A 70,355-nucleotide genomic window follows, 5' to 3' on the forward strand; every position below is an offset into this window, starting at 1 on the left:
CGTGGCGAAGCATTTCTTGACACGTGGCTAATGTCTGGAAGCATCTGCTAGAGTATCGATCAGGAGACACATCAGATGTAAGATAAGCCCGCCTTACTCGCGACAGTCTGGTCGATGGTTCCGTAACAAAGCAATACTTATGGGAAGATCTTATGAATCCCGAATTTATCTCATGCAATCTTCTGAATATCCCGTGATTCAGGGGATAATATCTGTAACAATATTGGGCAACCCTCCATGAGCCTATAAATAGCAAGAGATGGCTCATGGGAAGGGACTTTTTGGAGCCTGGGAATCATAGAGATTATAGAATTTATCTGAGTAAACTTGTATTGTTCATCAGAAGTGTTGAAACTCATTGAACCCAAGTTCTCTGATCACACTTTTGATCCCATATCAATATCATTCTAAGTGGACGTAGGTCATTACCAGATCCTGGGGCCGAACCACTATAAATTACTGTGTTTTCTTTACTTTTGTCATTACGTTATTCTCTATCTATTCGTCTACATCATTCATATTTTGACTCCGTATCAGTTGGCTAAATCGTGGGTCAACACTACCTTTCCAGATTTCATAAGGAGTTTTATTTGTACCTAGACGCAGAAAAACACGATTAATTGTGTAACAAGTTGTATTAATTGCTTCTGCCCACAATTTCTTTGTGAGTTTTTTGCTATTAAGCATAACTCTGGCCATTTCCTGCAATGTACGATTATTTCGTTCCACTACCCCATTTTGTTCAGGGGTTTTGGGAGCAGAAAATTCATGCAAAATTCCAAAAGATTTACAATATTCATCATAAACAGAATTTTCAAACTCCTTACCATGGTCACTCCTTATTCGTACAATTTTTCCAATGTTACAATTTTTTTCAACTCTCAATCTAGTACATAGAGTTTGAAAAGCTTCAAAAGTATCTGATTTTTCTCTTAAGAAATCTACCCAAGTAAATCTAGAAAAATCATCCACACATACAAAAATGTATCTCTTACTATTAATACTTTCAACTTGTATAGGACCCATGAGATCCATATGCAATAATTCTAACACATTTGAAGTATTAATATCAGATAATGCTTTATGGGAAATTTTCAACTGTTTTCCCAATTGGCATGATTCACACTTACCAAGCGATTCTTTACCCAGCTTGGGTATACCAAGGATGAGATCTGCATTAGCAATCTTTTTCAAGTTTTTGAAATTTATATGACCAAGTTTTTCATGCCACAAGTCAGTAATATTAAAACTTGATGAAGATGCATGACATGTGAATTTTTGTGTGAGAGTGTAACAATTATCCAAAGAACGAGAACATTTGAGAACAATATCACCATTTTGATTTAAAACATTACACTCATCATGTGAAAAATTAACATAAAAACCTTGGTCACAAATTTGACTTATGTTAATTAAGTTGGCTTTTAGCCCATCAACAAGAAACACATTTTTCAGTTTCGGTAACCCTTCAATGTTTAGAGTACCTTTACCTAAAATATTTTCTGTCATTCCATCCCTGTTATCCCCAAAAATTGGAGATCAATGACGTGGCAATAAAGGTGACAAGTGGCAGTGCATGGTCAGTAAAAGACAGATTAATAGTCAATAAATACATTGACTCCTCAGAGTTGTGATAAAGTGATCCGGTAGACTGGTGAAGAGTTTGGACTGCTTGAAAGATGTCATAACCAAGCCAAGTGCATCCTAGGAGATCCCAAGGGTGTGGTCCGAGGAGACCCCAAGGGGGTGGTCCTAGGAAAGCTAAGGAGAGTGCATCCTAGGAGATCCCAAGGGTGTGGTCCGAGGAGACCCCAAGGGGGTGGTCCTAGGAGAGCTAAGGAGAGTGCATCCTAGGAGATCCCAAGGATGTGGTCCGAGGAGAGCCCAAGGGACTTTGGTCCTAAGAGACCCTAAGAGAGTGGTCCTAGGAGACCCCAAGGATGTGGTCCGAGGAGAGCCCAAGGGACTTTGGTCCTAAGAGACCCCAAGAGAGTGGTCCTAGGAGACCCCAAGGATGTGGTCCGAGGAGAGCCCAAGGGACTGTGGTCCTAGGAGACCCCAAGAGAGTGGTCCTAGGAGAGCCCAAGAATTTTTTCTTTATGCATATGTCCAACCAGTGCATGGTTGTCCAAATAAAGAAATGGCATGCTAGAGGAGAGTGTCATGTTAGAGGAGAGAAGTGCATGTCCAGCACTTGCATGTCCTACCAGCAAGTGTATGTCCGACCAGCATGTGTATGATCGACCAGAGTGGAGGTGAGGTGGATCAACTAGCTAGAGGAGGACTAAGTCAAGATTCCCAGAAACAGCTTCAACAAGATATGCGGGAATCTCTCATTCTTCCCACAAATTGGGGGTTTTGTTGCATTTTGAATGTTTTTTGTAATTTAAATGTAATAAATATAATAAAATATCCCGATTCTAGGGGATATCAGATGTATGACCCTAAGCCTATAAATAGAGGGCTTATGGGATTAGAGAGGGGCTTCTTCTTCTTCTTTGGAGACTTTTTTGGAAAATTTGGGTCTGAGTATTCTAGAGAGAGAAAGTGCTTGCATTTGATAGAATTCTTGTATTTTTGCAATCTGTACTGAAGAAACTCAGTTGGCTCAGTTCATCTGATCTTGAGTACAGATCTATAATCACAACTCTAAGTGGATTAGGCTATTACCGACTGATCGGGGCTGAACCACTATAAAATCTCCTGTGTTATTTATTTTTCTTGATTAAACTGTCTGTGTCGTTTAAATTCTCTTGAAGGTTCATCGTTTTTGACGTTCTCACGTCGTTGGCTAAAAACACAGTCAACAATCCCCAAATGTTAGTAATCCACACTTCAAGGATTTGAAGTTGGTAAGTATGTTGGCATTACATGCCATATGTCTTGAACAACCGCTATCAAAGAACCATGAACTAGATGCATGCATTTTATGACAGGTAAAAGTAGCCAAACAAACAGAGTTAACTTTCTTGACCCATATTGATTTTGATTTTGAATTTCTTTTGATCAAGAATTGATTCATACTACCAAAGTGTTTAACATAATTCTTTTTGAACAAGTTTAACAGAGAAAAACAATTAGGTCTTATGTGTTCTTTCATCCCACAAAAATGACAAACAGGTACAAATTGTTCAATGTTTCTTTTTGAAGTAATCTTCTTTAGTTGTAGATCTGTTGCAATAGATGACAACTTTGTGCTCTCAGCAGCGTGACTTATTCCTGCAAAACGGTTAGTTGGCACAACAGACGGATAATTCATAGATTTTACAAAAATCGTTTTTCTTGAGGACTCAGATCCTAATCCACTGTAATCACCAACCTTTTTTCCTACAGACAGAATATCATCCAATATTCTAGATCTAGGATTAAGCATTTTGACACCTTTTTGCAAAAAATCAATTTCTTTATTCAAAGAATTAATTTCATCATTTTTGGAAGCAATAATCATCTCAAGTTTTTCAATTTTTTCAACAAAATTTTTATTATTGCTAGCCATTAGACGATTCTCATAACACACTTTCAGCCATTGATCATACATTATTTTATAAGACTCTTTCAATGACTCCTCATCTAAGTCAGAAACATCATAATCACTGTCAGAATTCTCATCATTCTGAACATAATTATTAAGGCATAACACATCATTGTAATCAACTGAAGAGAAAACCATAACTTTGTGAATAGAGGTTAAGGCAACACTATTTTCCTCCTCAACACTCTATTCAGAGTCTTGATCACTCCATGTGGCTGTCATGACTTTCTTTTTCTTCAAGGTATTTGCACACTCAGATTGAATGTGTCCAAATCCTTCACATTCCCTGCACTAAATACCATTTTTATTAGTCTCAAAGGGTTTAGAAAAATTACCTTTTGGGTTTTTGGATATGGCCTTTTTGTTTCCCAATATCTTTATGTATTTTTGGAAATTTTTTGTCAACAGAGCCATCTCATCATCCGAACTTTCCTTCTTTTCTTTAGAAGATTTCAAGGCAATAGATTTTTCCTTGATTTCCTCTGTCTTACCTTTTTGTTTAATTTGTTGGTTTAGTTCAAAAGTTCGAAGTGAACCCATCAATTCCTCCACTTTTATTTTGTCCAGATTTTTTGCTTCTTCAATTGCAGTTAGCTTTGTCTGAAACCTGTCAGGGAGAACTCTAACAATTTTTCGAACCAAAACATTCTCTTCAAGATTTTCACCAAGAGCAAAATATTCGTTAGCAATATCTGACAATTTCTCATAAAATTCAGTGAGGGTTTCATTTTCATTCATTTTCAATTTTTCAAATTTTGTTGTGAGCATAACAAGCCTAGAACGTTTGACATCAGCAGTTCCTTCAAATTGAGTTTGAAAAATTTGCCAAGCATTTTTGGCCGAAACACATGAAGAAATCAATTTAATGTAACCTTCACCAACACCATTAAAAATAGCATGTAATGCTTTATTTTTGTAACTGGACAGTTTATCTTCAGCATCAATCCATTCAAGTTCAGATTTTACATTAGTTATATCATCGATTTCTGCTGGAGGAGTCTAACCACTTAAAACAGCTCTCCAAGCCTTTTCATCTTGAGATTTGATGAAGGCTCTCATTTTAACTTTCCAATATGGATAGTTCGAATCGTTGAGTAAAGGGGGGCGAGTTATAGAACCTCCTTCTGTGAAAAAAGACATTGCAAGAACAAGAACAACAAACAGAATAAACCAAGATCACACTCAGAAATGAGTGACCCGCTCTGATACCAAATGAAATTTCGTTTTTAGTAATTACCAAATTAATTAAACCATGTGAATTAATTAAAGTGCGGAATGGTAATTAACTGTTTACACAGATAACAGTTCTGTCGGGACAGAATCCAAACTTATCACGACAGAAACTGAACACAATAAAAAGACAGTGCAAAACAATAAAGAACACAGCGAATTTTTACAAGGTTCAGAAACTCTTTCGGATAACCTACTCCTTGGGGCCACGCCCAGAGAATAAAACCAATTAATAAAGAATCACAAGTACAAAAACATTAACTTAAACAAAACAAGACTCCCTCTTGAGATTTGTCGCAACTTTGTTGTACTCCTCTTCGCTAATCTGATCTTGATTGAAACGCTCAACCACTTGAACTCCCTTCAATGGCCAGCGAGTGCTTGCATCCTCCCGACGCAAGGCTTGTAAAAATCTTCTCCCGAAGACTATAAACGTTGTGTTCAAATTACAATGTGTATTCACTCATGAACATGGTATAAACTCACCATTAAAAACTAAACACTCATATTTCTACAAGATCACGTGAATACTTATGATCTTGAATACAAAGAGGAACTCTCACAAAATATTACAATAGTGCTCACGAATAATGCACAAAAGAGTTCACTTTTCTCACTGCCTTTAGAGCCCTATTTATAGAGTCATTTTTCGTGCTCACAAAGGCTGAGAAGGAATTCTTCTAATAAAGGCAAGAATCATAGAAGATATTGAAGAGTTTCCTTTTTTAAAAGATGCTAATCCGACAGATACGAATTTGGTAGGGACAGCTCAGACCTGTGTCGGATCAAAAACAAGCTCAAAAAGGAAATAACAATTAATGACATTAAGGAACCATTTTCCTGTTTGCAATTCTTGAGCTGCACGAAAATATATAAGCAAACAATCCAGAAACAACTTTGGGTAAGTACCGAATATTTGCAATATACATTTTCCCTTTATAAACAAAATGAGACAATATAAGCTAAATAAGGAAGCACATTATTGTCCAAAATTCACAAAATGGGAAAGTGGATTTCCGAAAATTGTAATAAAGGAAACCAAACAATTCCGAAAATTATAATAAAGGGAAACAACTAAATCAACCAATTTATCTTTTAAGAAAAAGATATTTTTATAAAAATGCCAATTATAGGATTTACAGAACATATCGTAGATTGGCAAGTCAGTGTAAATCCTGTGCACTGACTAATTTTATGACTAACGTATTTTGAACATATAATCATATTTAAATTCCACTGTGATTACGTCACTATAAATACGATTAGTTATATGCTCGGGATTTAATAGAAGTTTATATTAAACAAATAATCATGAAAATAAAACATGTGAGCAAAGTGATTGACCTAGTCAAAAAAAATGATTTCTATTCTTTTATTGATAATAAATGAAATTACAAAGAAATTGAGTTTTAATTCGGGCATAAAACCCCAACAGGACTGACCAATGTCTCGACAGCGTTCATGGATCTGATGAACAAAGTGTCCAAGAATTACCTAGACAAGTTTGTAATTGTGTTCATCGAATAAATACTACTCTACTCCCAATCAGAGACAGAACATGAGTAGCATCTCCGTTTAGTATTACAGAGGTTGAGGGAACACAAGTTATATGACAAGTTTAAGAAGTGCAAGTTTGTTGTAAATAGGATACCAATCAGGCCTTGAGTGTTTGTGGTAGTTCAAAATTATGGTCAAACTCTTCTTTAATTATATTGAAAAACATAGGTTAAATGAATCACACGTTTGTTGGATTTGTTGCTTCGATTAGCCCATCTCCATGAAAATTAATGCTAGATTAAATCTAAGGTGCTTTTCCATTAGGTTGTTTAGTAAAAAGAATTTATTAAGAGAGTTTCGCTTCAATGAAATACGTGAGGGAGATTTTGGGATAATGATTGTTTATGTGTTATCTGCGAAATTAAAAATTTGATTTGGAAATAGTGGATAATTTTATTTATGAATAATTAAAAGTGTGTTTAGTAGTGGAGAGTGAACTCTTGACTATTGTCAATCCTTTAATTCATATTTATTTATTTTATTTACCGTTTTCGTTTTCATTAGTTTTTAAATTCCCAAAACTTCCTTTTTATTCAAGGTTTTAAAGAAGCTCAGGCTTAACAATTCCATGTTGTTTCTTGTGAAGAGGGAGATCCAAAAGTTAAAGAAAGAAGGAGATCCAAAGGATGAAAAAAGAATAGGAAAATTTGAACCAGAAGTTGATCCACACTTTGAGATGTGAGGATTTGCAAGTAGTGCAATCACAAGAATCGACAAGTGCTGTAAGATGTGAGTTTGGAGATAATCTTGAAGGGTTCAAGAAAGGAGAGAATGCTATTAGTCATAATGAAGAGTTGGAGAACAAGTGTTCACTTGCTTGCCTCAAAGAGGATAATGCTATTAGTCCTAGTAATGATTTGCAAGAAGGGAGCCATCTACCTTTGAGTGTTGAAATCATTAAATCTCAGGATATTTCGACATCAAGATAGGAAAATGAGAATAAATGTTTCCAAAAGTTAGTGACATGAATAATAAGATAGATTGAAAACAAGAAATATAAATACGATACCAATTTTCCATACATACTTTTTAAGCCTAAACCAAAACTTCTTACTAAAATGTTATCTCTTTTAAATAGGCAACTAATGATTCTAAATTCTTAGTAGAACTACCACCTTCCCTAGTGGCTCGAATTGTCGCTTCACGTAATTTTTCAATTCGTTGTCTTTCGACTCGGTTCTCACCCAATGATTCTGCAAAAGCTCGAGCCAACTCGGCCGAGTCAGGAATGGTTTGATTCCCTTCACACACCTTATTTCCTACCTCTAAGTGGTCCACCAACAAAGTGGCATTGGCATACTGGTCCGCCTGCATAGGCCACACTAGCATCGGTACTCCGCCCACAATGGCTTCCAAGATCGAGTTCCACCCGCAATGAGTGAAGAATGCGCCCACAGCTCGATGTCGCATTATCGCCACTTGTGGCGCCCACCCTTTAATCACCAAACCCCTTTCAGTCACACGATCTTCGAACCCAATTGGAACCTTCCCACAATCACCCTCCACGTGTGATCCATTGGGTCGCTTAACTGACCAAACAAAATGGACCCCACTTGTCTCCAAACCCTTTGCGAGCTCCTCCATTTGATCATTGCGCAAAACAACTTCACTACCAAAGCACACATACACAACCTTACGATCACCGCACTTGTCTAGCCACGACAAGATGTGGTTAGCAGAGACTGAGCTAGAGCCACCTCTCTCGGTGGGCCCAGTTGGATTGTCAGATTGAAGCCGTGCAGGCCCAACGGCCCAAACACGATCATGGCCCAAATCTTTCTTCAGGTGGTCAACATAAACCGATTCCAACTCGCTGAACGAGTTAACGATGAGTCCCGAGCTCGCCCGATTACCAAGGAACGAGTTCCTGACAATTTCTGACTCCGGGTCTCCCTCGACGTAGGAACGGTACAGAGCAGACAACTTCCACCAAGGGTATTTCGGACAATTCGCAATCTCGGGGAACGAAAAGACCTCATTTTGACCGTCGGGGTCAGGGTGGCGCCGCTTGGGCATGTCGCGCCACAACGATTGCATGAGGGCCAAGGCATAAGCGCCGGATGGGGAGAACGTAATCCGACGTATACCCAGATCGACGGAGAGGTTGTAGGTCCAACCCAAGAACATGTCAGAGATGATGGCGGTCGGTGGCGATGGGTGGTCCCGGAACCACTGGGTGAGTGGCTCTCGAAGCCCAGCCATGGCGGAGAACATGAAACGATATGTGCCGGGGGGCAGGTCCTTGACATTCTCAACGCCATCAGGAATGGCGGGATGAGGTGGGAAAGGGAGGAGTAGGGTGTGGATGGAAGGGTGAGCGGAGAGGAGGGGGCTTAAGAGAGAGAGGTTTTTTGGGGTTGCGAGAATGGTGATGGTTAGGTCTGGAGTTTGGGAAGCGATCTGGTGTGTGAAGTCAAGGAGTGGTATCATGTGTCCTAGGGCTGGAAATGGGAATACCAAGATATGTGTGGCTCCGGCGGTGGTGCTTCCACTCATGGTGGCCACTTTTTCTTCTCTCTTGTTTTGGGGTAAGGCTGAAACAGAAGAATTCTATGAATAGCGTGATGAACTGGTCTCAGTCATAGTAATAAAGTGACAGTGTGGTAGGTAAGCAATGACGCTTTCCATTATCTATAATCTATTCACCAAATTTATATTGTCATTATTATTTTCTTTTTCTTATCTTTTTTAGAAAATCAAAATTATGTAACGCTTCAGACTATGTATTATATTATATTATAATTTTATTTTTAAAAAAAAAAAATCTTTCTGGAATAGCAGCTCAATGGTTTTGCAAAATCTCCAAAGTTTTCATCTTTAAGTTCATTCCCTGGTTATTATCTCCTTCTCTTTAAAATTTTATTATTTTGTGCCTTCCCATTTATGTTCTTTATTATGTTTATTGTTCTTTTTTTTATGTATGTATGTATGTATATAAACTGGAAATTGTGTATTATTTGATGCAATTTCTTAGTTTAGAGTTTAGGGGTGGCATTGTTTGTAACTTTTAGTAGTTGGGTAAGTAATAATTTCGGTTCATATTTGGAATTAAGCAAAATGCCAACATGGGTTCTTTTGGGGTTGTCTAATTTTATATTCCTTTTTAAGTTTGGGAGTGTGAAAGTTGAGTTTGGGGGGATTTTAAGATTGCAATATTGTTTTGTTTATCTTTAAAAAAATTCTCAATATTTTGCTTGGGACGATGACATTTTTGCAGCTTATCTTTGGTGGTGAACCATTGATGATGCCAATATAGCTAATTCAGGAACTTGTTTTCTCTTATATATTATTGTGGGGATACTCCATGAAACAGGTATTCATACCAGTTCTTGTACAGTGTAGATTGGCCTAGTACTTATGAGACTCATTTGATCTTTTATTCATGCTTGGAAGAAGCACAACCAGTGTTTTACAGATGACACCGAAACTTATTTGCTAGGAAATAAAATGAAGAAACCCGAAAGCCATAGAACTCATCCAAGCAGAGATACCAACACCATGCCAGGAAATGAACTCTGGACTGATGGACCAACTCCAAACCTGGTTCTAAACACCCAAATAGATAAAATATCAATGTGGATAATCAGTCAAGGGTGCATGTGCCTTCAAATGGTTTCCTGCTGAGACTTCTATTCCAAAGCTAGACAGGAACAAAGTAGTGGAGGCCGCATCCGTAACTGAGCAAAGAGCCAATATTATTGCTTCTTTTGATGACGAGAAAGGTAGTCCGGTTCATCAGCCAAGACAACTTCAAACCGATTGGGTGGGGCAGCAGCTGCAGCTGCCATTGGAGTGGAACCAGTACAGTAGCAGCTTCATGATCTGCTTATGGTTCAAATTGGTTCACTAGTGTTTACTTCAGAAACTTTTGGACAGTTAAGAAAGTGGATTGAGTTACAGAACATATTTCTATTACTAATGCTGCTGCAAGAACATGAAGAGGAAACCATCTTCTTTAAAAGGACAGTTGAATTCATGGAAGTTACTCAGACACATGTCGAAATGAATGCTGTAGCAGCAGAGTGAAACTGATGAGTTTGTTGAGTTGATTTTGAGGAAAGTTTTGTGTTTGGAGTCAAATTTTAGTTATCCAATTCATGCTAACAGTAAGCTAGATGCAATTAGGACAGGTATTTAGGAGAGACTGAAACAAGTGAATGAGATTGTGGCCAAAGTGACCGAATAAGTCTACAGCAAGTGCATGTGTAAAAAAAAAAAAAACTTTTCAATAAAGCATATTGACTTCTCAATTAAAGCTTATGTATAGTCATACATATATATATATATATAAACCAATCAAATAGTAAAAGAATATATGTATCTATGTTAAACTAAAAAGAGAGAAAGCACATGTTCTTATTTTCAATAATGAAACTTGAAGCTAGTAACTCAAACAAAGCTCATTCTCATATAGGATTTACTTGTATTAATTATGTGTGAAGGTTTCTTTCAAAAAAAAAAAGATTAATAATGATATTAAATTCTCAAATAGAATATCATTCCTTTTTTCAAAATATATAGAATAAATAAATTCTCATATTGAATATATTTGTATTAGTTTTAGTGTTAAGTACCAAGGTATTCTTTTCTTTCCCATGCATATGAAAGCTAGTTCCATTGAATTTGTATTAACATCTTTCTCTTTTTTTTATACACAAGCTATTAGTTTGGTAAAGTAAATTATTTTCCAATTTTTATTATAAGTAAATTATATAGCAAATGTATGTCTTACAATTTTTCTTTATACTAATAGGGATATAGAATATTATAGAGATGTAGAATAAGGAAAGAAAATATCATTTTTCTCTATATTAATAAGGATATAGGATTTTTTCTTCTTCCTGACAAATAAATAAAAAAACAGAGTCTATTTTCTTCTTCTTTAATGATAATTTTTGTTTGTTCACCTTTCATTACTCCCCATATCATTATCTATTTTTAAGCACTTAAATCACACTAGTTCAATTTGACAAAACAAGGACAAAATTGAAAAGGGAACAACAAAAGTATTGTTACTCAATTTCAACCATCAAAAGCACCAAATTTAAAATGTTGATAGTAAAAACAAAAAATGCCACCAAGTTTAACATTACTCAGAAAGTCAAAACTTCAAAGCCTCAAGTCAGAAACATTCATGTGCTGCTACTTTACATACTTGATTAACAACTGAGATCACATGAACTCAGAAAATAAAGAATCACCATGTTTCAAAACATGTCTCAAAAACCAAATCAAGACATAAACCTAAAGAAAAGCTCATGGAGCAATGAGAATCCTTCCTGCAACTTGGTCAAGATCCCTTCGACCATTGGAAGTAATTTTCCTTCCTCCCTTGGGATCAATGTCAAGGATGTTTGTCTTTTGCAGTTGTTGCAGTATGTGCCTAAGAACAGCGCCGCTGCTCCTGCAGAAGTGAGGAGGACGACTTCCATTCCTCTTGCTCCCACCATAGATCCTCCGAAATGAACCAACACCAAGACCACCTCTCAGGTAGATCTTCCTGGCAACAGAGGCAGCTCTCACATAGTACCAATCTGGATCATATGGAGCCAACTCCTTGAATCTTGCAGTCTTTACAAGATCAGTGTACTCTGGAAGCTCAACCTTGCCCGATCGCTTTAGATGGGCAGCGTATGCCTGGATGAACTCGTGTGGAGAAACATCCTTGACTGTTTTTGCACTTGCCATTGTTCTGCAAATAAACAATAACAACAATTATTTCCTTTCCTTGATTTGTGATGAGCAATAAAGCTACAGGTCAACAGAATCTAATTCTATAACTCAAAAGAACCAAAGTGACCAAATATAAAAGAAAAATGCACATGCTCACATCTTATGATAATACATTACAACAGAGGTGCAATGCTACTATCAATAACATTACATAGTATCAATATTATCACAATAAAAATCAATAACAATAACAATTATTTCCTTAATTTGTGATGAACAATAAAGCTACAGGTCAACAGAAACTAATTCAATAGCTCAAATGAACTAAAGTGACCAAATATAAAAGAAAAATGCACATGTTCACAACTTATGATGACACATTACAACAGAGGTGCAATGCTACAATGGTCTGTAACAGATTATAAATTACAACTCAGTAAGTACAATAGAGGTGCAATGATACCATCAATAACATTACATAGTATCAATATTATCACAATGAAAATCATCAAGTAAAAAAACAAAAACTAAAAAACACAATATATATCAATATCAGATTGGATAGTATAGATCTATATCATGGTCACACTATATAATATAATATATTATACAAAAAAAATACATAAAATTCAATAATACTAGAAAAAAACATATCAAACTTACCCAAAATATTCGGTCTTAGACAACTAAACTTCCTTTTTTTTTTCTTATCTGCTCTGCATCAACAAAACATCATGTCACTACACCTACAATATTTGGTTGTGTCAATACATACATTATACATACATACACTATTGTAGTATTGTGGAAGTTTTCTTATCACTCTTTTCAGTCCAAGAAGTCATGTCAAGCTACTTGGTTGTGTCAATACATACTTATTTATATATATATATATATATATATAGCCAGCCACGAAAATATATTGATATAGAGACATGAAAGAATATAATAATAATAAAAAAAACAGAAATATCATCACAAAATAATATAGCAATCATAGAAATCAAATGCTTAAACATCGTTTGAGTTCAGAAAAATTATACAGAAAAAAAAAAAAACTTTAGATATGAAAACCTGGTGGCGCCGTGAGGTGTGAGCTGCCAGGCGGTAGAAATTTAGGGTTAGGAATGAATTTTTGATTTTAAATATATCTATATGGGCTGTTATTTGAGGACTGTAGCAATAAGTTAGTTTTCTTGTTTTTACTTGCAAAAACCGGTTAGGGGATTTTTTTTTATGCAAAAGTATTAATTTTTTTAATGTACAGTGAATATATAAAATATTTTTTGTCTTTATTTTTTATTTGTGATGGGTAAGAATGTAATAGCACATATTTTTTTACTTGTTGATATATATATAATGGGGAATTATGCTGTACAGCTTCAATTTAAGCCCTAAGTTCAAACATGTTAATTTACATGCGTATAACAAAAATTAATTACGAGTGTAACAACATGTTTGAACTTAGTTTTCAGTACTGTAAATTATTCGAAATTTTCTAAAAATTTGCTGGATGCTCTAAATAACTACAATATACACGGTCATAAAAAAAATATCGCGTCGAAAACACTGAAAACTCTATCGATAGGACTCAAAGTGAAGCCATATAGAAAAATTATTTTATATATCTATCAGTGAGACAAATATATTTTGTTTGATAGCACATATTTGTTGGGGATTAAGATTGTAATAAGATTGCAGCAAGAAGTTGATTGAAGTCCCCTCTATGTGCTTCTGTTCATTTGCCTAAGGATTAATTAGTTTTCTGTGTATGTTCCTGTTATAGTTTTATTGTTCCCATGTGTGGTCTTTCATTGTATTGTTAGTTGTTGTTATTGTATTTGTCTCGAGGTTATTTCCTCGTGGTGAGCTAGGTCGGTGTTGTATTAGCTATGCTATTGTTGGCTTTTGGTGGTTATTTGTTGTATTCCCTTGTTTTTGTCTTTCAAATATATATTGACGTTAATTATTTCTTGATTACTTCACTATCAAATTAATAGTCTAATTTTTGTGGTTTCTTCAAACTATTAAGGGTAAATTTGGTACAACTTTATAAAAGTTAAAATATGCTTTTTGAAAAAGTTGTGCAATAAAGTTATTTGGTAAATAGTCAGAAAATAGTTAATTGAATAATTTATGCAGAAGCTGTAACTAAAAGCTAAAGCTGGCACAACCCAACTTTGAGCTTTTTCTAAAAGTTGCTTTGTGCAATGCACATTTTCTTAGTTTCAAAGTTGTAGACATTGTCTATAATTTTAATAAAAATTGGTTCATTATTTTTTTATATATATTTAATATAATGAATTATAGTTCTACACTATATATAAATATTTATATCAATAATCTTTACATATATATTTATATAGCTACATAACATATATCTATATGACATATATATTGTATACATGCATCAATTATTTTTAGTTTCTAATGTATCTCACAATATCCTTTGGTGAATTTGCTGAAGAAAAAGAGTTTTAATCACTTGATAAAAAAATAAACTATTACACAAATTTATAAGATGTCTTTATTATTTTTAAATAAATATGATTTAATTGTTTAAATTATCATAAAATATCTTTAAAATATCATATTTTAATTAATTTTTTTGTTTGTAATTTTTGAATTTGACAGTGATAATAAAATATTATATATTATATGTTTAATATAGTATTAAGTTTAAGTTAAATTAAATTTTATTTAAGTTATAAAATATGTGATTTTATTATTTTTAAATAATTATCATTGTAAAATATCTCAAAAATATCATATTTTAATTTGTTTAATTATTTATTTATTTAATTTTATTTAAGTTTAAGTCGTGTTTACAATCTACTGTTAAATATAAGAATATTCCATTAAACTTAACAGAAAAAAATAAAAAACCATTAAAACTAAGAATTTCTATTATCTACACACACTTATTACATAGAAGAGATATTAACCAAAATTAAAATATTTAAAATAAATTAATATGATAATAATATAAACAATATTTGAATCTTAAATTTTTTTATATTTATTATATATTTTTAAACATATTTTATTTTAGTAATTTTATATTAATAAACCACATTAATATATTGATTTTTAAAAAATATTTAATATATAAATTATTATATACTATAATATTATTTTTGCATCTCATAACATTTTTAAATTATAATTTATCAAAACACATTAATTTCATGTTTTAGCTAAAAAAAAAGGGAAATAATTAAAAATATAAAAAGTAAGAGTTTTGCCTTAATTTTTACATATTTATGATTATCATGAATAAATTATTATACTATAATCATTAAAATTAAATTTTTAGCTAGAGTGAGTAGTTATAATTGTCAAAAAAAAAAAATTGGCTTATTTGGTAAATTAACTTTACATATTTACACAAGACAACGATATGCCTCACACGTCACAAGTCTAAAGTTTCAAACTTTAACTGTGAAAAAAAATACAGTGAAACAAAAGCATAAATGTTGAAAAGATTTTTGGGACCAATTTTCTGGAAAAATTTAAAATAATAATAATAAATGAATCAGGCGCATGTTAGCAACTCATGGATCTTGAAGGAAAAAAAAACCCTTTCTGGAATAATAGCAACTCATGGCTTTGAAATTGAAAGAAAAAGTGGAAAGCGCAAGGTATTTGTATTACTATGGCTTTAACACACAAATTTGATATGAATATTATATTATAATCACATATATGTATATTTATAGCAACTCATGTTCTTTTTTTCAAGTTTCTCTGGAATAGCAGCTCAATGGTTTTGAAATCGAATATAAGTGTGAAACTGATAGCTCAAGATATTTGTATTACTGTGGCTTTTACACGTACACACAAATTTGATACTTTTTTATATATAAATCACTTTTTCCTGTGGTAAATGCTGTGTGATCGCTTAGCTATCTTTACTTTTATATATGCCATTCTGTGAACTTCTTCTCCTTCTCCCTCCTTACGAAAACTCACTTGTAACTATTCAAAATCTTCAAAGTTTTCATCTTTTAGTTCACTCCCTGGTAATTATCTCCTTCTCTTTACAGTTTTGTTATTTTGTGGTTTCCATTTATGTTCTTCATATGCTTATTGTTGTTTTTGTGTATACATAAACTGGAAATAGTGTATTATTTGATGCAATTTCTTGGTTTAGAGTTTAGAGGTGGCATTGTTTGTAACTTTTAGTGGTTGGGTAATTAATAATATCGATTCATATTAGGAATTAAGCAAAGGGATCCCTTGAGCAAAATGCCAAAATGGGTTCTTTTGGGGTTGTCTAATTTTATATTCCTTTTTAAGTTTGGAGTGTGAAAAGTTGGGGTTTAGGGATTTTTAGATTGTAATATTGTTTTGTTTATCTTTTAAAAAATTCTTAATATTTTGCTTGGGATGATGACATTTTTGGAGCTTATCTGTGGTGGTGAACCATTTATGATGCCAATATAGCTAATTCAGAAACTTGTTTTCTCTTATATATTATTGTGGGAATACTCCATGAAACAGGTATTCATACCAGTTCTTGTTCATTGTAGATTGGCCTACTTTTGAGACTCATTTGATCTTTTATTCATGTTTGGAAGAAGCACAACCAGAGTTTTACAGATGACACTAAAACTTATTTGCTAGGAAATAAAATGAAGAAACCCGAAAGCCATAGAACTTATCCAAGTAGAGATACCAATACCGTGCCTGGAAATGAACTCTGGACTGATGGACTTATTTGTGCTTTTGAATTTATTAGAGGTCAAAATAAATCAACCAACTCAAAACCTGGCTCTAAAACCCCACATAGACAACATATCAATGTGGATAATCAGTCAAGGGTGCGTGTGCCTTCTAATGGTATCGCTGAGACTTCAATTCCAAAGCTAGATAGGAACAAAGTAGTGGAGGCTGCATCCGTAACTGAGCAAAGAGCCAATGTTATTGCTTCGTTCGATGATGACAAAGGTAGTCCGGTTCATCAGCTAGGACAACTTCAAAGCTCTGAAAGATATGATGGTAGCCACTGGGTACCTATTGGGTGGGGTAGGATTTTCGAGCTTGTACAGACTGTACAAGTTGATGATGGATGGGCAACTCAGCTGCTCGATTCCATGGATGATGAATACAACTTCACTGTTGCAGAGTTAGCTGCTCCGTACTGGGAGCGTCCAGCAGGGCCTGTATGGTGGTGCCATGTGTCTGCAGGTCACCCCTCTATTGACGGTTGGCTCGGTAATGCTCAGTGGTTACATCCTGCCATTAGTTTGGCATTGAGAGATGAGAGTAAACTGATAAGTGACAAAATGAAACACCTACTTTATGAGGTAATATTTATGTTTTGGAAATAGTTATTTTGCTGGTATATTTGTTTGATAACTCTATAATAGAAATAGTCCATGTATTACATGACAGCTTTAGTTGGTCAGGGAAGTGTTGGGGTGAAAAGGGTGCTTTTTATCACCATGTGCCTGTATGACAAATTATAACGGTGCAATGCAACACTAATTCTCAATTTGCTATACTTTGAGAGTCTTTACTCTTAATCTCTAGTGTACACTTTTTTTTTTGTCTATGTTTCAAAATTATGAAGACTCATTTTGCATAGAGCAATAATTAATACTTCGAAGGAAATACCATTTCTTCATAAACAAAAGAAAAATAGAGTGATATTGTTGCTTGCTTTTAAATTATTCTTTTAACAATTTTTTTAAGTAGTTATTTTAACACTGTGCACTTTCAGGTCCCAGTAAGAGTTGCTGGAGGACTGTTATTTGAGCTGTTGGGACAATCAGCTGGTGATCCATTCATTGATGAAGATGACATCCCTGTTGTGCTTCGATCGTGGCAAGCACAGAACTTTTTAGTTACTGTACTGCATCTAAAAGGACCTGTGTCAAACATAAATGTGCTGGGTATTACAGAAGTTCAGGTAAATCAAATTGGACAATCAAGTAAAAAAAAAGCTAATGGCTAGTCTAGAAGACTTGCATTATCATAAATATAACTCATAATACTAAATATCATTGTGGCTCTTCATTGGTTAGGAACTTCTTGCTGCTGGAGGTTATCATACACCAAGAACAGTGCATGAAATCATAGCACAACTTACTTCTCGACTAACTCGATGGGATGATAGGTATCTCTAATGCAAGTTTCTTAAATCTTCGTAGTATTGATGATATGGTGATCGCATATCCCCTGTTACACGCAGATCATGTTAACTAATTTTAATCTTTTGGGCGTGTTCCTTTCTTGTAGGTTATTTCGTAAATCCATATTTGGTGCAGCAGATGAAATCGAATTGAAGTTTGTGAACAGGTTTTCCCATAACCCATGAAATGCCTTTCGGTTTTCTGCTTCATATCCGAGTTTTCTTCTATTTCAAGATAACCACATTGCTGACTTGTAACTTCCTTTTTAATAGGAGGAACCAAGAGGATTTGAATCTTTTTAGTGTAATTCTAAACCAAGAAATCACAAGGTTATCAAGACAGGTATGTCACTTCTCGTAGTTAGAATGAACATTACAAAGAAATTTTCACAAGGATAGAAGCAGTAAACTTATCAGTATATATTTAAAATGCTGGGTGGGCTTAAGTATTTGATAAGAAATTAATTCTCTTTGCATTTGACTTGGCTCAGTGTCAATTTCAATTTTTTCTTTCATTATATTTTTAAATGAAAGAACAAAAGTAAGAGAACGGGTCTTGCATGGGGAGGCTTGAACACCGTCGATTTAATTATGTTGATTCATATGGCCTTCACGCAGCCATAATAATCATCCGTAAATACTCTATGGAGTAGCTCAAACAGTCAGTTTTCTAGTTTTCTCTCACAAAGTCTAAGTTTCGAGTTTCTCACTGATACTTGTATAACAATTTTTTTTTTTTTTTAAAACTAGGATGCCTCCTAACCTTACAATATTTGGCGACCAACAAACTATAGTAATTGCTACATAGGTGCTTAGGAGGGAGTCAAACATCATATTTTGTGGGAGCAAACTATGTGCCTAACCATTTGAGCTACTACCCATCTCGAATGCAATTGCTAGCGAGGAGTCCAAAATAAAAAACAAAATAATTAATAATCAACCGGAATATTAGAGAGTGATTCTGTTTAGTTCTGCCCATATAAATGCTATCAATCAGGTGAATAAGGCATAGTTAGCATATGTACTAATGTTGCAGTTACATTGCAGGTTATCAGAGTAAAGTGGTCACTTCATGCCAGAGAAGAGATAGTGTTTGAGCTTCTCCAACATTTGAGAGGAAACACAACAAGAACCTTGCTAGAAGGAATAAGAAAGAGTACAAGAGAAATGATTGAGGAGCAAGAAGCTGTTCGTGGCCGGCTTTTTACCATTCAAGATGTGATGCAGAGCACCGTCCGCGCATGGTTGCAGGTTTGTGAACACAAAATTAAAAATTCTTATGATTTTTTGTTGATGATAGCTAACCATGCCTTGTATTTCAAGTCTCATTTTTCCTCAACTTCATAATACAGGACAGAAGCCTTAGAGTAACACACAACCTGGCCGTCTTTGGTGGCTGCGGCCTAGTTCTTTCCATAATCACCGGGCTATTTGGAATCAATGTTGATGGAATCCCTGGTGCGCAGAGTACGCCATATGCGTTCGGTCTATTTGCAGCCCTCCTGTTCGGTGTGGGAATCATCCTAATTATAATGGGGTTGATTTATCTTGGATTGAAACAACCCATCACCGAAGCACAGGTCCAAGTTAGGAAGATGGAGCTACAAGAGCTGGTCAAGATGTTTCAGCATGAGGCAGAAACTCATGCCCAGGTTCGTAACAAAGTTTCTCGGAATAACTTGCCCCCAACTGCTGGTGATTTCTTTTCGAGTAATGCAGATTATGTTCTCATCCAATGACCGCCATCTTGATCATTTTTCTTACATTTTAAACTACTGAGTTCACTTGTGCATTATAAGTGGAAATGGCTGAAGCAATTTATTTTTTCTTTTTTGCTAACTATTATGTAGTTGGAAAGACATGGAGAGACTGTGGAAGAAGGGAATGGTACTCATGATAACCCCAAAGTGATTAGACATGATAATCCAGTTTAGTTGAAGCAACACTAACAATGAGAAGGTGTTCAAGTTCCAAATGAATATATAAATATAAATATATATATATACAACATTTTTACTATTTGAAGTTGAAATATCAATGGTACTGCTGAAAAATATTGTGGTATTTACTTTAGCTGATGTTTCATTATTATGGCTTTAATACTTGTAATCCAAAGAAAGTATAAGTAAAGATGAAACAATATTATTGTTTGGAAGTTATAAAAAAAAGATGTAAGGGCAATTACCATTTCTTGTTTCATGTAAAAAGCGTCAAAGTATTGACAGTATGTAATACAAATGCCATTATTTTTTTCTCTTTTGTTTTACCATTAGTGGAAGTAGTTAGGGGTGTACACGGGTCAGGTTTTGAGTGCATCGGGTTTGAGTTTTGTGAGTTTCGGGTAAAATGGTACCGAATCCAGTCCAAAATATTCAGGTTTGGGGTGATTTTGGGATTTGTGTTTGATCGGGTTGGATCAGGTTTCAGGTGAGATTGGTCCAACAATGGGTTTTGGGCCGAAAATGGGCCTTGATAAAAAAAAATTCAAAAATACAATTTTTTTACACTTTTTGAATTTTTTTTACTTTTCACATTTCTTTTTAACTTTGTTGTTAGTTTGGTAATGCTGATTTTTTACAAATTGGGTCTTGATAATTTTTTTTTAATTATGTTCTGATTTGGGTTACACTCGAACTCGTGTGCTCTTAATTTCAAAATCCAAACCCAACCCAAACCATGTTGAGTTCAGATCGGATTTCACCCAAATTTGACGGATTTTGTAAAAATTCAGGTTGGTCGGATTTGCAGGTTTTTCAGGTCAAATGTTCACCCTAGAAGTAATTGGTGCCATGTGGATGACCTACTATGATTCTTTTGTTGGTCATTCAAAAATTGTTTCTGTTAATGTTCTAAAGGCTAATTATAGCAGAATATTTAAAGACAATTTAAAATTTTACAAATTTTCTAAAATAAATTACTAAATGAAATTTTATCAGTGTTTAAGAGACTAATGATCACAGCCAAACTAGCCCCTTATTGGCATGAGTTTCAGATGCATATTGTCTATCCTTTTTTCTATTTCTTAAAATTGCTAAACTGACCATATGATGTTATACCCCTTTTTTAAATATATATATCCAAATCAAGTTTACAAGAAGAAGATGAAACAAGTTGGGAAGAGAAGATGATATTGACCAAAAGTAAGTAATGCCGATAAGAAAAAAGGAACTCTAATATTGGGAAGTAGAAGTCTCATATGCAAATACATTTTGGTGAGAACATGTTATAGCTCAAAAATTACAAGACTTGCACATCAAGTCACTCCAAACACACAAAATTACTTGTTCCCTTCTTGCTTCTCTTGTTAAAATCCGAGTCACTCTTCATTTAAGAAGAGATCTCGCTAGATGTTCGCGAGCAGTTGCCAGAGCTTGACTTATTGTCTGCAAAACCAAAAATGCATGAGAATGATGACAGTGTAGTCAGTTTGGTTTGCATAATTTCTGAGGAGAGAATGTTCATACCTGCTCAGATAATGGTGCCCCGGCATCCATACTATGACTTGCCACCTTTTGTGCTATAACGTTAGAGTCAGTCTCGAGGATAATGCTGCACAAAGATAAATTAGGTAAATCTGGGGAGGCCAAGGTGAATTTGTAGTTGGTCGGGGGAGGAGGGTGGAGGTGGGGCTCAACAAAACCAAGACTCGATACACATGACTACATAGTATATAAACGACAAACAAAGGATGCTGCTAATGCTTCATGCAACAGAGGAAACTTGCATACCCGCCATCAACAATTTCGTCAAGGCATAATAGAATGAGATCCAAGTTCTCAAGAGCTTCCTTCTTGTCTACATTGCCTCTGGAAGAAGATTGAAACCAATACAAATGGTAAAGCATTTAAAACTTCAGGGTGAAATATTAGAGCTTATGGAAAGCAGGCATACAGGAAGCATGGATTATAAAAATGAAAAGAGCAGACCTAAGAAGAAGACCAACTGCATCAAAAAAGCCCTGAAGAACTGTGGCCAAGATGAGTTCGTTTTCTTCTTCTCCTCCCGTAACAAAGAAATGAAGGTCTTGAACAAACTTATAGACAATAATATGGTTCTCAAGCATAGCAATTTCCGCTGTAGATTAAGTAGAAAAATATGATAATAAGAATGAAATAAAGCAAATGGTATATCTAAACTAAAAAGCACAAAAAACTGTTACTCGCATAATGTTACCAATAGCATTGCAAAATCCTTTAGGAAATAACCTTATTTACTAATTAAACAAAAAAAATATCAAACATGGGATACTTATAACTATTAATATGCATGATTCCAAAAAAACGGGCAAGCATGCAAAACTTCCAATAATGGACAGAGAGAAGCAGGCCAGCTGGTAAATTAGTATCAAATAGGACATTATCCTTGTATTTAACTAACAGCTAACAGCGCAGAGACCAAATATTTACAGGCATACATAATCTTCATTCAAGGGGATATCCAAGGAAACAAGACTAATTAGATGGCACATGGTTCACCTACAATGACTTGGACAGAAACACCTTGAAAGAAAATCAAAAGAAAGAAAGACTACCTTCTGTCCGGGCATTTGTTTTCTGGGTCTTGGTAAACACAGCTTTTTCAAAAGCTTCTTTTGTGCTATTTGTTGGCCAGTCTTCTGAATAATACTTGACAGCAACACGCTTGCCTTCAGAATCAAGGAGAAGGATGTTTTTCACAGATGGGCATGACTCCTGCCAAAACAAACAGGCAAACAAAAAAAATTAAATATCTCAAAATATCCTAATAATAAAACCATTACTTGGGTTGCAGCAACCGAATCTCAAACTTCTAATGAGAAAAAAATTGCAGCAACGTCCAAATAAAGGGTCACAAACTGAGTCTCACACTCACTTCATAGTAGGGCAAAAAAGTTTTACAAGTTCAAACACATTTACAGTGAGCCATCAATAGAGCACATTTCTACACTTAAGTAACTAGTCAAAATCTTTTTACTTACATGGGTAAGTATTCTGATAGGATACCAAGTATCTCAATCACAGAAAGATTAATAAAATTCCCTTTTGTTGCAGTACCAAAGGTCTGGTCTTAGACTCAGTCAAGAAAGTACAGTGAGTTGATCTAACTTGATCAGTATAAACAAATTCGAAGTAAAAATCTTTATAAACTGATCACAAAAGAGAGCGAAAATAAAAATGATACATCTTAATGAATAAATTTAATCATTACACAAAGGAATTTTCACACGCTAACAAGAACTCTTGCTCGATAACATAGTTCACAGCTAATATAGCTCCATATAAAGAATCAAATTAAAAATATAATTTTTTGATCTAAATTGATCAAGAAGTCAAGCTCTCAAGGGAAATGCATAATTTTCCTTCAAAGCACAGTGAGCTTTATATAATATACATGTATATATAGGATTGTCAAAAACATATAATTTTATTTAAAAAAAAAAAAAAAAAACGTGCAGGATCTAGACCTAATAAAAAGTTGGATCCGAACCCAATGATCGTGAAGCATTATAAACACAGATCACCTTCAATTCACAATCACATCTACATTACAAGCACTAAAACTCTAAATCCAGACCCCAAATCTACGCCGATAGTGTAATTTCTTAAATCGAGTGTACAAACAAACTAAAATTGAAGCCTGGAAGTCATCAAATAACAGTATTCTCATATAAAACGAACAATGTAATGATCGATTTGAAGAGAAAGAAAAGACTGTTAAAGTGAGAAGGAAAACTGACCATGTTTGTTTCCACAGAAAAACTTCCCCGGAAAATCTTTGAGCTTAGGCGGAGTCGAAAGATTCTTCAGCTGGAGTGACCCAATTCTGTGAAATTTTCACCGATTTTACGTTTCGTTTGGTGAAATTAACGAATTCAATTTTGGTCCCCCAAGTTTTATTATTTATAAATAGCCCCTCAATTATTTTTATTTCTAAATATTACCCACCTACAAGTAGAGGAATAAAATTAAGAAATAGAATTGTGATCCCTCGATTTTTCATTATTTTAAACTGGCCTATTATCGGTTAGTACACATGGGAATGAGTACCTGTTTTATCTTTTAGAATTGGAATTAGGGCTAATCATTGGGCGGGTTGGTTGGGTTACAAGGTATAGCAAAAGTGAATTTGTAACTTGTCTAATTAAAAAATAAATAAATTTAACCCGTCTAATAGTTTGGGCGGGTTGGTCGGATCAACCTGCCCAAACCGAAGTGGTATTTTTTTTTTTTACATTTTTGTAGTTTTTTTTCTTTTAAATACTAGTATTAATAGTGTGAAGTTTATCTTTTTAAGCTTAAAACAATATTTTAAATTTATAGTAAAAAAATAAAACAAAACTTACTTAATTTATATATTTATTTGAAAAAAATTCTTATATATTAATTGGCAATATATTAATAATTGCATCAACATTAAAAATATTAAACAAAGTAACAAACATATATCATTAAAATGAAAAAGAAAATTAATATAGTCCAAAGTCCAATTACAAACCAAAGTCCAATTACAAATATAAATTTAATTAAGTATAAATATATAAATTTAATATATTTATTTAAATGTATTAAAAATAATAAATTCTTAATTGGGCGGGTCGGATTATATTGGGCGGGTAGATAATTATTTTCAACTTGCCCAATGTAACAATTGGGCGGTTTAAATTTTGGTCGGTTTATTCGGGTTGTATTTTTTGACGGTTTTTTCGGATTAGTTTTGATAGTTTATTCGGGTTGGGCGGATTGTAAAAATTTATGCACAACCCTAATTGGAATGAGGGCCTCAGTTGTATAGAATGTTTTGACAAAAAATTAAGAACAATTTAAAAATAAAAAGAAAATATCTTAAAAAAACTTTGTGAAATAGTAAAAAAATGAAGTAGAAAAAAATGTTATTTAATTTATTTTTTATTCTACATATTTATTTTTGACTAATGGTTTGGCTAGATTTAACATTCACGACTGTACTAAAAATTAGAAGTGCGCATCCGATCCGATCTAACATTTTTACCCTTACTAATCCAATTCAATTAAAGGTTGGATGTTAGAAATCATCATACAATCCAATCCGACTTGGCCTGAAAAGCCAATCCAATCCAATATAATTTTAATTGTATTTGTAATTAGATTTGATCGATTATTTTGAATGTACTAAAAATTAGGGGTGATCATTCGATCCGATCTAACATTTTTACCATTAACTAATCAAATCCAATTAAATGTTGGATATTAGAAATCATCATCCAATCTAATCCGACTTGGCCTAAAAAACCAATCCAATCCAATCCAATTTTAATTGAATTTGTAATTTGATTGGATCGGTTATTTTGTCTTTGAATCTAAATTTTTAATACTAAAAAAATTAATAAGTAGAAAAAGCACACAAAAAACTAGACACTATGTAGTAATAATACTAAATTACATCTTTACAATTATAAGTGCTTGAAATATTAAATTTACACCATTAAGTCTATTAAATTTTATTGCTAATATCTCAAACTAATAACTAGGTGCTATAATAAATAATACGAGAACAACAATAATAACATCTCAAAAATGCTAAAACCTATGAAAAAAGATAAAATAATTAAATATATTTATAATTAATATGATATATATATAATATATATATTTTTAATTGTAATTGGATTGGATTGGTTTCTAATTGGATTTTCATAGTCTCATCCGTCATTCGATCAAATCCAGTTAACATCCAACTTTACAAATTCAATACAATTCAATTGTAATTGAATATCCAATTTTTTGTAATTAGATTGGTTTGGATTGATTCAGTGTAATTGAATTTGTTTGGATTCTGAGCACCCCTACTAAATTTTTTAATAACATCGTAGTAAAGCCATTAATGTCCAATACCTTCAAGCAACTCCAAAAGTTACTCTATTTTTTAGCTAAATTTGAAGTAACATGATTAAAAAGTTATGGGTCATTTGGCAAAATGGTCTATTTTTTTAAGTCATTTTGCACTCTGACCTAGTTTTGATAATTTTTTACAAAATAGTATCCAACACTAGCCAGTCGAAATTTTTCAGTCAGCCAGTCAAAAAATTCAGATAATTAGTCGAAATTATAAAATGAGATCATTTTGCAAAAAATTATTAAAAATATGCCAAATTACAAAATGACTTAAAAAAACATCATTTTTACCGATTACTCAAAAGCTATTTTGCAGAGTTACTTTTATCAAACTCCTTCAGCTAGCTCTTCTCGATACTATGTTTTGGAAGGTGAATATAAGGAAATGGATAGAGTGTTACTTATTATATTTCTCTCCATATTATAGCTAAAAAAAAATTAGAGAGCACATAAGAAATACTCTTAGTAGCATATCATTATTGATGTTATAGGCGAACCTACATTAAGCCTAGTTTAATATATTATTTACAACTTAGCTCTTTATATATATATATTTTGACATTTATATCCTTCTAAAGTATCTTACAATCTCAACACCAATAAATTTAGTATTATTTATGCCATTTCTAATTTACATTTTTTTTACAAAATTTTCTTCTCCGGTAAACAAAATTTAAGAGTATTGGTACCATTTAGTAACAATCTTGCATGTCTTAAGGTATTGTGCATCCTATAGTACCCTAGCATTTCTCAAATACTAGTAACTAGAGCTGTAAATATGGGCCAAGCTTTCTAGCACGGCGCGAAACTGGCACGAGCTCGGGAGGCACGAGCACGACACAACACGAAAAAATATGGGCTTGGACTAGGCACAACACAAATTGAAAATTGGTACGGCACGACACGACATGAGCCTGAGCACGGCACGACACGACAAGCCTGAAGGTATGACACGAAAGCACGAACAAACTAACTCGAAAGCACAACACAATAAAAAACCCGATATTTTGACATTAATAATGATAATAAATTTTTATTTGTCTATTATTTATAAATTAAAATGATAATAGAAGTCTTATTTTTCTCAATATTTATATTAATTTATTTTAAGATTTGTGAGTTAAATTTTTTAGCATTTATTAGTAGGTATTCAAATTCTAATAATTATCTTTGATATGATTTTGTGTAAAGTATTGTTAAAAAGTATATAAAAATATCTAAAACTATAATTTAAACAAAAAAATGTATTTGAATTGGTGGTAAGTTAATTAATTGTTAAAGATGAGTTGGATGGTTCAATTCCCTATCTTCACATATTTTGACAATAATAAAATAGAAATTAGTGAAAATAGACCTCATTTATAGTGTATTTTGGTGAAAATAGGCCCCATAATAAAATGAGTTTGAAAGTGGGCCGGCCTGATTTGAACCCAATACGACACGATATGGGCCGTGCTGGGCCTACTCTTTCAAAAATAGGCCGCCCGGTACGAACTATTATATGAGTATTTAAAATACTAGGAATCTAACTACTTTGGATTTTCATTGTTAATTATCTTTTTTTTTTAAATTGTGTTCAGTTTAATCTATTTTAAATACCTATATGACATTATTTATTTTTGTGATAAGTTTGAATATATTAGTTCTTTTCCTTTTAACTGTTAAGTATCCAAAATATGTTTTCATTATAGTTTAAGGTTATAGTTTTGTAATATAATTTATTTAATTTCTTTTTTTGAAATTGTAATATAATTTATTTGGAGGGGTAATTTTAGCGTTATTATTCAGTGCACATAACATTTATCTTCCAAAAAAAAAAAAAAATCTAAAACAAAGAGAAGAAAAGGTCGTTATCCTTGTGAAACTGTAACTGAATTTTGTCATATAAATCCCTCTCAAACCAACCAGATGCTGCGTCTCTCTCTTCTTTCCCTCTCTAAGCCCACGCCCAAGGTACCGACTCTCTCTCTCTTAGATTCTTCAATTTGTTGTTTTTGATCTGTGTTCGTTTCAGGTACCATTAACATCGGCGTTTCAAAGCTTGGTTGGATCTCATGGACGGTGCTTCTCTTCTCTTCTTTCCTTTTTTTTTTTTTTTTTTCATTTTTTCTGATTTTTATTTTATTATTTATATATGTGTGTATGAGTAAGGATGAATGAATAAAGGAACAATATTCGTTCAATTGGCTTCTCTTTTTCAAGTTCAAGGCTTCATCAGTACTTGTATCGCCTTGTTACAAGTTTGTGCTATTCGGAAAGACCGGTGAACAAGTTCAGTACTAAGCTTACCAATGGCAGTGCTGTGATTTCTGGGTTCATTTCCAATGAGAGGTTAGGAGATGGTTTGAAGTTTTACCTTAGAATGCGTGAGGTGAGTGTTGTTGTTGTTGTTGTTGTTGTTCTGGTTAAGTACAATATTCATATGTTATTAGAGCTTGTAGTGGTTTAATGGACTTAGGAAGATTAATGGATTGTTGTTCAAACTTGGGTTTGAGTTGGATGTGTATGTTGGTAGTGCCTTGGATTGATGAACAACAACTGTTTGTGGAAATGTCTAAGAAAGATGCGGTCCTGTGGGTGGAATGACATGGTTAATGAACAAATGTGGTGATCATGATGGCACAACTGAGGCTCTTCGACAGGATGTTAACATCAGGAGTTCTGCCTGATCTGGTCAAAATAACTGCAGTTCGTTTTACCTTGCTCTAATTTGGCTGCATTGATTCATGGTAGAGAGATTCATGGATACAAAAAAATGTTAGTTGTTGGAAAATAATGGTGATCAGTACAATAGTATTGGATATCATCGTTTTTTTACAGTGATGCAGATTTTGCCAAGATTACTTGACAGCGGGAAATTGAACTTGAACCAGGGCATTGTAGTAGTTATGTTCTGATATCCAAAATTTATGGAGTAGATGGTCGATATGAAGAAGTATCAGGAGTTAGAAATACATTGAGACAAGAAAATGTGTGGAAAACACCAGGCTGTAGTTGGATTGAGCTTAAGGTGGTGTACATACTTTTGTTACTGGTGATAGTGGCCATCCTGATGACAATGAATTTATGCTGATTTGATTTTGTTAACCTGCTCGTATTCGTGAGCATGGATATGTGCTGCGTGTCCTAAGCCTAAGCCATTTGTTCTGAATGTGAAAAAGAGAAGCTAATTGAAAGGGAATGTCTTCAATATTTTTACTGACATGTCTTGCATATTAGAATACATTTTTGTTTTCTTATCACACTTTTGTTTGGGATTCAAAGAATTTAATATAAATTGAAAGAATGGTACTAAAATACATTAATTTGTGTAGCTTATGCCATTACAGTGGGTAATGTTTTGTATTTGGGTGTCTGTGTTTGCTCAACTGGAATCAATATTTTGATTTTTTTTTCAGTAGCATTTGAGTGTGTACAGTGGGATTTCTAGTGTTGTTGCACACTTGCATTTGTTTATAACTTAAATTTATTCTTTATGATGAGTTACTTCAGTTTGATACATTGATTTAGGGAATCCATTTAAAGAAAATTATTTGGTGTTGAATTTTGTAAACATATGGAACTTCCAAAAACATAATTCTCTAACATATGGTATTTAGAGCTTGTTGTGCTTTTTGTAAACACATTTTACCTTATTGCTCTGATTTTTCTCCATGCATTGAGGTTGTTTCCTAATACTTGGTAAAATTTAATTCGGCACAAGAGTATTTAAAGACTTGGATTAAAGGTTCTTAATTATTCTTATTCATGGATTACAACAAACAAATTTTTCATCACGCTACAAGCTTTACAATGCCAGAAAACTAGTTTTTGTCATCATAATTGACTTCGTTTTTCACTATCCTTTTTCGGAATTGAAAATATTAATTAATATAGATGAGTTTCTACTCACTTACAGTGCCAGCATCCTATTATCTGAGATATTTCAAAACTATGAAGCGGTGTCATCAAGTAAAAGGCCAGTTTATGGATTTAGAACCTTTTGCACCAGCCAAGGTGCGTGTAGACCTTTCACCATCTTGTGATGAACCACACTGTGTAGCTTGATATTCCTTTCGGATGGTAGTAATTAGATGGATGATCTTCTACCTATCTTTATCCTTAGAATGTGTACTTTCTGGATTTTGTTTGCCACAGGCACTTATTGCTTTCTTTTTTTCCAGAATGCGGTGATACTGACCGTATTTGTAATGGAAATGGGCCTCTTTTAAAGTTAATAATTTTATAGATTGTACTTTTTTCCTAAAAATGGAAAGGAAAAAATTACATGATATTCTTGTTTTTTTGTCTCTGTCAGATTTGTCAACCAAGAAATGTGTGCCATGCAATTCCAAGGATTTGCGACCCATGACTGAAGAAGTTGCAAATCATCTGATTCAAAAGGTTTGTGGTTGAATGTCTTTTCTTCATCTAGATCATATATATAAAAGTTTTTTTTGGGGTCATAGGCATAGCTTAGTGATACTACACTTCTCTTTGTGAAGAGGAGTCCCAAGTTCAAAAGCTCCCCCCCCTGTCAAAATAATAATAATAATAATAATTTTTCTTCATTTATTTTTATACGCTTCAGGTGGATGGATGGAATCTGATTAATGAAGATGGTAAACTAAAACTGAATCATTCATGGAAAGTGAAGAGTTTCACTAAAGGATTGGAATTATTCAAGTTTGTAGCTGATGTTGCTGAAGCTGAAGGTATCTAGACTTGAACTTTCAATATTTTCTGATGCAAATATGTTTCCAAACTTCAACGTATGATTGATGTTGAATTGTGTGAAAATTATGTCGATTTGCTTCTGCAGGTCATCATCCAGATCTTCACCTTGTTGGATGGAACAATGTCACAATTGAGATCTGGACACATGCAGTTGGTGAGCATTTGCCATTGTTCAAACTGTGGTTTAAATTATTATTTTTCTAAGTGATAACCTAGTATAGAACCTTAGTTATACAAGTCCTCTTGCTATTAGGTCTATAATGTTTTTAAGTTATTACTTGGTAATCATATTTGGAAGTGGTTGATTGTTACATGACATACTAAATCACTTTCTGGTTAAGATTTTATAAATTAAAGCTGATTTCATCTTGAAACTGAACTATGGAATTTCGATTATGCTACTGTCTTTGACTCCTTGGTAAAGATATTAGAAGAATTGAGTTTTCTTTCCATCAGAGTGCAAAATGTTCACATTAAGGTTGTCCCACACACGTGTTGAGATATCTTAATCATAGTGCCTTTGGAGGTTAAAATGGGTCGTGTTGATACCCACTAAGGCTAGCTCAGTGGGCAAAGGGGTCTGACCCAGGTTCGAAACTGGCTGGGGTATATGCACACACTCACTAATACCATTGTGCTATCAATTCAAAAAAAGAAATGGGTCATATTGGCCACTGTACGGCATATGGTTACCCTTAGAAATACCTTATCTCTTTCCTCAATTGTCTCAGAACTTTATCTCCTGGCTCAATAATATTATAATACTGTTAATTGTAGATGAACTTTTCAACATGGGTTGGATGATCATGTACATAAATGAATGTGACCCACCAAATATTTATTTATTTATTATTATAATTTTTTAAGCTTAATTTTATTATTTCATTTGCAATATTTGACATTTGCTGCACTAGACTGACATCTTTTGCACTTGTAAATTGTAATGTAAATAGGTGGATTGACTGAGAACGACTTCATACTTGCTGCCAAGATCAATAAACTTGAGCTAAAACACCTGCTGAGGAGGAAAGTTTCCAGCTGAACTTTTTTGAGCTATGTGAAGTAAATTCTTGGCCAACCAATAAAGATGGTCTACTTCTCACGTTTATGCTCTGGTCTTAAGTAGACATCTAAGAGGTACTTATTTAGCTTGTATGTTTCTCCTCTCTTACAAAAGTGATGTTTTCTTTGAGTTACAGTGGTTAATATATTATTCTATCACCTAAATATCTCATGTTATGAAGGTTTGGAATGATTTATGCAGTCTGGTGTAATAAATTGCTTGAATTTTGTCATGTTGTTCGAAGCCGAAATTCTTATAAATATATTCAAAATTAAAAAAAATAAAATATTATTGATAAAGAGTTTATCTGAAATATTTTGCATGACATTGTTGCATGGTTGAAAACTTGGCTGAGCATCATAAGCACATATAATAGATAATAGCCTTTATCCTAATTTGTCAAAAGTTTTCTCAATGATTTCACTTTTTTGTGATGGCTTTGTTTGTTTTCTTCTGTGAATCATTTCCATGAAGTGCATGCCCATGGTGTACTATTGAAGAATTAATGGGAGTTGATTGTGACACCTGAGAACCCTCTATTTTCTCCATTGGTCACCACCAAACCAATGCTCTCTCTCTCTTTTGGTGGTGGTAGTTGAAAAAGTTAACTTAGATTGGAGTAACAAGCTTATTGAGTTTGAGTATTGATAAAGCTACTCCACTCCAACTAGAGACTATTTAATCAATTATTAGTCATTACATATGAATTAACCATTATAATTATGTTTTAATCAGTTAGAAATTTATGACCACAATGCCTCATTATATTTATGATGTCTTAAATTTTAAGTGTAGTTGATGGCATTGGTCATTGAATTATGCTATTTATTATGATTTTTTTTTAAATAATATTTAAGTCATGGAAGTTCAATTTTACTAAATAAATTGTGGAACATCTGCTTAAAAAATAAAAAACTTGTCCCAAAACACGTTCAGATATAACAACGCGAGTGGAACATATGATTTTTTTTATATATAAAATTTTAATTATTTTTTAGTGAAAAGAACTTAATTGCTATTTAATTCAAAAGTCAATAACTTAATTGCTAAGATTGTAACTTTAAGACATCCAATGGGAGAAACAATGGGACCATTAATTTCAATTATCTAAGAGAAAATTTTGTATAAAACAATGAACCATAGATAATTGAGTACAATACTACTATTACTAATGACAGGTTTTTTAGATTGTGAATTTTAATATATGGTAATAGGTGGGACAATGAATTAAACAAAAACTAATAAGAAGAACAGGCCCCTAAGAAAAAGGAACATAATTTTTTTTAAAAAAAATTTGCCATAATAATTGATTTTGTAAAAGTAGAAAGAAAATGTTAGACAAAATGGACTTGGCAATTAGCATGGGAAGTAAGACATTTATTGAGTTTTTCCTTTACTTTTTCAACCCAGCTTTTCTAAAATGGATTCAAAGCTTTTAGCAATGAAATATCTCACACTTTGTTCCTTTGCCTCTTTACCATTTTCCTGCTAAGAATTGTCTCAATAAAAGCATTGCTTTTTTCACAATATTCTCCATATTCTTTATTTCTAAAAAAAATTAAAGGAATAACTTTATCTTACAAACAGTCAAGATGCCAACAAAAGATTATCACTTCAGTCTTCAGCTAAGCTTTTTTTTTTTTTTCTTCACATGGATCTTTTGGTTCACCTTTTATCCCACTATGTTTATCTACTATTCCACAATTGCCCCTACCTTAATAACCAATTAAAAAATATAACCCACTTCAGTGGAAATAAATATGTTGTTTTCTTACTCCATTTCAAAGCCTCATCCATCTTCTAAGAGTGAGAGAAGAGAAGGTCTTTAAATCTTGGAACAAAAGTAATCCTTTTTATAAAGTTTTCCTGCAAGCCAGTTTATATCCATATCAGTAAGATTAACAAAATGGATCAATGAATATCACTAGTTGGGTTTCAACTAGTTAGAACTTGGAAATTATTATGTAAAACAATGTAGAACCATGTAAACTCACTGTTGACTCAGTTGTTGATCTACTTATGAATATGTTATTGGTCAAAAAGTTAGTAGTGATAACCCAATAGGGGTAGCTCACTCAAACAGTCAGAACAGTAATTTATTCCCACAAGATCTGAGGTTTGACTCCAATTATCTACACAGCAATTGCTATAGTTTCATCTTCCTATGGGTTAAAGTCCAGATACATAGCATTATCAGTGCTCTAACTTTTCATGAAATTGAATGATCTGGCTGAATATCACATCAACTCAACAGTGTGCAAGTGCAACTTCTAGACTAGAAGTGGTTCTTGCTTTACTTTTGTTTTGAGAGACTCTAAGATGATCCCAACAAAATAAGGGTAAATTTTGAGATCAAAGACTTCTCCTATCAAAATATCAGAAGTGTAAAAAAAACAAAAAGGTGAAATTGTTATGAGCTGAAACTAGATTATAAATGACACAAACACATATAAAGCTCTGCTAATACAGGGCAATAAATCAGATCTTTTATTGCTTACCAAATCTGACATCACTATCTATTTAATCACCATTACTCTCCATGAAGACTTTTTTTTTTTTTTTTGCATTGACCAAAATCAACAAATTGGTAACAAAATCCTGACTCATACATAGCCAAGACTATGAATTGGGTCAACAGAGTATGATCTTTGGATCACAAATGAGCCACCAATTGAGTTCAAAATCAAAAGCAACAGACACTGATAATTTAAGAATTGAGTATAACCAAATCCAAACAAATGTCAACACAATAGCAGGCAGCATTAAACCATCAAAACATCACAAATTGTAGTTCTTCTCAAAAAGATCTGAGTTGAGTATTATCCCATCACCATACTAAGTATCACAAACTCCTTGATCTACTTTAAGTAGCTAAAATTATAGGTACACCGACCCACCAACTAAAACTCAGATGGGAACTAATAAAAAGAGTAAATGATAGCATGGCAAAGTAGATATATGGATAGATAGATAGATAGATAGACTCGAAAGCTCATTACCTCAAAAAATCTCATTTGGGAATAGGCTTTTGAAGCAGAGCAGTCAAGTAAACCTCTCCATTCTTCAAACCAGATGAATCAGTCTTACTTGCAGTGGCCCATTTCACTTTTCTGTAACCCAATTTCCCAATCAATGGCGCATAAACCTTGTCAAGATCCACTCCTTTACTAAAGAAGTGATCCAACCACAAGTACCCTCCACTCCTCAACACTCTATCCACATCAAACAACAAGAATTCAAGTGTGGCAGCCGGAATCCACCTGTTCACAGCTCGGCCACACCGCACAATGTCCACAACCCCATCGAACACAGGCAACCGCTGCTGCAGCGGCACATGGAGTGGCACCAGCCCTCTCAGTGCCACAGCCTCAGTGTAAGGCGCCGCAACATTCAATGTAGTGGTCAGAACAGTGATGTTGTGGAGCTTCATTCTGGCTGCAAAGGTGCCTGTTCCGCCACCTATGTCCAGCCCGAGTCGGAGGACCGAGTTAGCAGCCTTAGCGATCTGAAGCAGCTGAGGAACCGGGAGGTCCAACTCGGACTTGTAGCTCAAAAAGTTTGAAACTTCACTGTTCATATCGAAACCCATGTTGGGATTCAGCCTGCTCAAGCAATCGAAGCTCTTACAAGAAGAGTACTTGCTCCACATAACGACGTCGTCTAGGAGCTTAGCCGGAAAAGGATCGTGCGGGAGTGAAGAGGAAGAGGGTTTTGGTGGGGTTTTAGAGAAGCAACGGCGGCGTGGAAGAGGGTGGCAGCCACGGAGGATGAGGGCCTCAACGACGTCGTCCGATCCAGGAGGACAGAGAGAGAAAGGGGTGTAGTTCATGTACTTGAAGAGGAGGTCAGGGTGGTTATGACAAGAGGAAGCTATGGGAGAGAGCTGAGAGTAGAGAAGGAGATCGGAAGGCATGGAGGTGGGTTTGTTCGCAGACGCCGTGGAGGAGTGTTCGGGGTGGTGGCGCGTGAGGTGATTGATGGTGGCGCGTATGGTTTGGAGCTGGTGCATGAGGTAATCAGGGACCTGTTGAGTTGGGGTAGAAGGCTTGGAAGTTGGTTGTTGAATGTTGGATGAGAGGTGGTAGAGTGAGAGTATGTTGGTAGCCACCATAGCCAACAGGAGAAGAAGATTCAGACCCATTGTGAAACTGAAACCCATTTTCATTTCTGAGTAGTCTTCTTCTTCCTCCTCCTCAAAGATCGGTGCTTTTTTGGTCCAAACTCTAAAAAGCCCTGAGATTTGAGGAGTGAGAGGTAAAATCTGAGATGGGTAAGTTGAAGTTTTGAGATTCAAGATTTGATCACTTGGGAATTTGTGGCCACTTGATCATGGAATAACTTATGTGGGCTCTACTTAATACTTGTGTTAGAAAACTTAATCTATATTTTTGTCGGGATCCTATGTTTTCTTTTTCTTTTTTTTTTAAAAATTTACAAATCTGAGAAATTGACTATAAAATTAACAAATTTTGGAAATAAACTGATTAAATTATGTAATTGCATGTGGAAAAGGGCCTACTTGCAATATTTTTCTTTAATAAAAGATATCTATTTCTTCATACCAAATGATTTGTTTAAATGATTATCAAAAGTTCCTTTCATCTTGTTTCATCTCATATTTTCTTTTCCTTTGTTTTTTATAAATTACACTTTCCAAGTCTATATAATTGAGTGTTTCTTTAGTACTAACACTCCAAACTATTGTTTTCTTTTTATCTTTCTAATCTGGATTTTTATTTTTTTATTTTGATCCTTTATAGTCACATGATCTCAATAAATGATTATGACTATAAATTAAGAACAATAGTCACGAGAAATTTAATAAGAGTGATGTTTACCTCGAATAATGTGGACTATGCTTTTATTGATTTTTTTTACTAATTCACAAATGACTCCATAATGTTCAAGAGATTAAAACCAAGTTAATGATATGTTCAAACATAGTCAAAATCATTCTTAAAAATCTATGATTCTTAAAATCTCTTAGGAATCTTTTGTATTTTTTTCTATTTCTTTAACCATTAACTCCAATATCTAAATATTTTGTAATTATTAGTCGTAAATAAAAAATTAAAGAATATATTTTACTTACATGTAAATTTCAATTCTACCTTCTTATAAATTTCCAAATATTTAATTATTCTCCAAACCAAACAAATAGTATTTTTGAGTGAACTATAATTTTTCTAAAAGATATTTAGAGCAAAAGTATTGAAGTCATTGTGTATTAGTTAAAACTATTAGTAACTCACAGTTAACTGTATAATCTAGAATTTCAATATTAACATCGAAAATATATAAATTATTGTAAAAATCACATAAATTCTTTTTTTTTAAAATATTATATAATTTTAGAACACAACACATTTAATTGTGATGGAGTTTAATTTTTTTTTAAAGTTAATACTATTTAATAAGATGTTTATTATTTAATTTATGAATTCAATTAAATTTAATATATTTATTATTTAACATACCATACATTTATATAATACATTACTTTACAAATTTTAAAATTTATTTATAAAAAAAAAATCAAATTATTAAACTTTAAAATTAATGTATTTTTTAAAAGGAAAATAATGCATTTGTTCATTTAATTTTTTAATCATCTTAAACAAATTAATTTCAAATTATTGTTTAGCTTCTACAATTAAAAAATTATTTTTTTGAGGTGTTTGGATAGAAAATTTAAAAAAAAAAAAAATTATTTAATAGTCTTTTTTGGAAGAAGCTGGGAGACTCTAGCTCTGTTGGCATAGCTTAAATAAGCATTTTTTAGCTTAAAAATATTAAAAAGTCCCATTTAATGCTTGATTGGATTTCTTATCCATTTAATGCTTTTTAGTGGAAAAAGCTCTTTCTAGTAAAGTATTATTTGGAGCTTCTCTATACAGTGCTTTTTGATATGACCAAAGCTAAAATCATAAATAATGTGAACCAAAATCTCAAACTTATCCTAAATGAATTTTGGAGAAGTTGTTTTCTACACTAAAATAATTTTTATAATTCTTAATTTACTTACAATAGTTATTTATATAGAAAAAAATAATCCACAACTTTTGCTTATTTTATATTTCTAGTTGTAAGTAAAAATAAAATCTTAGTTAAACGGGGTCAAGTACACGACATAAACTTATTTATGTTTTTTTTTTCACATTGTGAAATTGTAGATATATATATATTTCTTTAAAAAAATCGTTCATATTTTAATATTATCATCTTATAGTATTTTTTGGATAAATGATTATTTAGTATCTTGCGTTTTATTGAAATACAAACTTAGTACCATTTATTTTTTATAATTATCAATCGATACATTCTATTTGCAAAAGTTACATAGTTCGGTACCCTCCGTACGGTTAAAGTTTTAATATTTCTTGAATTCCTCTCATTTTAGTGATTCTTGATATTTACTTGTTTTATTATTTTTAAATGATTTAAATATATTTTTCATAATTCATAAAATAAAATAAATGTTTAATTAAAACTTTAAAATATTTTAATAAATAAAATTATTTTTAAAATAAATTTAATTAATTAAAAACAAAAGAAAATTGGAATTAAAAAATAAAAATAATTAATTAAAATATTATTAATTAACTTTAAATAAACCTAAATCTTTAATTTAATTAATAAAAAAAAACTTATATTTCACTTAATCTTACCCTCATAGCTCCCTCTCCTCCCAATCTCATTCATATTTTTTTTGTTTCCTAGTTTGATTGATTTGTTAATTAAATTAAAATTAAAATTTATTTAAAGTTAATTAATAAAATTTTAATTCTATTTTTTAATTAGTTAAATTTATTTTAAAGTTTTAATTAGATATTTATTTTATTTTATGAATTTTTAAAATATATTTAAATCGTTAAAATAAAATAAAAAGTAATATGAAAATATTAAAAATTTAAATATATGCTAAACTTTTTTTTTTAAATTATGTAATTTTTGTAAATTGAAAGTATGCCATCAACAAAAGTTAATAATTTTTTTTTTTTTTTATAAAAGACGTTAACCCAATAAAAATTAACTTTATTTTTAATGTTATATTACAAAAATAATATAAATTAATCCATTATATATATAAATATAATTTGATTGCGTTCGCAAAACGCGTACATACTGAACCAAAAAGTATTTCTGGTGGAGAGGACGAAGTAGATCGAAGCTCAAACCCTTTTCTTCCAATGGTAACTCCTTCTCTTTTTCCCCCCCTTTTTTTTTAGTTATTATCATCTTCTATTTTCCTCATTTCTTTCCAGTATTTTCTCTGCGATCAAACACACTATTAGGGTTCTTCATTTTCTTTTTTCTTTTTAATTATGAATTATAGCAGGCCGTTTCAACTAAATAAATCGAATTTTTCAGTTGTTTGATTATCTTAGAACCATGTTGGGTACTTCTAATTCATTGATTTGAGAAACAACGATCACCACTAAGATTGGAGTCTTTTGGTAAAATGACGTATTAAAGTGATTTTGTACTCTAATATAGTTTTAATGATTTTTGGGCTAAGTTTAGACAGAGATCATTTTTGCAAAAGATTATCAAAATGTCATAGGGAAAAATCAGTAAAAAAAAAAAAAAAAAAAAAGGGTATTTTTAGAGCATCTACAAATTTTTAGAAAATTATTGCGGAAAGCTAGGTTTAAACATATTGTTACTTATGCTTGTGCGCATGAAAAATAACATGTTTGAACTTATTTTTCCAGTACGGTAAACTATTAGAAATTTTTTGAAAATTTTCAAATGTTCTAAATATCTAAATAGCTACAATATACGGTTATGAAAAAAAGTACAGCCAAAAACTGTTCAACTCACGGGTCGAGAAATATTATGAGCCCTACCGGTAGGGAATGAAGAAAAGCCCTATAGAAAAATTGTCCTCTACATATATATACATATATCTGAGTGTGTATTAGGTTTTCAACTGATTGCTGAAAGAAACCCCAAAAATGAATTGTACTCAGAATTATCATAGTTAATTTTTTAGTTTGGTAGATTGAGGAAATACATAATGCTGGTTTTGCTATAACAAGAAGGTAGAGGAATCAAGTTGCACTTAGGAAATGCAATACAAGATTACAAAATCTATGCGAGGGGTTTAAAATATTCTCAATTGGATCATATAATGATCACATGCAACATGATATTCATATTCTTAAGTGTTTATCACATGTTGGGGATTGGTAGCTACCAGTTTTGAGTATTTCAAGCTAGCCATTTGGATAATACTGAAAGATTCTCATGAAGCTTTTTGAAGAAATATTTAATAATGAAAAAATCGGTTAAAGCTTGGCTCTGAAACGCTGTTTTGAAATCCTTATCCTGCTTCCATTTTTCTCCTCTCTTAACACATTTAGACATACATATTATAGTTTCATACTGTGTATGTATGTTGCAATCCCAATATGCACATGTCTCTAAGTATTCATGGATGTGTGCATCTACATGTGTGTTTATGTGTGTTAACTGTCTTTTGTTCTTTGGTTTAGGCTGATCCTGAATTGGAAGCAATCAGACAGAGAAGAATGCAGGAGCTTATGGCTCAGCATGGCATGGTAAGGCTATTGGCTATTCATTATAATGAGTACTTTTCTAGTTTATGTGATATTGCATTGCTCATGCTTTCATGCTAATATCATTGTTAAACTGTATTCATGAGTAGGCAAATCAATCAAATCCTGAACAGCAGAATGCACAGGAAGATGCGAAGAGGTTTGTACTGAATCGAGTTATCCTAAACAACTTTGCTTTTGTTAGGGAATAGGATCTGATTGTAATGTTTTGAGTGAATAATTAGAGAGGCAGATGAACGAAGGCAGTTGATGCTTAGTCAAATTTTATCTTCCGAAGCACGTGAAAGAAGTAAGCTTACATTCATACATAATTATGTTATAATGATTTTGGAAGCTTGTTTCTTAATTTCTCATCATACGTGATAATTTCATCTGTGCTTGTTTTTGCTGTTCCGTATCTCGGTCTGTCCCACTATTGGTATGTTTGTAATATAAAATTCCATTTCCTCCAATCTCCCATTGAATTAACAATTGTGGCATGGCATCATATGAAGCTTTCTGTGTGTCTAGTGTGTAATATTGCAGCTAAGAACCAAAAGATTGAAATATTTTTCTTTGGGTAATTGTTTGTTCTTTGTTTTTTTTTTTTTTCGAAAAGAAACTTAAAATTTGAATTATTTTATGTTTTTTGTAGCAACCTAATAAATTTTGCGGCAACTTGTAAAATTGGCAATATCTTACTTTTAGCTACATAATTGGCTTGTGAAAAACATGTATCAAATTGGTAGTTCTTGGTACTGGTGACTAGATTTAGCTTGGAGTATTTGAAAGGGACTGAAAATCGTTGGCTTTGTAGAAAGCACCCTTTTGGAGTTCATTTGCAAGCACAGACAATTAGACATGATTCTCTAGCAATGTGTATCTTTAGTTCTTAACCACGTTACTGTCTCCGCAGTTGCTCGTATCGCTCTGGTGAAACCTGAGAAGGCAAGGGGCGTCGAAGATGTTTTGCTGAGAGCTGCTCAAATGGGCCAAATTGCTGAAAAGGTAAGGTCTTAATTGTTCGACCTGCGTTTTTTTTTTAATCCTGTCAAAGAGCCAATGTGATTAAGAAGAAAGATAAGTTACAATGATCTATTAACAGGTTTCTGAAGAAAGGCTGATAGCACTGTTGGAACAAATCAACAACCAAACAAACAAACAAACCAAAGTCACAGTAAGTCCATTTTTCGCCATCTTTGCAAATTAGTTCATCGAAAGTATTTGGAATATTCAATTGAATCACTTCTTCTTTTCTAGATTCAGAGGCGTCGGAGTGTTCTTGAGGATGATGATTGATTAAACACAGGCTTGATATGATAATGTGTGTGATTATTGATTATGCAGTGCTTTGATCTTGTATCTAAAAATGATTTTATTTAGTGGGTTGTGAAATCATTTTGACTGTATTCATGCTTCTACTATATCCTTTTGGCATCCACTAAACTTCCATATTTTAGAATCTAGAGCATCTGTATTCCTATTTTATTTTATTTTATTTTTAAATGAATTTCACACAACTTTTAAGAATATATTTGTTGAGCCACTGTGTGTGCAGATAAATCACAATGGCTAGTAATGATATGTGCACCAAAAATAAACACTAAAATATTACCTATGTAATGTGACACTTTTTAAAATAGTAAATTCCATCTTAATTAAATGTGATTATTTATTAAAAATGTCATTTCATTATAAATAATATATTTTGTAATTTTATTTTGGATGCACATATTATTACTATTTTCATTTCTATGTGAATTAAAGCCATGAAACAACAAGAAAAGAATTGAGACTCGAAGGCATTAACAAAGTATATCTTCTAAATTTCTTATACAAAATTTTAACAAGCCAATTATTTTATTAAAAAGACATTAAAGAAGGAAATATGTATTATGAATGAATGAAGAACCTATAGTATGTAGTCTTTATAATTGGAAATAATTCATAAATTTTTTAGATTGTCTAATTAGTGTCAAAAATCGTGTTAATTTGTTTCCAAAAATTTAATGTTTTCATAAAAAAGAAAATATAATTGATAGAGACTATTTACACCCCAAAATTTTATAAGTACACCCTTGTACTAACTTTACCCAATCTCACCCCATTTTATTCATAGCAATCCCCATTTTCCAAATTAGATTTTATTTGAAATATAATACACCATTTTATTCATAGCAATCCCCATTTCCCAAATTAGATTTTATTTGAAATATAATACACCCTAATCTCACTGAATTTTGAAGAGGTATTTATAAAAATTAGAAGTTACTTTATTACAATATAAACTAAGTATTTATAAAAATTAAAAGTTACTTTATTATAATATAAACTAAATTAAAATTAATATAAATTAAAAATTAATTGGTAAACTAGTCCATTTTGGTGTAATAATATAAATGTTTAAAGTCAATTTATTATAACGAAGGATCAATGTGGGAACATAAATGTGATGGAAAAGTAGATCTAATGATGGGGAAAAAATAGTTGTGATAAATTGATTAAAGATGACTCTTACTTTTATTCACTTTGAAAATGTTTTTAGTATAATTTCAATATCCAATTCTACCAAGAAGAATTCAGTTAGCACAAATAGGTAATTTGAAATACATTTAGCACAATTACATGACTAAAATATAATTATCACAAATATAAGAGCAAAAAATATAACTATCACAGACATACGATAAAAAAACACAAATATTACAAACAAGTGAGTCTAATAAGGATAAACTTGTTGAGCCAGGGAAATTCCAATAAATTTGGGTTAAAAGTTTATGCAAAGAAATCTTGAAGATTAATTGCATGAGCATGATGATGAGAGCATTTTATAAGAAAACTACAATGGCTTTGAATGACAATACTTTGAGGGAAAACGACATTCATTTAACAACAGTAATAATTGATTAGAAGAAACTACAATAATTAAGAAGTGAACAACAATTAGCTGAAAATGCTGGGGCTGGAGGATTTTGACATGAGTCAAACCCAAGGAGAAAGGAAAATGCTCGAACCCTACAATGTGTGACATTCTTGGTTTGATCGAGAAGGTAATATTATTGAGATGAATGAAAAAGTCCACACTTTAATATAACAACACATAATGTATGCATGAATTATATGTATGTATACATGTTAGTTAAACACATATTGTAACTTTGTGTATATACAAGGAGGGAAAACATTCACAAAATATTCAAGCTCCACCCTATTGAAGACCCTGCATCTCTCTTCTCTCACACAAACTGCTGAACGATTCTGTGTTTTACATCGTACGATTTAACCGAACATGAACTTGGTTATTGTTTAGGCAACACTAACATTGGACCATCTCCAATGCAAGATGTAAATTTTGTGTCAAATTTGGTACAAAAATGAGTCAAGACTATATTTATCTCAATATTTGTAATTGTGCTTCAATGCACAAGATGCAAATTAACAAAAAAAAGGTCAACAATTCATTTAATATTTATTGATAATATACAAAAATTAATTTTTTTTTCATTTTTAATTGTAAAATATAACTAAAAAAAAGTAATATGATTAGTCATTAATTATTAATTAATAAATTAGTATTAATATAGTAAGTAAAAAAATAGCATTAATTATTGAGCTAAATTTGACTCATGTTATATCTTATGCCAATTTCGACACAACTTTTTGCATGTGTCAAATTTGGCTCACTTTTTAGAGCACCATTAAAGTGATACTTTTGTTAAAATATGCTAAATATAACAATTTATCTGCACTAAGCGCGGTGACCGCACAAGTGGCCATCGCTGCTAGAGCTTATGGTGTGGTACGTAGTGCATGCATTCAGTTTTCGCTACGGCGACCTTCCAAACCGAAGCGGTTTCAGTGTATTATTTTGAACTGACACAACATAACTGTGGAATGCAGGGTGTGGGATCAGCCATTAACAAACTTAATGATGCAATGTCAATGAGAGCCAGAGAGGTCAGGAGCATTTCAAACTCATTACACAAACACTGTAACTGTAACTCCATGCACTTTCTTGTGTATTAGGCTTAGAATGGCTCACAAGTTTATGGGAATGTTAGTGGAACATATCATAAATATAAATATATGTATGTATATAAGTTTTGGAACCTCTACAATCTTCCCAAGTCTTTATCTGCTAGGAGTATAAAGTCATTATTTAGGAGAAGGTTTCAATCCAAGAGTACAGAGAACAACACAGCCATCTAGAATAAATAGCAGAGAAAGAAAAAAGAAAAGATGATAATCATCCTTTGAAATCCATTACATTTTTAAACTGAAACTAAAAACACTAGGACTGAAATGCAAAAACAAAAATATCAGCTCTGGTGAAAATGGAGCTCTAACAATTCATACAGTTGGAGGCAAAACATGATACCAACTAGGGGCAAGAAGAAATAGTAGACGCTGCTCGCTCGCTCGCTCACCAAAATGTTCTACAGAAATGGAGGTAGTATTATCCATCTGCGTGGATACTTTGGCCTTCCATCTTTTCCATCGAATAGCTGCAAATGACGAGTTTTCGAAAAAACATCGTTAGATTAACTTATTTCTGTAAGAAAGATTCCAAATTACACAATCTCGAGTCTGATGAAATTAATCAATGAAATATCTTCAGAGAAGACTGTATGCAATCAAAAAGAAATGAGATCAAGTTCAATAAATCAATGAATATTTTATATCGAATGATGAATCCGGTTCAACTGACTAACTTCTTTTCGTTTCTTGAAAGGACAGAGGTTGAATCACTCGGGTTTATGTGAGGAGAAAGAGTATACCTAATTGTGTGTGTTACTAAACCAAAGACTACAAAATATTTATGTAACAATAGGATATTCATGCTATTCAAGTTCAACCAACAGAGTCTCATATAGGAAGTTTTAAAAAATTGAACTGGTCTCAGAGGAACTCACCTTCTTCAACCGGCGGTGCTTTGCAAGGGCCCAGTTGGTCATTATAAAAGCAGCAACCACAAGGAAGAGATAACCAGCGACTGTCTGTGTGGCAATGTTGAAACCCAACCACTGATAAATCTCAGTTGTGTAGTTTGCACAAGTGACGATGTTGAACAAAAACCCGCGTGGAATTTGATATCCTCCACTCCCATCAGCACCACGCAGATTACTGAGCAAGATATGGCAATAGAAGTTTGAGATTTGACATAGTATCCCAAACCCAAAGCCAATCTTCATTTGTAGGTCACTAACAGGGGTGTAAAGTGGGTGATTCACATAGTAAGCTATGTAAGATCCGAAGGACCAATAGTAAAGACAATTGCGAAAAACATTGGAGAGTGGTGAGGTGGCATGGCTGAACCGATGAACGAAAAATGTTTCCATAATGCGTTTGAAGTAGTGGAAACACCAGTAGTACATGGCATACGTCTGCACAGGGTGGATGACACGCTCGCCTTTGAAGCCAAAGTATCGATACACCGGAAAGTAGTAAAATAGAGGATAAATGATCAGAGGACCCAAGTATTCGAAGAAGAAGAGAGTACGGTATGAAACTTGCGCGCCAAGGTCTTTGAACACTACAGTCAAGTCATTCGAGTTTCCACTGGTATATTCTTTGAGACCCTTTTTGGAGCTGAGGACAACGGGCCTCTCTTTTGATCCCGGTTGGACAGGGAGGGTAAGTCGCTGCCTAGCAGGGTAGAACTTTTTTGCTGTGGATTTAAGGTATGAAGTCAAATTATTGTGCTCAAAATATAAATTAAAATTTGATTTCAAAGTGTAGAAAAATAACAATTCATTTAGAATTAAAGATCAGTGGTGTTAGCCTCAAATGCCATTGATATAGACCACAACCCTATAGGATTCATAACCGAATATAAACCAAGCCAAATTAAAGTTTAGAAAGAAAACCAGAACATTTTTTCAGTTTAAAGACCAAATCTTATGACACAACTATTCCATCATAGACACATACGAAGGGGTAATATGTCACATAATAGTTTCATCAATTCATGGTAATGATAAACTGAGCTTAACCTTAGATAAAAGTTCACTAATCTCCTCTTTTAACAGGGAAAAATCCTCTCAAAATTCTATGACCAACAGACGAACCTAAGAAATCATACAACGGTACTTAAATTCTATTCATTGCTACAAAAGAATGTTAACGATGGCTTACTTCGCTTATGAATCGCCTCCTGTAGATCAGACACAGTGGCCTGAAAAAGCAACATAAAAAGTAACACAAACTTCATTAAAATTCTACAAAATATTCCTACGGGGAAAAAAAAAATCTGTAGTCAAATTTCAAGCAAAAATTGAATCTTTCACACTGATTTCTTCTCTTTTATCATTTAACTCAGAACCCAACATGTAAATAGTGGAAAAGATTCAATCTTTTTTGTATTTCTTCCATTTCCTCATAAACCAAGCACAAACATTATCTCACAGCAGAGAGAAAAAAACCCAATTTTTCTTTTCAAAATATAAAAAGGAGGAAAAAACTTACAGAGTCATTGAGCTCAAGGCCACCCCTGATTACTTCTCTACCGCTTCGTGAGATTACGCTCACCTTCATCTTGGAAAGACCCAAATGACCAAATTCCAAAAAACAATAAGCTCTGTACTTTGGCGAGCAATCTTATGCAAGATCCATAAATAAGCTGAAGCACAGAGAGAGAGAGAGAGAATGAATGGGACTAAAGATGGGATCCAAAATGGGACAATCAAGGCTCACTCAGGGTAGGAATTAGTTTGGAAGATGGTAAGTAAATTAATGGGATGCAGTTGGGGTAGGAGAGCTAACTTTCGATTCTTAACTTCCTAGACATAGTTGGGCTTTTCGTGTTCTTCTCTCTTGTTGGACCAGGCTTTGATTTTCTCTAAAAAAAAAAAAATCTTTAAAACAAACAATCTTAGGCCGTAGGATTACAATCCTTGAGATGTGTGGGACCCACTTATTGTACCATGAGAGAATAAATTCATGGGAGCTCAGCTGAGCATGGAATACAATAGAGAGTTTCGATAATAAAACCAAGCAAGATATCAATTAAACCAAACCCAACCAACACAGACGGCACGGAGAAAAGCCTGGTGGCAGTGCTTTTAGGGGTGATATCACCATATCCAATGGGACACACTGCGACAATACAAAAGTGCAAAGCGTCATTCACCAACCTTGGGACCCCAGCTGGGATCGGGGAACGACAGGGTGGTTGGTGTCGTTTATGGCAGCCATGGCTGGTGCGGTTCTGGTTCGATGAAGATTGGTTTTGTTCCAAGATGGGTAATTTGGGTCGAGAAGCCAACTGGGTGTGGACTGAAACAACAACGTGTTGTCTCTTGGGCTAGTTGGGTCGAGGAGGGAGAGTTGAGGGAAAGGGTTATAGCATCGACTCTGGTGGACCGAAGAGAGGACGGTCCTTGAGCTCAGAAGGCGTTAATGGGAGAGACATTTTGTCGTTTTCAGAGAGAGTACATAGCTGGGGAAGAAGTGGCGATGCCGATGGCGGTGGCGGTGGCGGAGGCCATCTCCTCAAGTATGGCAATAACGGCTCTTTCTCTATCTGGGTATGCCGGAAAACCGCTTTTGAGCTCGGCCAGGATACAAAAAGCTAAACAGTACTACTGCTACTGCTACTAATTGCTACTTTTTATCATATATATTTACTAATTTCACTCCATTTCAATAATTAATCATAGAAATCATAATTTATATGTTAAAATTGGATTTGATTTGGGGATGTTAACCATTTTAATCTCTATTTCATTCCTGTATATTCTCTGTCGGGATTGGACCGGATAATCTCATTGAGACGGGAAATCTATTTAAAAATAAAATAAACAAAAATAAATTATCTCAAATTAATATATATTGTTCTATTTTATTCAAACAAAATATTAAATATATTCAAAATAAAATTAAAAATATTTCAAAAGTTACTACTATGCTACAAAATTATATAAATAAACATGTAAAATATTATAAAATAAATAAAAAATTAAACAGCCCTTGTTAGGACAAGGAGTGTTATCCCAGTCTCCGACTTTTTAAGATTCGGGGTTAGAAAATGAACCACATTTCTCATTTAGGTAGGGAATCCTGACTCCAATAGAGGTGGGTTCCCGCGGAGCCTCCCCATTGAGAAAATTTTCATCCCTAATTTGATTCCATCATTTTATTTATGTTCCACCTAATAAATTAAAAAAATTATAGTTTTAAACAAATTCAAAATTGTAGTAATATTTCTTAATGAAATTAAAATCTAGCACAACCATGTCATATACAACTAGCACAATCATGTTACTAGAAACTAATGTGCCATCATAATTGTGCAACCAATCTCTTTCGAAATAAAGATTTTACAACCATGCCATAAAAATATAGCTTGCACAACAATGCGGCAAGATTTAGAGCTAACACCAATTTGCAACTAGAAAATATAGTTAGCACAAAGGAGAGATGTGAGAGCAACATAATATACAAGCATATTATTGTTATATTATTAATTTTACAAAATGATATAATGTTGATCAAATAAGTGTGACAAATAATATGAGTGTGACAAAGCATTATTTTGTCAAATTACAAATTTGGTTACTGATTTGTAACTACCAAAATATCACCATAATCAATAATGTAAATGAAATTACATATTCTTGATTTGATTTTCATGTGATGTAATGTTTTTATAGCTGCCATGGAAGTTATTTTTACAGGCAATAAGTGTTTGGATGTTACGAAATTGCATGGGAGAAGATTTGTGACATTTTGGCAACTTGTAACCAAAGCTATTACTTGGGGTTACAAATCAATAACCTCACAGTTTCGGTTTTGAAGCATCCTTTTGATGTTTTGAATGTTGTAACTCCCCAAGTAACCCCCCAATCATCCATTTAATTCATTAAACACCCAATTTACTATTGGTAACAATCAAAATGTTGGTGGAATTTAAAAATCAAATGGTGATCAAAAACTCTATAAATAGAGACCATTTTGTCACTTGTGAATATGGGTTTTTCATCCATTTTAGCACTTGGTTGAAAAACAAAAAAATCTTGATAATTTCATAAAGTTATTTCCTAAACTTGAGAGTCTTATAGTGATAAAAGAATAAGTGAAAATAAGATTTTTGACAAATGTTTCAAACTTTGTTATTTTATATTGTCTATATTTATTTGTATTTTAAACCTAATGGTGTAATTTTATTTTAACAATCACTTGTCTAAGAGTTGCAATAATGATTTCTATTATATTCCATTGAAATATAATATTTTCTAACAATTATATGGAAAAGCTACTTATGCAAGCACGAAGGAGAAAAGTCAGCAGGAATTCTTATCGCGACCAATGATAAAGCAATGCTCACATAAGATATCATTCTATTAAAATGTTTTATGGTTAGCGACATGATGTGTTTTGTAATACTTGTTTTTAGGACGTCCAAAAATCAATTATGCGAGCAGCTTTCGACAATTGATTTGGGAAAAATGAGAAAACATTTCGTTTTTGTGAGGTAATTATTAGATTTGTAGTAATTTCCTCGTGTCAAACGAGCAGACACTTCCTCGAGCAAGGTTGCAGTATTATAAAATCAATGCGTGCTCGATGTGCTAAACTCATAAGCTCGATGCTCAGTGTGCATGCGTATTAGGGTTTTTTTTCAACTAATGCTTACAACAATCGCAAAAAATGAGATAAATTGTACTTCGAATGGTCATAGTTAACTTATGAGTTTGGCAGAGAAAGGAAATACATAATAGTGCAACATAATATAGTTAAAGGATCCTTTGCTTTGCTATAACAAGAAAGTAGTGGAATCAGGTTGCACTTAGGAAATGCAATACAAGATTACAAAGTTTATGTTAGGCACTTGGATAATACTCAAAGATTCTCATAAAGCATTTTAGAGAAAGTATTTAATAATGAAAAAATCTATTAAATACTTGCTTTGGAATAATACTTTTTTGAATATTTTAAATTATGTTAATAATGATTTTGAAAGTTTGTTTTTCTTAATTTCTCTTCTTAATTGACAATTCCATTTGTGATTGTTTTTTATATTTCATAGATCTTGGTCTGTTCCTCTCTATTGGTAGAGATTGTAATATAAAATCCCATTGAATCAGTAAGTAATCTGTGTGTCTAATGTATAATATTGTATCTAAGAAACAAAATAAAAAAAGAAATATTTTTCTCTGGGTATTTTGTTTGTTCTTTTTTCTTGCCAAACGTCTGTGTCTGTAAAGCTAATAACAAGTTACCTAGAGCATCAAACAAGACAAATAAACATCCGTTTTTTTAAACTAAGGAAAGAAAAAAAGACAGACCAATTCTAATCATAATACCTTATTTGATTAGATATTGATTTTTGTTATTAACCCTTAATTAATTGACTAAAGATTAATAAATTTCAATTTTACTCGTGAAAAATAAAAGTATCCCAATATTTTATTTTATGAAAAATGAGTAGGCCACAAAATAACACTTATAACTAAATACAACATAACAACATTGTAAATGAGCACTTGTAACTGAATATAACATATCCACAATCACAAAATAATTAATCAAGTAGTGAATACAACATAACATAATTGATTAGAAGAAACTACAATAATTAAGCAGTGACCACATTGGCTTTGAAAATTGACATTCAGGGATCATTTGATATGATGAGTTCACAGTTTTCATATTACTAAGAAAGTTGAAGAGGGTAATTTGATAGTTTGTAAACTTACATCAATGTATTTGGTTATGCACTAGAATCTTATCTATAATTCCTGAAAATATCACTTTCTGTGTTTGGTTGTGCATAGCAATCTGTCAAGTTTTTATATTTTCATAAAATTAATATAATAATATATTTCATCAAAATAATAAATAATATAATTATAAAAAGCAAATGACATTTTAAAAAATTACCAAATTTTTTATTAGAATATAAATTATAAACAATTTTACTCATGAAATATTTTTTTAACAAAATTAAAAAATACAGCTATTATATACTAGAATCAAGTATAAGTTTTTAAAATACCCTTATTTTATTTTTAATAATATTTCTGTTATCCCCAAAATTTGAAAACGATGATGTGGCAATAGAAATGACAAATGACAAGGAATGGTTGGGTGATCTGGCTTAGGAGTGACCCGGTAGACCAGTGAAGAATTTTGACTGGCCAGTCAAGTGTCATGACCGACCAAGCATGACCTTGTCCGACCAGTCACATGTTTGTCTGCCCAGGCATGACCTTGTCTGACCAGTCACATGTTTATCTGCCCAGGCATGATCTTGGCCGACCAGTCATGACCATGTCCGACCAGTCAGGTGCATGTCTGCCCAGTGAAGGTTTGGGCGACCAGCCTGAATGTGATATGGATCGACTAGACAGAGCAGGGCTACGTAAAAAATCCCAGAAACGGCTTCAACAAGAATCGGTCTTGGCTTGCGCGGGAATCTCTCAAATTATCCCATAAATATAGTGTATCGTTATATTTTGAATATTATTGTAAATTAAATATAGTGAGAATAACAAAATATCCCGATTATGAGGGACATCATTTGTACGATCCTGGGCCTATAAATACAAGGCTCATGGCATCATAAAAGGATTCAGATTCTGATTTTCTAGAGAGAGAGAGTAATTGTATCTTGAGAGAATTCTTGTATTCTTGTAATCTGCACTGAAGAAACTCAGTTGACTCAGGTTCATCTGATCTTGAGTGTAGATCTATAATCACAACTCTAAATGGATTAGGCTATACCAACATATTGGGGATGAACCACTATAAAAATCGTCTGTGTCGTTTATTTCTCTGGAAGGTTTTTGTCGTTTTGACGTCTACACGTCGTTGGCCAAAAACGCGGTCAACAATTTCATTTGTTATTTTAAACTAAAATAATTATATAAAAGCTTTACATAACAATTTCCTTAATAAAGAAATATTATTTATCATTTTGTATTTGATATATGTATATTTGTTTTTATATTATAAGTTTCAAAAATAAAATAATCATTAACTAAAAAATTATTGGTTTAAGATTATTTTTTTAAAATAATAATAATAATTTTGAAGTGTTTCACATTCTTAGGTATCTGAAAACCATGTCAAATGGGTTTCACTTGAACCCAGAATCATGATAAGTTAAAAATCCTGGAGTACAGTTTTCTAGGTTAGAAAAATAGGAAAGTGTTTAGATTCTCATTCCCGTCTCCAGATTCATGCATATCAAATGACCCCTTAATAGAAAGATAAGAATCTTACCTTGAACGACAATTAATTGAAAACAAAAGGGACTTGAACACAAATGAAGACAAGAAGTTTTAAAACGACAATATGAAAAAAAGTACACTGTCTAAATTTCTTATCTAAAACAGAACTTTAAGCAAATCATTTCATCAACACCAAATGATATTAATAGTGCCCCATATTTCAAAATCACAACACTCAACTAGAAATGAAAAATAAAACTAGAATATTATTAATTAAACAAAATTAAAACTTTAATTAAGAACATATTAGTAAAAAATACATAAAAAAAATAGCAACTCTAACAATGTGAGAGAATATATCTTTATAGATTATAAATGTGAGTTTAATGATAATTGTTGTTTTCTGTTAGATTTAAGACTTTTTTTTATTATTTTCTAACAACGTTACTGTTGACGGTGAGAACTCGTCAACGATGTTAGGTCGGAAAACTCAAAGGTTAGTAAGAAGATAGCTAGATAAGGACTTAGAATAGACTTAAGGAAAAATTACATGCATACCAGCAATGGAGTAAACATTCTTATATTGCTTAATAGCCTGAGTATACAATGAATTTTCCAACCCCCCTTCAATGATGAAGTGGGACTCTATATATAGGTGAGCTCTAATGGCTCTTGGTACATTGTGGTCCGGAAGAGACAAGGAGTTGCATATCTAGGCTGTAGGTTGTAGTGTTGTCGAAGGAGTGGTGATCGGCTTCAGTATGTGTCAAGGGTCTACCAAAGTACTCCTGCCATGGTACCATGTTGTACATCCACTACTTGTCGGGTACGAACCTCATAGGCGTGCTAAGGGGGTACTTGCCATGTACCATTCTTATACAACCATTACTTGAAGGGTATGGGTGTTGTATACTACCTTGGTTCCTTTTGTCTTGTTTGTACCTTCCGTACCTGTACGTGAATTCCATCCACTCCACCACTTTAATGGGGTGCATTTATGTCTTGAGCTCCTCAATATTTGGCTAAGTAAGCATACTTGGGAATTCTTTTAGAACCTACATGTGAGGTGCATCTTGCTGGTGGCACCTCCCCCAAAATGGGATAGGGCCTCTTCAGCGAGCTACATGCCTCAAGAGATTCATGGGGATCTGACGATATGGTTACGCGCGAGGCGTGGGGGTCTCGCTGGGCACGCGGCGTGGTGGTCTTGTTGGGTGTCACGAGCCGGCTATTTGGGTACTCCAAGTAGACGGAACGTGCGGCACTTGCAGACTCTTCAAGCTAGCAAGTTAGCCTACAACACACACCTGTAGGCAAATAAACTCAGTGGTTAGCCACATACACATCTCGGACATGCAACGGGCAATAACAAGTATGAGTAAGCACAAAGCAAGTCATTCCTAGGAATGTCCACACAGCACAAAGCACACAACAAGGCAAGTGGCACGCAATGGCCCAACGAAGATAACAAACAAGTAACACATAGGCAACAAGGAAGCACACAGGGGCAAGTATGGATAAATATCGTTTTATTAATATATAGCCTTGATAGGGCAAGGGAGTACACAACTTTGGCCCCTATCTACTGATGGCCATGGTGCTTCCCTAAGTCACCAGGTCACCTCCCCCTAAGGAGCCTTCTAGGGAAATAAGGTATTCCCAGTAACATATATGATTTTTGTCTGGGAGACATATGCATAATTACAAAATTTCCACTACCTGTAACGCCCCAACTCCTGGGACCGTTACGGTGTGCCTTGTAAATAGTGTTAAACTCGCTAATCGAGTCATTTGGCCAAAATCGTGATCTAAGTATGATTATCGGTTTAGGGATTAAACATTTTGGTTAAGATATAACGTTTCACTAGAACGTTTAATATATACATTGGGATCCCAAAAATATAAATTTCAGAGTTTATTACAGAACATATTTACAACAGGCCGTTTTAAGCGGCAAAACAGGGTTCAACCCTAGTTCCACTTTAAACCTCGGCCGTGGCGGTCGAGCAGCTGCATATGTACGTCATCACCTAAGCTCTTCAACTCAAGGATGGTCCAACTTCCTCTTGCCTTTACCTGCACCACATAGCACCCGTGAGCCGAAGCCCAGCAAGAAAACATAACACTTTTCATAAACATTATCAAATGATTATCATTATAATCACACTGAATATAAAGCTTTCAAACCAATGGGTGCACATCACATGATTCTAGCAGGAGAGTGGCTGTTACATAAGCCACTAGCCTCCAAGCTCTCTTTTCTAGCGGGAGAGTGGCTGATAGGTAAGCCACTAGCCTCCAGGCTCTGTTTTGTTCATCGACCCTCAGGGTCGGTAAGGCATTAATGCTCCTTGAGTCATTCAATGCTAGTAGTCGATTAGATCTAATCTTTGTTGGCTTGCGTGATTCACGCTAAGGCCGTTCTGACAAGTAAGTTAGCGCTTCCTGACCTGTGTCCAGTATCACTGCCGAACCTGACAAGTAAGTCATAGCTTCACAGCTGATACTAACACTTTTGTCGATCTGACTAGTTAGTCAGTACCATACACAAGTAAGCAATGCTATCAATATGTATCATATGCCAGTTATCCAAGAATAGGGCATTCAGCATGCTTACTAAACAGTTTCTAGCATAGTCATGATCATGCACAAACTCAGAGACTCAAGCTCTGACCAATCTCATATTCATCATTCATGGCATGCCTCAACAATAGTCATATGCAAATGGGCAAGATTGCCAAGCATTCATTATGCTAACAATGTTTACATTTAAACATCCAACATGCTTCAATCATAGCCATGCATGTCATACTCAATAGCCAATCAACATGCATCATAATAGCCATGCATGTCATGCTTAATAATCAACCAACATGCATCCATAATAGCCATGCATGTCCCATATACACAGGGTGCAGTTTTCTTACCTTGGGTTCGAGCGAGAATTAATAAAAGAAACGACCTTTGAGAACGATAAGCTTTTAGTCCTTTAGCGGTCACCTAGTCATAACCAAACATATGGGATACCATTAATAAAATGTTCCCAAACCAAAACCTAACCTCCGGGACCTCAAATACTACTCAACCGGGTAGTAGGTTCAACCCCGAGGCCTAAGGCTTGAATCCCCAAGCTAAAAGCCCCATTCTGGAAAAAATGACCTTAAGGGCCGCGGCCCTCCTTGGCCATGCCGCGCCCGCCCCTCAGACAGAGGTGCCCAAACCCAGTTTACACCAAGGGCCGCGGCTCTCCTTGGCCATGCCGCGGCGCAACCCCAGTTCAGCCAAAATGACAACTCGCACACCAGAATTCTCCCCTGCACTTTCCCTTAGAACCAGTCCCTTAAACCATCTCTAAACCTCCTCCAAACATATAATTAAATCCCCAAATAACACCCTTAGCTTACCCTCATCAAACCCCAATCAAAACAACACAAGAACCTCCTTTGATTCACACTTTCCACATCAAAGTTCTAAGGCTGAAACCAACAACCAAAACAGAGCATATATAAAAACCAGTGGCTAAAAGCTTACCTTAAGTTCAGGTTATGGTGCTCTTCAACAGTGGAACACCCTCCCAAAGTATCAAGGCTTAGCTCCCAAGCTCAAATCCTCAACAAGCTCACAAAATCACACAAGGAAGATGAGGGAAAGAGAAGGTACGGGAAGGAAGGGAGAAGGATGAAGATAACCTCTGTTTCTGTCCTGTTTCCACAGCTTTCCTATGTTATATATATCCAAAACCCAAAATGACCAAAATACCCTTAAGCCAACAAAAGCCTCTAAACCATTTCAAGGGTAAAATTGGTACTTTCCGCCTATCCCGTTAATCATAATTAACGCTTCCCGATTCCCACTAATCTCCATATTCTCAAATACCAATAAATCACATCCCATTACCCCTTTAATTCCCGGTAATGCTCTAATCTTTAATATCACCCCGAGACTCACCCCGAGCCCCGAACTTAAGCCCGTTATGACTAGACCGAACACTTACATCTCATGATCGTCTCATGTTGAAAAGCTCGAACCAATCCACATACAATGTGGTAAAATTATAATTAATCTCAACCATCCACCCAAAATATACAATTACGCCCACAGTGGCCAAATTACCAAAATGCCCTTGCATGTAAAATATGAGCCCATATGCATGCATTCACCATCATATAATAATATAATTCACATAGACATGCATATAATCATTAAATATCATAATAAATCAATTATGGCCCTCCCGGCCTCCTAATCAAGGTCCTAAACCTTATTAGGAAATTTGGGGCATTACACTACCCTATCCCATGAGGTTGCTTGGTGCAAGACTTGACTCATGATCAAGCACCAAGGCAAGCTCACTTACAAAATGGCCCCATGTGAGTGTGCCAAAGGGGCAGCACGCCACACTCTCCCCTACTTAATTCTTCGGCGTCCTCGACGAAGTAGCTTGTAGATCTTCAATCTTCTGCGTTTCTTCAAGTCTTCCGCCCTCTCCCAACTGATCTCGTCATCTGCGAGCCCCTTCCATTTTACCAGATACTCCTTATGCTTTTTACGGTCAGTGGTGACCATCCTTTCTGCCAGGATTTCTTCAGGTTGACGCTTGCTCCTTGGCTGAATGATGACTCCTCCTCTGGTTGACTGGTTGTGTTCTGGATTTGCTGGATCTTCATGATACAGCTTCAAGTTGCTGACGTGAAGGACTGAGTGTATCTTCATCCATGCTGGTAGGTCGACTTTGTAGGAAGTTAGGCCAACTTTTGAGATGATTGAGACCGGACCCTCGTACTTGCGAACGAGTTTGATGTCTTTGTCTCCTCGGAATCTCAACTGTTCGGGCCTCAGCTTGATTAACACTAAGTCACATGCTTTGAACTCTAGTGGTTTGCGCTTCTGATCTGCCCACTTCTTCATTCTTCTTGATGCTTTTTCTAAATAAGATCGTGCAATCTCTGTCGTTTTCTTCCAGTCTTTTGTGAAGTGAAAGGCTCGCGGGTTCCGACCGCGATATTCGTCCATTGTGTGGGGCAACAGTGGTTGCTGTCCATTAACAACTTCAAAAGGGCTCTTATTCGATGAAGAACTATTTTGAGAGTTGAAGCAAAATTGAGCTACAACGAGTAGTTGCGGCCAAATCTTCTGATTGGCATTGACAAAGTGACGCAAGTACTCCTCCAACATCTCGTTGAATCTTTCTGTCTGCCCATCTGTCTATGGATGGTAGCTCGAGGATATGTTCAGTTGTGACCCCAAGAGACTGAATAGTTCAAACCAAAAGGTCCCAGTGAATCTTCCATCTTGGTCACTAACAATGTTCTGGGGCACTCCCCAATATTTGACAATATGCTTGAAAAATTGTCGAGCTGTCTCTTCTGCCGAACAATACTTCGACACTGGAATGAATGTTGTGTACTTCGAGAATCTGTCCACGACCACCAAGATCGCACTTAAATCCCCTGTCTTCGGTAGACTGGTGATAAAGTCAAGCGACACACTCTCCCATGGTCGGCTTGGGACTCGCAAGGGCTCCAACAACCCACGTGTCTTGTTCCTATCGACCTTGTCTTGCTGGCAGACGAGACAGGTCTTGGTGTACTCCACTACATCATCTCGCATTTGTGGCTAGTAGTATCCCTGCTTCAAGAGGGCATGGGTTCTCTGCCACCCTGGATGACCTGCCCACAAGGTGTCATGACACTCACTCAGTAATGTCCTTTGCAAATCTCCAGCTTTCAGAACATACAAGCGACCCCCTTTAGCCCACAGAAGATCATCCTCCACCCAGAACTGGCGAGTCTTGCCTTCTTTTATGAGCTTCAGGATGGTCCTGACAACTGGATCTTTCTCTAGGTTTTCTTTGATGCGCTTCTTGAGTGGAGTGTTCACCACGCTAGCCGACAAACTAGCCAAGATCTTTAGAGTCGCCAATTCTGCTTTGCGACTCAAGGCGTTAGCTGCCTGGTTCAAGTGTACTGCCCTGTGCTCAAAACGGAAGTCGAATTCCTCCACGAACTCCTGCCATCGAGCCTGCTTAGGGGTCAGCTTCGGCTGAGTAAGGAAATGACTAACTGCTGCACTATTCGTCTTCACCACGAACTTTGACCCCAACAAGTAATGTCTCCACACTCGCAAGCAATGGATAACTGTGAGGAGTTCCTTCTCCTGGGCAGTATACCGCCTCTCAGCTTCAGACAGCTTGCGACTCTCATATGCTACCGGGTGGTATTCTTGTACTAGTACCCCTCCCAGAGCATAATCTGAAGCATCTGTCTGTACTTCGAAGGGCTTGCTAACATCTAGCAAGGCAAGAACAGGATCCTTCATCATGGCTTCCTTCAAACTCCTGAATGCTTCGGCACACTTGTCAGTCCACGCCCAAGTCACATGCTTTTTCAGCAGCTCAGTCAAGGGTGTCTCCCTTCTTGAGTAGTCGTCCACAAATCTTCTATAGTAGTTGGCTAGGCCCAAGAAGGAGCGGAGTTCCTTCATGCTTGTGGGGGCTTTCCATTCTTGGATTGCCCTCACCTTCTCCAGATCCATACGAATTCGGCCACGTTCCACAACGTGGCCTAGGAACTTGATGCTCTCCTGTGCAAATGAGCATTTCTCGCGCTTCACATATAGCTGGTTTTCTCTCAACTTCTGAAACACTTGAGCCAAGTGCTCTTGATGCTCCTTAATCGTGGCGCTATAAACCACGATATCATCCAAGTACACCACCACAAACTTATCTAGATACTCGTGGAATACTTGGTTCATCAGTGTGCAGAAAGTGACATGTGCATTTGTCAACCCAAACGACATTACTCGAAACTCAAATGCTCCATATCGAGCAACACGCGTAGTCTTTGGTTCATCCCCATCTGCGATTATCACCTGATAATAGCCCGATCTCAAGTCCAACTTTGTGAAGTATTTAGCTCCACTTAGCTGGTCGAACAAATCAGCGATCAGAGGGATGGGGTAGGTGTTGCGAACTGTCACCTTGTTGAGAGCCCTATAGTCAATGCACAATCTCAAGCTCCCATCGTGCTTCTTCTGGAATAGCACAGGTGCGCCAAATGGCGCCTTCAACGGTCTGATGAAGTCTGCCTCCAATAACTCTTTTAGTTGTCTCCTCAACTCTTCTAGTTCAGGGGGTGCCATTCCGTAAGGCGCTTTTGTTGGAGGTTTTGCTCCCAGCACCAGCTCTATCTGGTGATCAATCCCCCTCTTTGGTGGCAAGGCTTTGGGGAGTTTATCTGGCATTACTCCCCCATACATCTTTAAGACCCTCGTAATTTCTAGTGGAACAATCTCTTCCACTGCTTCTTCAAACACGATTGGTACCGCTACATAAGTGGGCTTCTGCTTCTTCACACCCTTCTTGAACTGTAAAGCTGATAGAAGCTTCACACTAGGGGGTGGTTTCAGCTTTGCATGCACCATTGAAGGAGTATCTCCCATTATGAGCAAGCTCGCAGTGGCAGGAATTAGAATGGCACAATTCTCGGTTAGAAAGTCCATCCCTGTACACCCTAAATATCCACGGGCTATTAGCGAGCTAAGAAAGGGCTTAATTATATCAGCCACGTGGATGCCACGTGCCCGGAGCTGCTGTTACTAGGTCTTACCTCTTTAGCTCGAGGTAACAAAAGGCTTAATGAGATTACTAAGGAGTCGGGTCAGGAGTATGGACACCACGAGCTGAGGGTACATCAAGCTCGAGGTGCGAGCTTGAGTTGGCACCTCTGACCCCTTTATAAAGTCAACCACGCAATGTAAACATGCATATATCAGACATCACGTGTCTGATCCATCCCTGAATTCTCACACACACAGCGTAAACGTGCGTGTTCAGGCACCCACGACTGGGTTGGGCCATGCGGCCCATTATCCCCCTTACCTATTGATTAGACCACACTTCATTGTCAGGTTTTAGGAATTAATCATGAATGTTACAAAAGTGACATGATGGATAAGAAGGTCACGGGATGACCCCCTTGCCAACCCCCAGGTGCCCTCTCCCTATAAATAGGGAGACCCTGGGAGTTGCAAAGGGTTGGATTCTATCTTGTAAATAAATACCCTGTAAAGAGTATTAGAAAGAGAGCAATAATATTGGCTGGTGGACTAGAAGGATTTTAACCTTTGAACCACCTAAAAAAGTATTTGTGTTATCATTTTACTTGGAGATCACTCCTCTATTACGGTTCATTATTTAGCACTAATCCCACTTTTTATTCTATTAATTATCTGTTGTCGAAGAACCGCATCAACAGTTTGGTGCTTTCATTGAGAGGCTGTTAGATTGGTGATATCGCAAAAATAAAAAAAATAAAAATAACACAAGATAAATTACAACAAAATTATAACAAAATTAGGAGGCACAAGTGCCATCAACTATAAAAATTAAAAGGATAGATAGGAGGCACAAGTGTCGTCAACTAAAAAAAACAATAAATATAAATATATAAGTAAGCTTTTTTTATGGGTGGTAGAACCGTCCCAAATTTTCTTTTTATCTTTTTTTTTAGATTTTATAGATATATATTTTTTAGTTTTTTTTTAAGGTGCAAAAAATTAAAATAACTAGTAGAAGAATTCACTAACCTTGAGATAAATTTTGTTTCTTTTCTCTTGCAACTCCCCGGCAACGGCGCCAAAAACTTGATAGACCCAAAACGGGTATGTTTTAAATATTTATAACTCGCAAGCGCACGAATCGTATTTATAGAATAGTGTTCGTGTAAGCACGAGGTCGAACCCAAATGAGTTGTCTAAAATCGAAAAGAAAACTATTTTAAACCAAAATTAATAAATTCTAACCTAGTCCCGAAGATTGATGAGAATTTGTGATAAGAAAATAAAGTAAAAGATAATAATAAAGACATTAAAGACAATATATAAACATAAATTAATAATAGAAATCAAGATAGTAAAATAAGATTATTAATAATTAGAATCCACAAAATATAAGTTCAATAATATTTATAAGTATATTGATTCCCAAGTTTTAGTGATAGTTAAAATAAATCAAACTATCATTTTCCAAATAGGTTTATAATTTTGAGCACAAATTATTTATAAAAATATAAGATTTTCTTCACTTTTCAAAATTATAATTTCAAAGCATTTAGTGTAAATCAATCTAATGAAATAACAAATAAATCAATGAACATTATTTATAAGGAAAAACATAATATTTTTGTTCTAAGTATGGATGTGTACAATTTAATGACACATCTTACACAAAGAATATTATGTTTTTGCACTAATGAAGAACAAAGTGTAAATATGTGCTAACAATCCAAAATACATGATATTTAAGATGAAAGAATATATTTGAAGAAGAAAATTCCATAAAATTTGTTGCACAAAATGGGAAATCAACATACAAAATAAACACCATCTAGTTACATATTGTTTCATCATCACATTAATAATCTTAAAAAGATTAGAAACACATAACTAGAATAGCAAATACAAACTAAAAATTACAAACATAAATAGGAAAATTTGGAGGAGAAACCCCCAAATTTTTCCTCTAAAAATACATAGAAAATAACCAAAAAGAAGAAGAAGATGAAGAGAATGGAGAGGTTTTGAAATGTGTAGAAATTATAGTATGGTAACCTCCCCTCTAAAAAATGGACACCCTAAATAGTCTTCAAAACTCCATATTTATAGCCAAAATGAGGTATTAAAATAATCAATTTAAATTAATTTAATTAATTATAATATAGTAAATAGAGGTAAAATATAAGGTGTAATAATGATGTTTTGGGGTAAAATGTGTAGAAAGTAGGGTAAAAAGTTGGCATTTTTGGCAATTGTGGGACAAGGGAACATTGGCATTTGTTGGGCTCAAGAATAAACCAAAATGGCAGCCATTTTGGTGGCTGGGACAGGCATGATTTCGGCTGGGCTTTATGGGCCAAGTGGGCCTAGGCTGAAGCATGGAGGCTTGGATGGAGTTGGCATGACGCATACAATTGAAGAGGAAGACTTGGTGGTGAGTGCATGCATCAGGTGGTTGGGAAGGAGCATCATACGTGATTGCTGAAGGAGTATGCTGAAGGGTGAATTGGTAGTCTTGGTGAGCTTCTGATGGGTGGATTGAGCATGGGCCTGGGCTTTGGATGAAGGCCCAACGACTGGGAAGGAGCATGTGCCATTTTTTTTCTTTTCTCTTCAAAATTGCCATAATTCTATCATTTTTCTTGCTTTTTCAAGAGCAAAAACATACACAACTTCTCTACAAAAATAAACATAAATTAAATTAAAATAAAATATTTTCAATAATAAAATATACAACATAAGTTCCATGAAAATATTAATTAAAACTTAATTTACTTGAACATTTAAGCTCAAAATTGCATCTTTTTATTCCTAACTTAACAATATAAATTTCAAATAATTAAACTACAACATATTATAACAAAATGACTATAAAAACACACAAAAATCTATAAAATCAAAATAAGACTAATAAATTTAAAATTACTTAAAAACTTAATAAATCAATTAAAAACTCAAGAATTAAGCAACAATTAGCACATAAAAAGTGGTAAAATAACTCTATTTTGTAGAGTTATCAAACCGCGTCAACAGTTTGGTGCTTTCATTGAGAGGCTGTTAGATTGGTGATATCGCAAATACCCAACCATGGTAGTCACTCGCTCAAGACATGGTAACGAGGCGGACCAACGTGATGGGCAGGAGGCCCATCATGCTGCCATTTCCGATGATCAGAACCTTGAGGTTCAGCAGTGGCCGGGCAAGCAGCCAATAGGCCAAGATGACACTGGAAGTTCGGCTCCCCGGCCGCCCAATCAGAACCCAGATTTTTACACAACAATAGAAATGGAAAATGCTCAGCTGAGAAGTCAACTGGCGAAAGCTAACCAGCAGATTCAAGAGGTTTTGGCCCGACTACCCCCTCTTACAACCGACGCTAACGTCGAAAATAGGCAAGGCGAGACTCATAAGTCCCGCTGGGCTAATCGGTCCAGGCCCAGCCAGTCAGTCAAACCCCCGACATCAAACTCTACTCCCACATCGCACCACCGGGAAACCACTTTTGAGGAACTACCTAGGGCCGAACAACAGTACAGCCGATCGGTCCGGACCTTAACTCCTAGCTCACTTCTGCCCTCGAGCGCGCCCAGGAGGACTTGAGGGAGCTCGCGAAGGAGGTCCGGGGAGGGCTCACAGCGACAGCCCGCCCCGACCAGTCGTCCTGCACCCCGCTCGGACCGTCGAGCGCAGGACGCGGAGAATGGTAGAGCGAAGCGGCCACGACCTAACTTGATCCGCCCTGACGGGACTAGGATCGCATCCCCGGTCAGGTATCCTCCTTCACCAATAAGATACCCGTCTCCTCCCCTGCCAGTCTGAGACATTCTGGCTCATGGGAGCAGCAGGAGGAATCCTCCTTCTGCCGGACCTTCCCATCGTAGCCGGGCGCCTAGAGAAGTCCCGGATCCTCGTCCTCAGCAGCGGGCCCCGAGCTTCTCAAATGGAAGCTATTGGACCGGAAGCCGCCGAAGTGATTTATCTGGCGGAGACCTGCGCCAGCGCTTGATCTCGGTGCAAAGTCCTCAGGCCGCCCTTAGGGACGACCTCCGAGATCACCTAAACTCTCGAAGGGGAGACCCGGTTGGAAACGGCAGCCGCGCTCGCAAAAGGGAAGACCTGTCCGAAGTACGCGACAGTGGGAACGTCCTATATAACCTATCTCAAGATAGGAGAGACAATAACCCGCCGAACGCATACAATGGATCTGGTGCTGTTGAACAGCCCCGGAATAACCAAGGAAGTCAGGACAAAACCCTTGAGCATTTGGCTCAGATGGAGGAGTTGATGAGGAAGCTCCTATCAGAAAAAGAAAAAGATGAATATGATTCAGGGGACGAACTTGAGCTCTTCGCTCCCAGCATAGTAGCAACGGCGTATCCACCTGGTTTCCGTATGCCTCACTTGTCCAAGTTTAACGGAGACGGGGACCCGTCAGATCATCTGGGTATGTTCAATACCTTGATGATGGCCCAAAACATTGGTCTCGAGCTGAGATGTCTAATATTTCCTTCCACCTTAACTGGGCTGGCCAGACAATGGTTCAAACAGAGTAAGAAGCAGTCAATCAGCTCGTGGAAAGCTTTCTCTGCTGACTTCAAGAGAGCATTCCGAGCTTCCCAGGATGCCCGTGTCAAGGCCAATACCCTGGCAAACTCAAGGCAACAACCCGACGAGCCTTTGAAGGCTTACCTGAGCAGATTCGCGAACGTCGCTGCTCGAGCCAGAGACGCAGATGACAGCTCCAAGCTCATGGCTTTGAGGACTGGGATCCTCGTCGTCGGAGGACTCTGGGAAGAAATACAAAGGAAGGGAGTCAGCACCGTAAATGAATTCCTAAATAGGGCCCAGGGATAGATCAACTTGGAGGAGGCACGAGCCTCAGTTGCGGGAACCAGCCAGGCCCTTGAACAGCCCGCTGGAGTAGGAACGGAGGTCGTTGCAGCGACCCAAACCATTACACAGAATAACCAGTTTGGTGGAGGCAAGAGAAAGGGGAGCAGCGAGGGCAACCAGAACGGCCCAAAGAAGAACAAGTCCGTAGAAAAATTTAAGCCGGTCTACGCGACTTATACCGAGCTCACCCACTCTAGCGAGAACATCTTCCTAGCAAATTCTGTTCGCCTCCCCTGGAAGAAGCCGGAACCGTTAAAGCACCAGAAGGGTAAGCGAGACCCTTCCAAGTTTTGTCGGTTCCACAACGACATTGGCCACAATACCGATGATTGTAGACACCTGAAGGATGAGATTGAAACTCTCATCAAAGTCGGACCCATGGCTAAGTATGCGCGGAATAGAGTTCCCGCAGGCCATCCAGCTCCGGAAGTCCCGGTCAGTCAGCTCGGGTCTCGGGTAGATCAGGATGTCCCTCCTCCCATGATAGGAGGAGAGATCTCCACGATCTCTGGAGGTCCCCATCTGGCTGGAACGAGCAGAGGTGCCCAAAAGAGATACGTCAATGAACTTAAGGCTCATAATGGAGTGGAGTTCGTCCCTGAGCAGCATCTACCAAAGCAGCAACGATTAGAGAGTCAACCAATCATATTTACTGAAGAAGATGCCAGCCATGTCTAGTTCCCTCATAACGACCCTCTGGTCGTAGCCGTCCAGCTCGCTAATCGGAGGGTTAGGAGAGTGCTGGCCGATAATGGGAGCTCGGTAAACCTACTGTTCTGGTCCACGCTGGAAAAGATGGGTTTGTCTGTCACATAGCTGATAGCCACCTCCATGATGCTTTACGAATTCTCTGGAGAAGGATCGACGACAATAGGAACGATCGAGCTGGTGATCACCTCGGGAGAGGGACCTCGGACAGTCTCGAAACTCCTTGAGTTTGTGGTCATCGATTGTCCCGCCGCGTACAATGCCATTTTGGGTTGACCTACACTAATAGCGTTTGAAGCCATTACCTCCATCCGCCACTTCGCGCTAAAATTACCCTCTTCCACGGGGATATGCACGGTCCATGGCGATCAACTTGCTGCCAGGGAATGCTACAACATTTCTATGAAGAGAAAATTAAAACCCGGGCAGTTAACGATGACCGTCCAAGGTGGAAATGAGGAATCTCAGGAACTCGTGCCTAGTCCTGAGATTGAAAAACCTCAAAGCACCGAAGGGGAAAATATCATCTTAGGGGATGATATCGACCCCAGAATAGGTGAGGATAATCTGAGCTCCAAGCTATCGAAGAGCTCGAGGAGGTAAATGTCGATCCACAGAATCCCTCACGGATAGTAAAGCTCGGGAAAAATCTATGTGGCGAAAGGAAGGCAGAGATGATTAAGTTCCTACAGGAGAACCTAGACGTGTTCGCATGGTCTCATGAGGACATGGTGGGGATTAGTCCGAGCGTCATCATGCACACCCTCCATTTGGATAAAAGCGTGCTTGCGAAGTCCCAGAAACAGAGGCGCCTAGGAACAACTTGAGCTGAAGCCCTAGAAGAAGAAGTAGCCTGACTATTAAAGTGCGGCTTTATCCGCGAGGCTAAGTTCCCGATCTGGGTCGCCAATCCTGTGTTGGTCCCGAAGCCCAACGGGAAATGGCGGACCTGCATCGACTTCTCCGATCTGAACAAGGCTTGCCCCAAAGATTGCTTCCCCTTGCCGAGGATCGACCAACCACGGTGGGGCACGAGCTCATGTCCTTTATGGATGCATACTCGGGCTATAATCAGATCGCCATGAATCTAGCGGACCAGGAGCACACTAGCTTCATGACCCCAACTAACATTTATTGTTACAAAGTCATGCTATTCGGGTTGAAGAACGCCGGGGCTACTTACTAGAGGTTGGTAAATAGGATGTTTGCCAACCAGATCGGGAAGAACATGGAATCAAAGCAAACCCCGATAAGGTCAGGTCGTTGCTTGAGCTGCCCTCACCTCGATCACGAAAGGACGTTCAAGGTCTGACAGGAAGGGTGGCAGCCCTTAATCGGTTTATCTCTAAATCTACCGACAAGTGTCTGCCATTCTACAACCTGCTCCGGGGGAGTAAGAAGTTCGAATGGACCGAGGAGTGCGAACGTCCCTTCCTCGACCTGAAAGCACATTTAGCCAAGCCACCCGTACTGTCCAAACCAACGGCAGGAGAGCCTCTTTTCCTTTACCTAGCTGTCATGGAAGATGCAGTTAGTGCCGTATTGGTCCGAGAAGAAGACCGGTCTCAGAAGCCAGTCTATTACATCAGCAAGAGGCTTCTCGGAGCTGAGTCTCAGTATTCGTTGATGGAAAAGATGGCTTTCTGTCTCATTACGGCCTCCCGAAAGCTCAGGCCATATTTCCAGTCCCACACAATACATGTCATAACCGATTAACCTTTAAGGCAGGTTTTGCAAAAACCTGAAGCATCGGGACGTCTGTTGAAGTGGGCTATTGAGCTCAGTCAGTTCGAGATTTTGTCCACTCTGTGAACTACAATAAAAAGCCAGGCCCTGGCTGATTTTGTGGCAGAATGCACAAGATTCCGAGAAGATCCTGCGGAAGATTCACCCCAGGCCTCCTTAGTCCAGGCCTCATGGAAGGTCTTCGTAGATGGCTCTTCTAACGAGAATGGCTCCGGGGCTGGAATCATTTTGATATCCCCAGAAGGACATAGATTCCACTCGGCATTGAGATTTGGATTCAAGGCATCCAACAATGAGGCTGAATACGAAGCTTTACTGGCCGGGCTAAGGGTGGCCCAGGAGTTGAAGGCCAACTCCGTGCAATGTTACAGCGATTCCCAGCTCGTGGTAAACCAAGTGCTAGGTGAAGACCAAGCACGGGGAACCAAGATGGCTGCTTACCTGGCCAAGGTAAAAGCCGAGTTGTCTGCATTTGAACGGGGCTCAATTGAGCAGATACCTCGGGAGCAGAATGCCAACGCAGACGCCCTCGCAAAGCTCGCTACCTCCGGGGAGACGGAGACTTTGGGGTTAGTACCGGTAGAGTTCTTGGAGAAACCAAGCATAAAAGAAGTCGGGGCGGAGGTCGAGATGATCGACGCCGGACCGACCTGGATGACCCCCATCCTCGAATATCTCACAGCAGGAAAGTTGCCGGAAGAGCGTAATGACGCAAGGCGAGTACTTTACCAGGCTCCAAGGTATACAGTGGTAGATGGGGTATTATACTGACGTGGACACTCTCTACCCCCCCTATGATGTGTTCTGCCAGGCAAAGCTAAGACCATTTTGCAAGAAGTGCAGGAAGGTTTTTGCGGAGATCACACTGGGGGGCAAAGCTTGGCCATGAAGATCTTAAGGCAAGGATACTACTGACCCACTCTGTCAAAGGACTCGATCTCTTACGTCAAAAATTGTGACAAGTTCCAGCGATTCACCACAGTTGCCCGAGATCCCCCAGTCGAGCTGAAAATGTTCTCGTCCCCGTGGCCATTCGCGGTCTGGGGAATCGACTTGGTTGGTGCCCTCCCTACTGGAAAGGGAGGAGTCTGTTATGCAGTGGTGGCTATCGACTACTTCACCAAGTGGGCAAAAGCAGAGCCCCTGGCAACAATCACTTCAAAAAGAGTCCTCGACTTCGTGGTCAAAAGCATTATCTGCCGATTCGGGCTACCAAAGAAGATCATATCAGACAATGGAACGCAATTCGACAGCGACCTCTTCACCGAATTCTGTGAGAGGCACGACATTGTAAAAAGCTTCTCCTCTGTGGCCTATCCCCAGGCGAATGGGCAGGTCGAGGCCGTCAATAAAATGCTTAAGGCGAGCCTTAAGAAAAGACTGGACGAAGCCAAGGGATTCTGGCCAGAACAGCTCCCCCAGGTGTTGTGGGCATACCGGACCTCACATCGAACGTCGACAGGTCATACTTCTTTCTCCCTAGCTTTCGAGAGTGAGGTGTTAGGACAAGTTTTGGTATGTTTTTATGGCGTGTTTTAAGATGCAATTTTAATCTTTTATTTGGTTTTGTGCGATATTATGCCGGTGTTTATTGTGTTTTCAGGATTTAGTGTGGTTATAAAGGAAAAAGTTTGAAATTGAAGAAAAATTGCTTAATTCTTGAAGAGAATGTGTTAAACGGGCTAAGGGATGGAAGTTAGTGAAATCGGGGGTCAAATTGAAGATTTGGTAAAAAAATGCAATTTGAGCCGCAGCTCTATGCACTAGCGCCGCGGCCCTGAGAGTTACAGAGAAGGCAACAGTTAAAAGGCAATTTGAGCCGCGGCTCTATCAGTTGGGGCCGCGGCGCTGCTTGAAGTCAGAGAGGAACCAAGATCGCGAATTGCACTTGAGCCGCGGCTCTATCAAGTGAAGCCGCGGCGCCAGTCCGTACGGAAGCCGAAGTTAGGGCATTTTTCAAGGGCAATTTTGTCCTTTCGCACATAATTAATTAGGGATTATAAAAGCTTTCTTAATGACGTTTTTGGGGGATTAACCTAAGGAGACGGCTGAAGGCACATTGTAGAGGATTGCAAGCGGAATTGAAGAATTCATCACAGTTTTCTTCTTTTCTACTTTGAATTTCTGTATTTTGGATGCTTTTTATTTCTTCTATGGTTATTATGGATTTGATCATGAACTAAACTAATTTTCTAGGGTGTTAATGGATTCTCCTGAACCTTTATTTTAAATTAATGCAAGTTTTATGATTTCAATTTTATCTTGTGATTTATTCAATTCGAACCTAATGCTTGTGAATGATTGATCACCATTAACATGAAATATATGATTTTGATTCGAAATCTGAGAAGTGAGAATTGAATATACTATAATTGAATAAACATAGATTTCATATTAGGACGAGAGTACCTGTGTGGTCTGTGTAGTTTTAGGGTTGTTAATCTTAATGCCTATCTTATGTTTATTTATCACAGAGATGTAGAAAATTTGCATAAGATTGAGACTTATATATCCTAGTACGAATATAAGTTATTATTGTTGACCTACTATCACAAGAGAAGAATTGAATAGTAAGCTTTGTGTTAAGGAAAATTAAAGAGGATGGTTGATGAAATTAATTGCCCTAGTTTTTAATCCATTGAATTTTCGTAACGTTATTTATTTTCAGTTATTGAAGTTAATTTTAGATTTTTGTTTTACAATTTTAGTAAATTCTTGTGACTCAATTATTGTTAGCCAAATAGAAATAGGAATTAAGTTTGGGTACTTAGTATACAGTCCTCGTGGGAACGATCTCACTTACTCTTTATTACTTGTTACGATTACGTGCACTTGCGTATCGATTTTACACAACAAGTTTTTGGCGCCGTTGCCGGGGACTGTTTTTACTAATATCAAGAAAATAATTCTTTTTCTAATTTGGTTACCTTTCTTACCATTCTCATTCTAGTTTTCTGTTGCAC

At 35.6% G+C, this 70,355-nt stretch overlaps 8 protein-coding genes across 14 annotated transcripts; 3 read left to right on the forward strand and 5 right to left on the reverse strand.

The window, feature by feature from the left end:
• Positions 1-7,279: 7,279 nt before the first annotated feature.
• Positions 7,280-8,919, reverse strand: LOC133800472 (UDP-glycosyltransferase 89B2-like). Its single transcript, XM_062238435.1, has one exon. The coding sequence runs from the start codon at positions 8,813-8,815 to the stop codon at positions 7,373-7,375; it is 1,443 nt and encodes a 480-aa protein (XP_062094419.1). The 5' UTR covers positions 8,816-8,919; the 3' UTR covers positions 7,280-7,372.
• Positions 8,920-11,378: 2,459 nt separating this feature from the next.
• On the reverse strand, positions 11,379-13,200 carry LOC133801058 (small ribosomal subunit protein eS19x-like). Of its 3 annotated transcripts, none has more exons than XM_062239182.1 (3): positions 13,067-13,164; positions 12,656-12,708; positions 11,379-12,011 (listed from the first exon to the last, which is right to left on the reverse strand). In XM_062239182.1, the coding sequence occupies exon 3, from the start codon at positions 12,005-12,007 to the stop codon at positions 11,576-11,578; it is 432 nt and encodes a 143-aa protein (XP_062095166.1). In that variant the 5' UTR covers positions 12,008-12,011; positions 12,656-12,708; positions 13,067-13,164; the 3' UTR covers positions 11,379-11,575. The 3 variants fall into 3 exon arrangements, with proteins under 3 accessions (XP_062095166.1, XP_062095167.1, XP_062095168.1); XM_062239183.1 differs by having other exon boundaries at positions 12,656-12,738; positions 13,067-13,130; XM_062239184.1 differs by lacking the exon at positions 12,656-12,708 and having other exon boundaries at positions 13,067-13,200.
• Positions 13,201-15,480: 2,280 nt separating this feature from the next.
• LOC133800475 (uncharacterized) lies at positions 15,481-20,381 on the forward strand. Of its 5 annotated transcripts, XM_062238441.1 has the most exons (9): positions 15,481-15,633; positions 16,496-17,301; positions 17,718-17,906; positions 18,022-18,113; positions 18,236-18,295; positions 18,402-18,471; positions 19,176-19,379; positions 19,481-19,780; positions 19,979-20,381. In XM_062238441.1, the coding sequence occupies exons 2-9, from the start codon at positions 16,627-16,629 to the stop codon at positions 20,060-20,062; spliced, it is 1,674 nt and encodes a 557-aa protein (XP_062094425.1). In that variant the 5' UTR covers positions 15,481-15,633; positions 16,496-16,626; the 3' UTR covers positions 20,063-20,381. The 5 variants fall into 5 exon arrangements, with proteins under 5 accessions (XP_062094425.1, XP_062094421.1, XP_062094423.1 ...); XM_062238437.1 differs by having other exon boundaries at positions 19,481-20,381; XM_062238439.1 differs by having other exon boundaries at positions 15,503-15,633; positions 16,525-17,301; positions 19,481-20,381.
• A 792-nt stretch (positions 20,382-21,173) lies between these two features.
• On the reverse strand, positions 21,174-23,961 carry LOC133801022 (coatomer subunit zeta-1-like). Its single transcript, XM_062239149.1, has 6 exons — positions 23,845-23,961; positions 22,660-22,819; positions 22,055-22,202; positions 21,857-21,934; positions 21,593-21,677; positions 21,174-21,511 (listed from the first exon to the last, which is right to left on the reverse strand). The coding sequence occupies exons 1-6, from the start codon at positions 23,845-23,847 to the stop codon at positions 21,452-21,454; spliced, it is 534 nt and encodes a 177-aa protein (XP_062095133.1). The 5' UTR covers positions 23,848-23,961; the 3' UTR covers positions 21,174-21,451.
• A 3,820-nt stretch (positions 23,962-27,781) lies between these two features.
• On the forward strand, positions 27,782-31,989 carry LOC133801025 (pterin-4-alpha-carbinolamine dehydratase 2, mitochondrial). Its single transcript, XM_062239151.1, has 7 exons — positions 27,782-27,931; positions 27,993-28,039; positions 29,877-29,974; positions 30,276-30,361; positions 30,549-30,672; positions 30,780-30,848; positions 31,648-31,989. Exons 1-7 carry the CDS (start codon positions 27,887-27,889, stop codon positions 31,734-31,736), a joined length of 558 nt encoding a protein of 185 aa, XP_062095135.1. The 5' UTR covers positions 27,782-27,886; the 3' UTR covers positions 31,737-31,989.
• Positions 31,990-33,103: 1,114 nt separating this feature from the next.
• Positions 33,104-36,053, reverse strand: LOC133801024 (probable methyltransferase At1g29790). The gene is made up of 2 exons (XM_062239150.1): positions 34,757-36,053; positions 33,104-33,623 (listed from the first exon to the last, which is right to left on the reverse strand). Exon 1 carries the CDS (start codon positions 35,920-35,922, stop codon positions 34,768-34,770), a length of 1,155 nt encoding a protein of 384 aa, XP_062095134.1. The 5' UTR covers positions 35,923-36,053; the 3' UTR covers positions 33,104-33,623; positions 34,757-34,767.
• Positions 36,054-38,799: 2,746 nt separating this feature from the next.
• Positions 38,800-41,848, forward strand: LOC133800476 (uncharacterized). Its single transcript, XM_062238442.1, has 7 exons — positions 38,800-38,950; positions 40,256-40,321; positions 40,429-40,478; positions 40,564-40,628; positions 41,235-41,326; positions 41,424-41,495; positions 41,579-41,848. Exons 1-7 carry the CDS (start codon positions 38,948-38,950, stop codon positions 41,615-41,617), a joined length of 387 nt encoding a protein of 128 aa, XP_062094426.1. The 5' UTR covers positions 38,800-38,947; the 3' UTR covers positions 41,618-41,848.
• A 2,543-nt stretch (positions 41,849-44,391) lies between these two features.
• Positions 44,392-47,153, reverse strand: LOC133802485 (very-long-chain enoyl-CoA reductase). The gene is made up of 4 exons (XM_062240801.1): positions 46,784-47,153; positions 46,454-46,493; positions 45,232-45,986; positions 44,392-44,823 (listed from the first exon to the last, which is right to left on the reverse strand). Exons 1-4 carry the CDS (start codon positions 46,850-46,852, stop codon positions 44,755-44,757), a joined length of 933 nt encoding a protein of 310 aa, XP_062096785.1. The 5' UTR covers positions 46,853-47,153; the 3' UTR covers positions 44,392-44,754.
• Between the last annotated feature and the right edge of the window lie 23,202 nt (positions 47,154-70,355).

The sequence above is a fragment of the Humulus lupulus genome, chromosome 9 (genome assembly GCF_963169125.1).
Source record: "Humulus lupulus chromosome 9, drHumLupu1.1, whole genome shotgun sequence".
In the NCBI taxonomy this organism is placed as follows: Eukaryota; Viridiplantae; Streptophyta; class Magnoliopsida; order Rosales; family Cannabaceae; genus Humulus; species Humulus lupulus.

Bases quoted from the DNA above. Each gene is read 5' to 3' on its own strand.
- LOC133800475 (XM_062238437.1), top strand. From the start codon at position 16,627: ATGAAGAAACCCGAAAGCCATAGAACTTATCCAAGTAGAGATACCAAT. The intron at 18,296-18,401 runs GTTTTCCCATAA...CCTTTTTAATAG, and splicing joins GAATTGAAGTTTGTGAACAG to GAGGAACCAAGAGGATTTGA. The intron at 18,472-19,175 runs GTATGTCACTTC...GTTACATTGCAG, and splicing joins TCACAAGGTTATCAAGACAG to GTTATCAGAGTAAAGTGGTC.
- LOC133801025 (XM_062239151.1), top strand. From the start codon at position 27,887: ATGCTGCGTCTCTCTCTTCTTTCCCTCTCTAAGCCCACGCCCAAG. The intron at 27,932-27,992 runs GTACCGACTCTC...TGTTCGTTTCAG, and splicing joins TCTCTAAGCCCACGCCCAAG to GTACCATTAACATCGGCGTT. The intron at 29,975-30,275 runs GTGCGTGTAGAC...TGTCTCTGTCAG, and splicing joins AACCTTTTGCACCAGCCAAG to ATTTGTCAACCAAGAAATGT.
- LOC133801022 (XM_062239149.1), bottom strand. The intron at 22,203-22,659 runs GTAGTCTTTCTT...CTTAATCTACAG, and splicing joins AACAAATGCCCGGACAGAAG to CGGAAATTGCTATGCTTGAG. The intron at 21,935-22,054 runs GTCTGCTCTTTT...ATCTTCTTCCAG, and splicing joins GCAGTTGGTCTTCTTCTTAG to AGGCAATGTAGACAAGAAGG.
- LOC133801058 (XM_062239184.1), bottom strand. From the start codon at position 12,007: ATGGCAAGTGCAAAAACAGTCAAGGATGTTTCTCCACACGAGTTCATC.
- LOC133802485 (XM_062240801.1), bottom strand. From the start codon at position 46,852: ATGAAGGTGAGCGTAATCTCACGAAGCGGTAGAGAAGTAATCAGGGGT. The intron at 46,494-46,783 runs GTAAGTTTTTTC...TTGCTTTTTCAG, and splicing joins GCCTTGAGCTCAATGACTCT to GCCACTGTGTCTGATCTACA. The intron at 45,987-46,453 runs GTAAGCCATCGT...TTAAATCCACAG, and splicing joins GGAGGCGATTCATAAGCGAA to CAAAAAAGTTCTACCCTGCT.
- LOC133801024 (XM_062239150.1), bottom strand. From the start codon at position 35,922: ATGAAAATGGGTTTCAGTTTCACAATGGGTCTGAATCTTCTTCTCCTG.
- LOC133800476 (XM_062238442.1), top strand. The intron at 40,479-40,563 runs GTTTGTACTGAA...GTGAATAATTAG, and splicing joins GCACAGGAAGATGCGAAGAG to AGAGGCAGATGAACGAAGGC. The intron at 41,327-41,423 runs GTAAGGTCTTAA...ATCTATTAACAG, and splicing joins TGGGCCAAATTGCTGAAAAG to GTTTCTGAAGAAAGGCTGAT.
- LOC133800472 (XM_062238435.1), bottom strand. From the start codon at position 8,815: ATGAGTGGAAGCACCACCGCCGGAGCCACACATATCTTGGTATTCCCA.